Source organism: Solanum stenotomum, chromosome 11 (assembly GCF_019186545.1).
Source record: "Solanum stenotomum isolate F172 chromosome 11, ASM1918654v1, whole genome shotgun sequence".
In the NCBI taxonomy this organism is placed as follows: domain Eukaryota; kingdom Viridiplantae; phylum Streptophyta; class Magnoliopsida; order Solanales; family Solanaceae; genus Solanum; species Solanum stenotomum.
The window spans coordinates 12,826,568-12,898,656 of NC_064292.1; the positions used below are offsets into that span (position 1 = coordinate 12,826,568).

The following is a 72,089-nucleotide window of genomic DNA, read 5'->3' on the forward strand; positions in this document are numbered from 1 at the left end:
CTTTAACTATTCAAAAACTTATCAGCTTTGGTCCCTTAACTATATACTTACCGGTTTTACTCCCTTAACTATAAAGTTACCGATTTTAGTCCTTTAAGTATTCAAAAACTTATTAGGTTTGGTCTTTGTCCATTTTTTAATATAAATAGCTTAGGTTTATATTAGTGGAATTCATGCCTCGAGAAATTAAATTTTTTAGCAATTTTTTATGTTGTTTCTCTCTCCGCTACTTTTTCTTCAAATTAACCTTATGCGAAGAACCTTAACCTTAACGATTTAAAATAAAATTTACGAGGAAAGAAAATATATGTCATAAAGCATATTTATTGCTACTAATGACTTGAATATGCTAAACTTTATTATAAAAAGAAAAAAATTATTTCCCGTTAAATCCAAAGTTTGAACTCCAATGACTTCATTGAACGAAATTTGTTTAATTTTTCATAAATTGAAATTTATAAAATGGTAGATTTGCACTTTTTAATTTTTTTAAAATAGATCAATTTTATTATTCTATTCATTTTATTTTACGTAAAGAATTTGAGTAAATTAAATAAAATCCGCACTAATTAGAATATTTAAGTGCGGCTTCAAGTCATTAGCAACAATTATATGCTTAATTTTATCCTCCATTGAGTAAAATTAAAACATATATCTTCTTTCCTCATTAATTTTATTTTGAATTGTTGACATTATTGTTCTTTTCATAAGAGTAGTTTGAAGAAAAAAGGGAGGGGATAGAGAAACAACTTTAAAAATGGGTTAAAGATTTAATTTCACGAATATTTCCGTTAATATAAATCTAAGCTATTTGTATTAAAGAAATGGAAAGACCAAACCTGATAAGTTTTTGAATACTTAGAAGACTAAAATCGGTAACTTTATAGTTAATGGACTAAAATCGGTAAGTGTATAGTTAAGGGACCAAAGCTGATAATTTTTTGAATAATTAAAGGATTATATCCGTTAAGTGTATAGTTAAGGGACCATTTTAGACCTACTCTTATAGTTAAGAGACTATTTATGTCATTTTCTCTAAGATGTACTATTGTCGTGTATTCGTTATTGAAAGAAGAGAACTTCTTGACATAAAAATTTCTCTGTATTCTAAGAGAGACCAAGATACACTTAACAGGATAAAGTGAAATAAAGACAAAAACTGAGCTAGTGCTTCGCGCCATGTAAATGTTGAGAAAGATGTTTTTGATAAGATTTTACCCATCAATTGTGGTACCTAGTGTCATACTTAATTTTGCACTTCATGTCATACTTAGTCATTGAACCCCATATTCATCCTGATTTAAATTCTTAGACTTCTGCTTATACTTCAAAGTTTTAAAGTGTCAGTTTTATCTCCAAAAATTTTTCTTAGCTCGAAATCAAGTTTTACACAATAAAATTTCACGTAATAAGTATAAAATAATTATATATCGGCTTAAACACTACTAAAGTATAGTATTCAAAAGGTGAAATGTAGTCAAGAATCAATATATTTGTAGTAAACTATAGTATAGTCTTAATTCTTGCTATATGGCTAGAAGATAAGGTTATCTAAATTGTTCTTGTACATATATCTAGAATAGTATCTAGAATCATCCTTACACAAGTATAAATAAGGATGACCTTGTACATTCGTATACAACCCAAATTGAAAGCAATTCAAGAATGTTCTTCCTCAACAAAGTTCTCTACCAAATTCTTCATTCTCCTTTCTAGCTTCCTCTTCTTTAGTTGAATCTTTTGATTTTAATTACAAATCTTGGGCTAGTACAAAGTCTCCTTTATTATACTTTTCTTCTGCTATTCTCTACATAGTATCAAAGCCTTAGCTGTAGATTGGTTTCTGGTTATTATTTCAAGATCAAGTTAGGGGAAAATTTAGCTGGTTTTTGTATATGGCTTTCAATGATCGTGCTAACGAATTGGGGATGGAGTTGTTGAACCAATCCAATTACAAATGTAGGAAAGACATGTATGGAATCATACATTGTGGGAGAGAATTTGTGGATTGTTGTTAATGGGAGTAACGACAAGTCCTCCTAACGACGGACCAAAAAATAGTAACACATACAAGAAGTGGAAGCAAATTAATGTAAAGACAGTTCATTCTAAAGAAGAAAATCTTCTCCAATTTATTTGATCATATTATAAGGTGTAAATCAGCTCATGAAATATGGAGGACCCTCGATCAACTGTTCAACAAGAAGAACAAAGCTCAACTAGAGAAGTTGGAGAATGAATTTGCTAACACGTCATCTCTCTATCGCGAAATACTTCTTAAAGATTAAGAACTAATGTTCTGAGATATCTTTATTGAATTTTAATGAGGTTATCTCTGAAGCATAAATGAGAAGAATTGTCATTCGTGGTTTGAAACCTAGATATATTCTATTTGTAACATCGATTCAAGGATGGGCTCAACAACCATCCTTGAAGGAATTTGAAAATTTATTATCGTCATAAGAGTTACTAGACTAGCCAAATAATTGGCTGCTGTATTTGCCAAAGAAGGGGAAGGAAATGCTCTTGCAGACGACAAGAAGAACTTTAAAGGAAAAGCAAGAGATGTGCCACACTCTCGCTTCTCAGGTGGTTCAACCTCACCTAGAAAGAACGAAGTGTCTTCTAACAATTATAGTAAGAAGACTCTCAAATGTTATCGGTGTGGCAAAATAGCATACATAAAAAGATATTGTCGAGACAAGGAGAGCAATATGGCTCGAACTGATAAAAATACTCAAGAAGAAGACCAGAGAATGTTCTTAGTATTTGAGACTCTAGCTTGAGGGGGAGTGTTGATTTGTAAATATCTAAGTGTGATTAGATATGTTTTTGTAGGATTTCAATTGATCTAACACAATCATAATATGCTATTGAATAAGTTAGGATATTAGAATATCTCTTGATTCTCAAATCTCCTAGAATCAAGGGATCTAATTGCTAGCTAGTTTATTTTTCTATACTATAAAATTGTATCTGTATAGATGAATAAAATTGTATAATTTTGATACCAAAACTTACATTATGGTTACTGATTTACCATACTGAAACCGAACTTCAACATACCGAATTAAATTGGTATGGTAATGGTATAATGATTTTAAAAACCGAATACCAAAATTACGGTATCAAAACTTTCAAATACCATACCATACCATACCATGCCCACCCCTAGTTATAACTACTAAGTTAAATTGGTTGGTACGTGGGTAAAGATTTACCAGTGTGTGTGTGGAAGAGCATAAAAACTCAAAAGGCTGTCATGAGAAAGGGAAATGAATTGCTGCAATGTTTCCTGCAATTACAAGGCTTAAAACTTACTGAATCTGCAGATCTTAAATTGTTATCATTCTGCATTAGCAACGTCACTGCTAGTACACAAAACTTGATCTAACATAGAATACAATGTCACAACAGATAATTGGGGGAAAAGAGAACAAAGGAAACCATTTCACGCAGCTATCTCAAAAGCATATGTGAGGGGGAATAAGCTTGCCGGGGTTCATGATATTTTTGGGATCTAAAGCATCCTTTATCCTTTTCATCGTCCTCAAATTCTCAATCCCAAGTTCTTTTTCAAGATACTGAAAATACAGTGCAAAAAAAGTCAGTTAATAACACGTTTAGAAAACTAGGACACTGGAAATTAGTTTGGGTGAGCAAGAAACAAAGCATACAAATTGAATCCAACACCAACTTAATCATCAAAGATGAAGTCAGACACATTTTATATTATCCAAGAACAAAACCTTTTTTTTTAACTTTTTTTTTTCAAAACAGGGAAACTAGAAATTGTTATAAATTGCACTGGAAATTACCATTTTCCATTTTCTAGTGAATATCGGAAAATAAAATCGATTCTTCTTGTTTGGGAAAAAGTTCCCTCTTATTGCATTGCAATAAAAAAAATCGATCTAGTTAGCTCTGATATTACTTCGCCTTTTTTCATTGGCTTCTCCCTTTTTCTTTTTGAGGTCTAATAATGTCTACAATGTTGTGGTCATCAAATGTAAACAAAATTTGCTTTTATAACAAAAAACTCGTGCAGTGTTTTTCTGGTGTACCTTGTGGATAATGTATAGTTAACCAACATTCATCACTAATCATGTTTATGTGAACAATTAACAATAACACATCAAAAAGCCAAAAAGTGTTTGAACATTTTACCTTCATTTTCCCAGTACCAACACCATGTTCTCCAGTACAGGTGCCTGTTTGGCAAAAGAATGAAAATGGTAAAGACCATGCACATGACTTTGATGAAATGGTACTTCTATAAATCATGAAAAGAAAGAAATACTTTCAGGTGAATCATTAATGGCCAGAACTACAAAAGCTGCTTAAAAAAGCACGCATGTTCAAATTTCACATGCAAATAACCTGAATAGGACAATTGGTGTAAGGTTTTGGGGAAAATCCAGGAAACATATCAGAGGTTGAGACAAATCCACCAGCTGCTCGTTGTCCTAGTGGCTGAGGTTGTCTTCTCTTGGTGCTAGGGTCAAGGGTTCAAGGCTGGTATAAAGGGAAGAAAATCAAGAGGTGGAGACAAATCCAAGAATCAAATCAGTTGACTGAATAGAGGCAGAAAATCCTTATTATTGAAAAGAAGGGAGGAAAGAAGAGTGGTAGCTAAGCTTTCTCACCCCATTGGATCATGCCACTCAAACAACTTTTCTTGGAGATGCAGATTACTGGACAAGCAGACCAAGTAAGATCAAAGATCAAGGGTCAGATTATGCAGCTCCTGTATTAGCTATACTTACCCTTCCCAAACTCTGGCGGTGATGTACTGATCAGAACATCACTCATTGCTTCTGCTCGTGCTTTCACATGGATTGAAACTTTGGAAAAGGGTTGGATATACCCCTGATCCCTCTACTATTTTTTATTGTTTGAACCACTCCATTATACTTTCCATTCACATATACCCCTACTGTCCATCAAAGTTCTAATATACCCCTATTTTAGTAGGAGTGACACATGGCATCCTCTAATCAAAAGATCCAACCCACAAGGTAACTAACCAGTCCATTTGGATAACCCATAACCCAGTCGGAACTCCCCTTTCCTCGATTGGCCTCAAAGCTTCCAGTAACCTTTCATGGAGTTTTAACCTTCTTCTTCAAGTACTGATTCAAAATTGTTTGATACTCGTGTTTCAAGTGCTAAACCTCAATTTCCCTTCAGATTTAAGCAATATTTGGTTGCCATTTGAAGATTAGAACCACCAAATTTGAAACATTGAAGAACTTCCAATGGAGTCTTTAGCTCACATTCCAGTTCAAAGCTATCCTTAGTAGCTACAGAGGCAAACCCACGTGGAAGGTACGGGGGTCACGTGCACCCATTGAGATTGGAACTTTTTGTGTATATATATATATAACTAGCCACCCACATACACAAGTCTTCATTGGGGCCTCTGGTTTAGCTGCTGCTTTGCTTTGCTCTTTGACTATTGTAATGCGAGTTCGAGTCCTAATACCAGCAAACATGTTTTTTTTTTTTTTCAATTTTAGCTGATTGAGTTTTCTACCACTTTTCCAATTTTCCCCCTCGTTTTTGTTTACTTTCAGCCCAATCCCCTTCCCCTCCACCACCTGTGCTTTAAAAAAATAATTAAACCCACTTTTTTCTTCACCTAGTATTTTTCTTTTCTTTTCCCAGGTTACTCTACCCAAAGCTTGCACCTTACCCTCTTTTATGTTTTATTTGTTCCCTTCTTATTCTACTCTAGTTATTCTTTTTAACTTTTCTTTGTCTATTTTTCATTTTATTTGAAACAAGCATGTTATGTTCTTGAGAATTATAAGTAATTGCTAGATAACTTTTAAGATTCAGATATATGAAATGCATTTGTTCTCATTATGTCACTTTTCAATTAATTTATCCAGGGTATGTAGCTTAAGTTTGTCATTTACATTAGTTAAAATGTAAAGAATTCTTCTTTTTAAAGATTATCTTTGCTTGTATTACTAGTGGGCATGATTTTCATATTGAAACTTGTATTGATGCTTGAGCGGAGTATTGCCTCCGTTTCAATTTGTTTGACCTATTTTAACTTGACATGAATTTTTAGAAATTAAAGAAAACTTTTGAATCTTGTGGTTTAAAATTAAAGATGTGTCAATGTACCAAAATGCCCTTTAATCTTGTGGTATTAAACATATCATGTAGAAAGATGAAATTAAAGAAATGCTAAAGAAAGAAAAGGGTCATTCTTTTTGAAACAGACTACAAAAGAAAAGTAGGTGAAACAAATTATATTGCAGAGAGTAATCTTTTGTTGAAAAATATTATTTTTGCTATTTCTTTTGTAAAGATATTGCACTTGAACCTAACTCAATCCCAAAAACTAACCCATGAGGGAAGGATTGCCCAAGTCTATATAAGCAGACCATCTTTCCATTCCTCAATCAATGTAGGACTCAGACCCACTCTCACACCCCTTCACGCCAAAACCCAACGGAAGCGTGGGCTAGAAGTCCAAATTGGATGGACCTGGTTCTAATACCATGTAAAGATATGGTACCTAGGCCCTAACTCAACCCCAACAGCTAGCTCGTGAGGGTAGGACTTCCCAACTCCATATAAGCAGACCACCAATCCATTCCTCAACCAATGTGGGACTCTAACCCACTCTAACAAGCCTAATGAAAAGTGTTGTGTTACTAGAGTGAAGTTGTTTTTAATTAACAAAACAATGCAATTACGTTATTGAAAATGTTTTTTTTGCTTTATCCTTGTCGATAAAAGAAAGTAATTTCTCTATCGAACATATCAAAAACCTATTAAAAATCAAATAGAATGAACTAATAATAGATCAGGATAAATCGAACCGTATCGAATACACACTCAATCATACTTCATGCATGTCAGTGCAACATGTAGCTGAGGCACCCATTATCTTGAAATCTTGGGCCCGCCTCTGAGTAGCTAATCACAATTTTATAACTTATGGTGCTAAATTCAAATGTTTTAAAGCTAATGATTAGCTCCAAATCAAGCCCCAACAAGAAACAACTCGATTTAAAAAAAAAAATCAATTCTAAAACCTAGGTAATGTTGTTCTTCAAAACTTCTATTCCAAATTTGCTAACGCACAATACTAACTGAATTCAATTACCAATGAACAGTGTGAAGATATGACACCTCAACCTAACTCAACTCGAAAAGCTAGTTCATGAGGGCAGGATGTCCAAGTCCATCTAAACAAACATCTTGTCTATTACCCTACCAATCTGAGACTCTAACCAACTCTAAACCCCACCTTCTTTAGCGCCCAGGCCAGTTGGAGCCATATGAAGACATGACATCTGGACCTAACTAAATCCCTAAAGTTGGCTCATGAGCGAAGGATTGTCCAAGTTCATATAAGTAAACCTCTAGTTCATTCCCCAACCAATGTGAGACGTCCCACTCTAACAAACAACAAATATTTTTAGCCCTTACTCTTGAAAAAAACACTTCAATGCAGCCATCAAACATGACATCTTTTAGTCACATTTTTATAATCCTTCATCCATGTTTTTTCTCACTGAAATGGGAGGGAGTTCAAAATCAAGCACTGATGTCTACCTCTTTCTCTTTCACTGAAATGGGAGGGAGAAGTGTAATGAGACAATGTGTGTTTATTAAGTTTTAGCAGTGTTTTAGACGACGAAAGGCAATAAAAGGCGACAAGGGTCTGCCTCGCCACAAGGAGAGGTGAGCGGCGAGGCGCTTGCCTTTTTGAAGTGCGGCACCAATTAATATCAAAAAATTAAAATATTTAACTGCATATGTAAATAATCAAAATCTCAATAGCAATAACATATTAACAAATATTTAATTCAAAAACTGAAAATAGATAGTACATAATAAAAGTCGAGGACTTGAATGAGAAAAAAAAAGCAAAAGTCAAAACAGAGGTAGAAGTGACTCTGAAGTCCTAAGAAGAAGGAAAAAGAAACTGAGGAAGAAATATGAAGAAGAAAAGAAGAAATATGTATTGGCTGGACTTCGGAGTAGGCGGAAAAGTTTGGCTGATCATCAGAGGAGTCTAGTCGTAAACCCTAAAATTATCTTTCAACTTTTAAAACCTTAAATTGGTAGCCTTTTTTAAAAGAAAATACAAAGGCGACGCTTTTCTTGCCTCTCGCTTCTCACCTTTTGTCGCCATGGCGTCGCCTTTTTAAGATCGCCTGGCCACAAAGCTAAAAGGCGATGAAGGGTCACCTCGCCTCGCCTCTCGCCATTGGCGACAAGGCGATCGCTTTCACAACACTGAGTTTTAGGGATTTTAATTGGAAGTGGGTTAAATTAATGGTCGCAGGTTATCTAGGATCGAAGTGGTCTATTTTAATTTGAGTTGGACTTTCCATTTTCAAGCCTCCATGATGAGTTGATATTTTACCAACTTATTGGACTCAAATTCATGAATTATTGCTATGTTTTAATGTTAATGAAGGGAATTTCAGGCCCTAGTTCTCTTTTATGCAGGCATTCCTTGGAAAAATCAAGTTCGATGGATTTTGAAGATTAAAGTTACTGAACCACACCGGCGAAGGAACCGGGAAGGAACTGGTGTCTTGCCAACTAAATGTCGGCTTGGCTAGGGCAAAGCTGCCTCAATATCGGTGTTCAATTGACGTGGTACAATGCTTGATTAGCAGCTCGCTAATCCCAGCGCAGATGCTCCTACGAGAACTCAAGGTTGAAGAGGCGAAGCAACTAGCGCTTTGGATAGGCATTCCGCCGGTCCAGCGCAAGCTCAAAGACGGAAGCTGTAGGGAAAAACCACAGAGAATTTAGTGCTTCCTTTGGGAGGCACCAAGGATAGAATAGGCATTTGTGTAATTATGTACTTTTATCTTCTTTCCAATTGGGGATAAGGGGGGACTTCTTTGTTGGATATTCATAGAGAATAGTGAAGAACTTTTTGCTTGTAGAGGAAAAAACTTCAAATTTGTATCACTCTAAGATTGAGATTCAGATTTTGTGAATCACATTAGCTTTTATGAGCAGCTAAGTCCTTAACTAGGGGTATGTGTGCGCTAGACGAGGGTGTAAAACCCCAAATGAGTATTTGATTAATCGAGACTAAAATTGATGGTATGGAATGGATCTATGGTTTGTCTTGAAGTTTTAATCTAAAAATCAGTGGTTGTAAACATTGATTGAGCTAGCTAACACTGTTTTGGCTTGAGAAAGAAAAATGGAGTTGGGTAGGACTCAAAAGCAAGGACTTGTTGAAATTACTCCATGGATTTGAGCTAGGGATGGGATAATCTGAGTAATTTCTCATCTAATGATACTTGCTAGGGATAGTCTATCTACTGGTGTTTTATTGAGAAGGGTCTTGGAGTTTGAGAGAATCCAAGGAACATACGTTTGATAGTTCGAGAGAATATCAAATGTAGCCTAGACCAAATGCTATCCATGTATCAATCAATTTGGTTGTGATTAATCTTTGCCTATTTGAGTTGAAACTCCAATCGTTATGCACACACCACTAGTCTTTTCCAAACTTGGTAGATCATATTTGCGTTGATTTCCCGTTTGTTACTTGATATTGGTGAATTTTAGTTGTTACTAACCCCTCCCCCCCTCCCCCCTCCCATTTTATATATGAGTGTTGAGAATTCAATTTGCTAGTGTGTTTCGAGTTGTGAAATCAATTGAAGAAGATCCCATCTTACAATCCTTGCTGTTCGACCCCGACCTTTAAAGTTGTGTATTGTTCTGCATACGACCGCCTATGCCCCGAAAAATTGGACATATTGGAGCTTTTATCAATCCACATGTCCAGTCCATCAAGTTAGGGTTAGATATGAAACATTGTTTGATGGTAAGGGCTCATAAGTAATATAGCCAAATAGTATAACGGGTGACTAGTTTAAACAAAAGAAAATAGTAGAGGGGTATATCTGACCCTTTCCTGTTGAAACATCATAGCCTAAATGAAGCTACACTACATTCTTTCTTTTTATATTTCCTTTTTCTTTGGCAAGGTGTTGAATGGAAATTGTCGAGGAAAAAGGAGGATCACTAAGCCCCAGAAAAATGCAACTTGTACCTTCCATTGATAAAGCGGTATGGACCATGAAGTGGTTTAACCTTTCAGCTTCTCGTCGTTGTTCCTCTTTGGTAGGATCAAATAGAACTACTACGTGGAAATTTCCATCACCAGCATGAGCAATGACGGTGCTGTTAAAAAAAAAGAGGCAATGAGCATTATATATTATACAGACTCGTATTCTTAAGGTTCATAATGCCCAATCCATTGAGTACAATAATTGTGTGCATACAAGACATACCACGTTAAAGGAGAAGCATCCAGCTCTTGTTTTGATCTTGAAATTAGTTCAGCAAGATGTGACAAGGGTACACACACGTCCTGCAACAAAACTAAGTGTGTTAATTAAAATGAAATTAAACAAAAAAGAGAAAATGTTAACAGGTTAAGAAGCATATAAATATTAAAATCTTCGCATAAATGAGAAAATAGCCAATATATCATCTCCTATTGTAATCACCTTATTAATAATGCTTATGGGTTGGGAATTTAACTGAAATAAAAAGAAGAATCTTTGCAGAAATGAGAAATAATATATGATGTCTGATTTTAAGTGTTTCTAGGTTGGGGTTTAAGTGAAGGAAACAATACAACAGAATGCTAGTCTATACTCTCAATTATTTATTGCTTAAATCAATATCCATTAGCAGCATCCTAGCATGGTTCAAGGAGCTCATTTTCAGTCCAAATAATCATGTACAAGAGCCAACTTCCATCACTCCAATCCTGTGTTCAATTATCGGCCCAGCATTCAAAGCAATAAAGACCTATAACTTCCAGAAACATGGATGCAGAATGACCAATGGACCAATAGGTTCCAAGAGAATGGAGGTTCTGGTGCTTTGCAACAGAATTATAGGCACGCTCTGAAATACTATGGGCAGAATGCTTTTCCAAATATTTATAGGCCCCAAGACGCCACCCTAGTTCTGCTAGGATTTTTTCCCGATTCTAGGAACATCTATTTCTTTTCATTTTTGATTACTGAGAAATCTGAGGCCAGTACACAGTGTTAAACTAGGTGGTAATACACCCCCCACCTCCGGCCCCAACCAATACCTTTCTCCACTTAAATACCAAGCTTTTGTTTGCACCTGCGTTCGAACCCATGACGTGCGCCTAACCCAAACATCATGCGATGTGCTCTTACTACTAGACCAAAGCTCTCGGGGCTTCCAAAAACATCTAATTATAAAATGTCATCTAAAATTAGCTCAATTTATGACTAAAGGGTGAGTATCAATTACGAATCTAGAGGTAGCAACAGCACCAACTCCTAATTGTCCTATATTCAGCAATGCTTGTCTTTTCCCCTCATTTTTGGGCAGAGATGGAGGGATTTGGGGGATAAACAAAAAAATCTTAATGTAAATACCTACATATGAATAAGATAAGCTTTAACAAATGAAAGTAAGAAGGGAAATTTGAACACATAAATAATGTAGATGGAGAATATTTTAGTCTAATGTAACAGTAGAAACAAACCGTTATCATTGCCTCACACTTAGGTTTCATTGCAAAGCAAGCCCAAAGTGCCTCCTTTCTTATCTACACAGATAACTTGATTAGCAAACATTGTAGAAGGACCAGTTACTAACTATTCAAAAGTTGGCTTCTATACCACATGGAATCACATTTTCACTGAAGTCAGTTGCTATGAGCTCCATAACATAAGCAATAGGTTACTTTTTATATTGGAACAAATATTTCAAAAGTCAATTTTGGTTCAGCTGTTTCAATGTTTCCAGTCATGAGGTGTTTACGTAGGAATTGGAGTTCTGATCATGCTGATGACAGCCAAATGAAGGAAGACTTTCAAGAGTAAGACCGAGTTCAATGAAGGTACTTCCTACAAATTTTCGACAGATATGATCACAATTGTATCTATCAAGAATTGACACCAGGCATACCTTATTTTGGAGACTATGCTGCAGTAAAAATGTATCAAATGAAATTAAGCAATTGTTCTAACAACAGTTCTCAAAGACTCCTACTAGGAAAAAGAATGAATGCCTTCCTTTGCAGAAACTTATATGACAGTTCTTGCACAGAGAAGAACATATAACTACTACTCAAAGTGCATCTTTTCTATGTTCTGGAAAAAGGGTGATCAATTCAAATTACCAAAGGGGTGAGATTACCATGTCACATGAAGCTGTTGTGAGGAACTCATAATTCATAAAGACATAAATGAGCAGTCCTGAGTATAAGGGAAATACTTATTCACCTTCCCATCACGAAACTAGAAAATTACAATTGTAGAAGAAAATCAATTAAGGCATTCTATTTTTCCTAATTCACATTCCCTTATCTATTTTTGTCAATACTATCTTCCCTATTTCCTAATTCTTTTTTTTTTTCTAATTTTCAATTAATTGAACTAGAAAATTACAGTAGTACAGTTGTATTTAGTAGTATGTATTTTCCTCCTCATTTCATGGTACCATTTTGGTGCTGAAAAACATATAGGAAAAGATTAGGAACTGCAATTACCGATAAGTATGCAATCATTTGGCTATTTTGCTGCAAAATTTGCATGTTCAATCTACGAGAAGTCATTGTTTAAAGGTTCCCATCTTACCAGCTAGAAGTTGGGAAAAGGGACAATATACCCCTCAACTTTGTGATTTAGAGTGGATACGCCCCTCATTGAAAAAGTGGTGTGAATATATCCTCGCCATTCAACAAATGGAGCATATTTACCCTTTACGTTACCAGATTGAATTTTAAAAAATTCTAAAACTAATTTTATAATTTCAAAAATGTCATGCAACTTCAAAAATTATCTAACTCGTTTTCTTTTCCACTCTAGACCCAATCCACACCCAACCCAACTAAAATGAAACTCAATCTCTCTTATTCAGACTAGACTCGAACCCATTTTATGATTGAGTAGAAGAGGGTTGGGTTTTTTTCCATTATTTGGGTTGGGTCTGGAGGGGTAAAAAAAATGGGTGATGTAATTTTTTGAAGCACGTGACATTTTTAGTGTTTAAAACCTGATTTAGGATTTTTTTTATTTTTTTTTATTCAGTAAATATAGGTTTGTTAATGAAAAGGGTAAATATGCACCATTTGTTAGATAACAGGGTATATATGCACCACTATTTTAACGAGGGGTATATTCGCTCTAAATCGCAAAGTTGATGGGTATAGTTGTCCCTTTTCCCTTTTTCTTATAATGAGAAAATTATACTAAAATCATTGCTTAGTTACTAAAGTAGTGAACAAGCTCTCCTTGTGCTAGTATATTTTCTTTTATACTAAAATCACTGTTAGCTTCAATGGTCAATGTACTTGATATATCATTAAATATTGATGTTAATGTAAACACTAAAAAGTTACTACTCCCTCATTTTATAGGATCTAGTTAGACAGAACTAAAGCCTGAAGAAAAATGGCAGTCTTATGAAGAAATATTGAATAGAAACATAACCAAGAAAAGATAATATTGAACAAACAGAACTAGGATAATAGAGTACCTTCCAGAGTTCCTTTTTCTCTTCAGGATCTTCAGCGAAAACAAAATCAGAACCATTGTGCTCAGAAGCTATCTTCTGAACAATTTGTGTTTGCTCACGCGCATATGCCTCTGATAGATAACAGCACAGAAGTGAGGATATAGCCAGTTAAATAATACGGCCTCAGTATAGTTAGTATTGACTATATCCCTTCCCTAAACAAAACACCATGCTCCCAAGAAAAACATCATTTAGGTTCAATCAAGAGTTCTCAGAGTGCATAACTTAGTAAGCTTATGAGGCACACATGAAAAGGGCCAGCTGGAAGCTCAACACTCGGCAGCTGAGTTATAATCCCTACCCAATCTAAAGACAAAATAAGTCAATCATCCTAATCTACCGAAAGGAACTTTTTGTCAAAACTATGGTTAATCCATATGCACTCCTATATTCTAAGTTATCTGAATTGTTCGTCTCACTTACTATTCTAGGAAAGGGGCTTGATTTTTCACCTATAAGGGTCATCTATTGAAACCGTTCTGTCACATTACAGAAGTGGTACAAAGAACTTGTTCGACTGGATTTATAAATCAACAAACTTCAAATTGTTCATAATTGAATTTCAAATCACTTTTCTGAATAACGGGTATGATTAGTGAGTACCTAGAAATTATTAAACAAATCTGATTCCATCAAAATAAGATCTCCATACTGTAATAAATAAATTTTCGAAAAACACATGATAAATGAAAAATAAAGACAGCACACATGTTAAAGCTTTTTGTATCAACTATTAGTCTCATTAGTACATAAATCTGGCTTTAGGAAACTCAAGATAGTATTATTGACAGAAAGGCGAGTGTTATTCTAAGAGAGAGATAGAGTGGAGGAGGAGACGAGCAGTGGAGGAAAGAGTGGAATGGAAATGAAAGAGAGAATACGAGTGAGAAAACAGGGAAACACTGTCCGAGTTCAACTGAAAGAGATATCTCAAAGACCATGCTGGAGAGAGAGAGAGAGAGAGAGAGAGGAGATAAGTGGTTTGACAAGGGAGCTTCAATCATCTTGGCCAAAACGAGACTGAGTAAGAGGGCTATTAATTGACACCTCCTGGTGCACCATTATAGATGTACTAAAGGCATGACCATCATCATTTGGACTTGGATTTGAAATAAAAATTCAATGATTTGGTTGCCTAGCCAAACAAGTAGGAGTAATTTGGACTTAAGGATGTGAAACCCAGATGGTCAAATCCTTCCATCCAAATGGTACCGTTAGTCATTATCAAAATAATCAATAGAACTATAGATACAAGCAAATTCTCATTTATGAAGTATAAAAAAGAAAACAGTAAAGGGTATATAATTGCCCTTAAAAGAATGTGAAATTCACCATATTTTCCCTCCGTTAATAGTTTGGCCCAATTATGCCCGTCACTACTTTATTGGGCCAAAATGCCCTTATTCACACAGAATTTAATCGAGGGCATATTTGGACCTACATGCATACTATAGGGGCATATTTGGTCCAATTTAGTTCCTAACAGCAATTATGAAACAACTTGTAAAGTTGCATTTGTGAAGAAACTTGATTGAATTGTAATGAATTTTCTCACCAATTTAGGCATCACATAGAGCACATTCTGAGCCATTTTAAAGCAACTTAACATGTCGATTTGTACAACTTAAATTAAAAGTTCTAGGTAAAGATACAACAACCATAATGTCACAAAATAAGAAAACTAATTGCATTGATTCAAACCGCAAAATATCTTTACCTGTGCCTACAAATTCAAACATCAAAGTTGGAATCTCTGGCAATTTTTTGTCATTTGCAAGATTGATTGCTCTAATTTGAACTTCATCCAAGAGCTCCACTCTTGACACCTAATGTGCATTGGAAAAAAAATAATTACTTTGGAAAATTATGGTTTCTACTTTGAATTTTTCAACAGCTAAATTGAGAGCCCCTCAGTTTCCACATTGCTGACTTAAGCAATACAAAATGATCTCGTACACAAACTCACCAAGTCAAATTATCAGTTCATGCATATATATGAATGAAAAGAAAATAAAGATTCAAAAAGCATTAACTTATTTGGTATCCTCTTGAGATGTGAATGAACAGAAGTTCTTACACACAGACGATAATTAGGGACATTTTACACAAGAGCATAATTAGGTTCTTACATATATGCTCCGGCAAGGTATAGGGCGGCCCTGACAACGTGAGCAAGAAGTTGTATCATCAAGATGCTTATAGTGATGGCGTCGGTTAGAGAAACTACCCCAGAAAAGTAAAGTATTTTGTTTTAGTGTTTTGCTATTACTGCATACCTTATTAAAAGCTTTAATGATATCACTTCATGTTCAAGGTTTACTTCAGTTAGTTATTTTCAGTCTTTCATTTAGTTCAGTTACTTGTTTCATTCGTCTTTATTACATATCGTATGTGAGAAATATAGGAAAAGAATATTATTGAATTGTTGTTGTTTACATTATTACATTGAGACTCTATTTATAGAGTCTAGAATACAATCCTTTACCAAGTAGGATACTATTTAGTATTCCTATTTCTATTTTTATTACTATTCCTATTCTAATAGGATTGTATAAACCTATTCCTATTCTAACACTCCCCCTCAAGCTAGTGCATACAATTGATGTACCTAGCTTGTTACAAATGTAATTAACACGAGGACCGATGAGGTGCTTGGTGAGATATCTGCAAGTTGATCACTCGACTTCACAAAATTGACAATCAATCTCAATGTGCTTGGTCTTCTCATGAAATACTGAATTTGATGCATAATGTCGATAAAACACAGAGTGATAAATTACAGTGTTGAACTTCCCAAACCAAGCTTGAAGGATGTTTCAAACCATAGACTGACTTACGTAATCGACATACAAGACTACTAAACTCCCCCTGAGCAACAAAATTAGGTGGTTGCTCCATATAGACTTCTTCACAATGCAGTGGTCGCCGAAAAGTGCTCAAAATCTAGTATAAAGTATATGGATCATGTTGGAATCAATAGACGAGTCGATATTAAACAAGAAAGTCACAAAAAAAACTAGCCGGAACATGCTCATATGCCGGAGTATTAGATTTGATGGCTAAAAGTGGTCACAATCTAACAAATAATATTATATTGGTAGGGTCGGAATGATGTCAAGACCCAACTAGAAAATAAAAATTATATAGGATAGTTCGAATTGATGGAACGACCCCATTGAAAAAGAAAAATAATATGGGTAGGGTTGGAATAATGACATGACCCTACTGAAAAAGAAAAATTATACGAGTAGGGTTGAAATGATGGCACAACCCCACGCAAATCAGATTTGAGGAGTCACCGGAAAGACAACTATGCAAATCAAATCTAAGGAGTCACTGAAAAGACACATGATACTATGCAACTCAGCTATGAGAAAATAGTTCAGAAAAATCCACGGTACTACACAAATTAAATATGAAAAGTAGTCCGGAGAGATGCACGGTGCTACGTAAATCAGATATGCAAAAAAAGGTAGTCACCGAAAGGATGGCACGGTGCTACACAAATTATATATGAAAAAGTAGTCACTGAAATGATGGCACAGTGCTACACAAATTAAATATGAAAAAGTAGTCACTGGAAAGATAACACAATGCTACAAGAATTAGATATAAGAAAGTAGTCACCAGAATGATGGCACGGTGCTACACAAATTAGATCTGAGAAAATAGTCACATTAAAGATACATGGTGACCCAACTTTTGCTAACATAATCATTGGCCAGACGGGCAACATATATGGGTGCCACCCTCCGGCAGCGGAAGCTCTTTGATTTTCTACCAAGATCGTAGAGGCTCTGATACCATGTGAAATTAGGTCTTGGGCCTAACTCACACCCCAAAAGTTAGCTCAAAGGGAGGAGGACTGCCCAAGCCTTATAAGGAGTCCACCCATCTCATTAACCACCGATGTGAGACTTTTGTCATTCTTTAACACCCCACCTCACGCCCAGTGCTTAACATCTGGTGCGTGCGCAATTTTGATTTTGGGGGCCCCAACATCAGGTGAGATGGGCCCTACTCTGATACCATGTGAGAAATATAGGAAAAAAATATTATTGAATTATTGTTGTTTACATTATTACATTGAGACTCTATTTATAGAGTCTAGAATACAATCCTTACCAAGCAGGATACTATTTAGTATTCCTATTTCTATTTCTATTACTATTCCTATTCTAATAAGATTGTATAAACCTATTCCTATTCTAACATCGTACATTTCATGTACTTACGTCATTCGACGCTACATCATTTCATGATGCAGTTACAGGTATTCAGGATCATCAACGGGCAATCCATTGAGATCACCCGTTCGTCAGCCTTTGGTGAGACCTCCTTGCTTTCGAAAGACTTCAAGTCTTATTGTTTTAGTAGTATGATTTAAGGTAGGCGTGGGTCTTGTCCAAACACCTTCAAACAGTAGAGGCTTCATAAATAGACAAAGTTAGAAAGATTATTTCAGTTTCCTACTCAGACGTTTGATTTATTCTATCATTTATATTGTAAGTCAGTATTTTCAGACAATTTATGAGATTTAGTCGTTTTGTTAAAGTTCTTTAAAATTTTAGCTTCTTATGCATATGTTTAGTCTTTCGCTAAGTACTAAGTCAGGTCAAGGATTCACTTGGGGACCAACAAAGGTTTCGAGTGCTAGCCACGTCTAGGGTGTATGCTCGGGGCGTGATACAACATTTCCTCAATATTGAGGAATACAACGTTACTATTTCAAAAAAAATTACCCAATTACCAAGGCCCAAAGAAATATGTCCCTTAAGCCTCTACTCCTTGAGAAAAAAAGATATTGCACCTTACAAAGCCTTGGAAGGTCTATCTATTTGGAACAAAGTATCTCAACACAGGTTATGCTAATCAGTTGATATACATGCTTCTATACTTCACAACTAAACATGACCTAATAAAGGCTCTTATGCATGAACCTAGTTTATATCTACTACTACTAGTATCATTAGGCCCTAGTGGCATAATAGAAAATACACCTTCTGTGCCTAGATTATAGATGACTCATAGAAAACATACCCTTTTTTTTTTGTTTGTAAAGGTAACATATTTGCATATTTATATCTAGACTACACAAAATCTGTGGAGTCACCCATAATTACAGAGGGATGCAGAAGAAAACACTTAATCCTTTGTCCTCTAACAAGGATTCTAAAACATCACAATAGATTCATGATCGTCTAATACTTTCCCTTACACCAAAATTAGAAAAGAACTAACACATCATTTTCCTCTTCTGAATATGATAGGATTTATCTTTAAGGCATCTTAGACTTTTCTCTTCCAAAATTGTCTACCAAATGAAACCTGGGACAATCTTCCATCTCTTTCTAATCCAATTACCTTCTCTATTCCAACATGCTAGAACTTCAGGTATTCTTCTTGGCATAGCCCACATAATACCTCTTAAGTTGATGAAGATTTTCAATAACTGTAGAGTCAATTTATGGTGCTAGAAGAGATGATTAATTGTCATTTGCCTCTGCCTCTTCTTCATATAAGTAGCATCTAGAATAGTTGTTACCCTCTTTTGGTTAGATTATCCAGTGTCAGAACTGCCTTTTTTTCCAATATCCATGTAAAGCAGGCAACTTTAGAATTTTAACTTTCCAAATCAACGTCGTAACCAGCATGTAATCTGGTTGTGTTTGGTTGAATTCCTTATAAATTGATTTAACAGAACTTTCCTTGCTTATTCCCTTGCCAAGTCATACAGTCCACAAAAGTTGAAGCCCTCTTGAATTGTTAAAACTCTGTTGGTCGGTCTATCTCCCAATTATTTAATAATCTTCTGAAGATAAAGTTCCATCCTTGATTATTCCATACCTCTCCTGTTATTGCTTCTTGTAGTTGAGTCAGATCATGAATGTCTGGAAAAAGTTATTTCAGAGGTCCTTGGCCAAATCAATTATCCTCCCAAAAGGATATCTTCATGCCATTTCCTATACTGAAACTTGACTTATTCATGAACTACGGCCACAAATTCTCAGTTGACTTCCAACGACCGACTCCATAAGGACCATTTACAGTTTTGGTTGTCCATTTTCCTTACATGCCATACTTCTCCCTAATCACCTACTTCCATAATGATTGTTCTTCTGCACCAAATCTCCATAACCACTTCATCATTGAACTTTGATTATGAATACTCAACTTCTTGATTCCCAGTCCCCCTCCTCCTTAGTAGTTGTAAGGGAGTTCCATTTAACAAAATGGATATTTTTTGTCACAGTTTCCTTCCCACAAGAAGTCTTTCATATAACATCTATTCTCTCCAATACATTTACAGGTGTAAAAATATGGCACCTGCGCCTAACTCAACCCCAAAAGCTAGCTTATGAGGGGAGGATTGCACAAAAGGAGACCACCAGTCCATTCCCCAACCAATGTGAAACGATTACTCACTCTAACACCCCTTTCACGCCCAGGCCCAACTGGAGCGTGGACCACGAGTCCAAAGGGGGGTGAATCTGACACTGATACCATGTGAAAATACAGCACCCGGGCCTAACTCAACCCAAAAGCTAGCTCATAAGGGGAGGATTGCTCAAGTCTATGTAAGGAGATTATCAATCCATTCTCCAACCAATGTGGGACTTTTACCCACTCTAACAACAGGTATTGGAAATACTGACATCATGCAGGTAGGCATAGCATCCAGTACAGAATTATCAGGACATTAATCTACTTTGTCTTTGACTTGTACTTGTCGACAATCAACAAACATTGCCCATCTGTGCACAACTATCTCTTTCTTTTCACTAGAAATTTTACACGAAAAATCCGTACAAATCTAGTTCGCTTTTATTTTAACTCATATAAATTAAATCAGGCATAATTATATTTACATGCAATAAATTGCAAAGATGTCAATGCACTTAACAGAGCCATACAGAAAACATTATCATGATTATACATTAGGAGACTGGTCCAACAAACATCATGGAATTTAATTATCATTATTCTAATACATATTAGCTATTGAGTTCTAACCTGTATACCAGAATGCATTGTGGCTATAGCAACATCCGCTGCATCTTTAATTGTAGGAAAGTTGCACATAGCAACCTGTGCCAATATCATGTAAAAGAAAAGTTCAACCAAAAACTTTTTACAGTACAATATAAGAAGGCAAAACTCTCTCTATAATGGGGGTACATAGACTGGCCTAATACTAAGACAAACATGAAATATATGATTAAGCTTCTAACTTAATGAAGATACACGATGTCATATGGAAAAATTTATTGCATCAAATTCTGAGGGACATTACATAGATCAAAAGCAGTACCTTCAAAAAAATTATTATTGGAGAGATCACACCAATGAGACCTAGTTTCTCTGACAAGCCTGACACCACAAGAACCTCAAATTCTTTCAAGGCTCCATAGGAACAGGGCAGTGTGTATCTTATCAAGTTCTTTTATTCTCAACAGCATCAGGGCATATGTAATTGAAGATTTCAAGAGAAGAGAGAGTCTTCTTTGTATTTCTGAATGATTTTACATATAATGAGAATGGGTACTTATAGTTTTATGACTAAATAATGAAAGAAATTATTAGTTAATCAATTTCAATTAATACTATATCAATCTACAATCAATCTCTATCAATTTTCTCCTATAATTATGCTAGGAAATCAATATCAATCAACACTCCCCCTCAAGTTGGTGCAAATATGTCACACATGCCCAACTTGCAAACTAGAGTATGGACTATGGAAAGTCCATCTGTTGAGGCCTTTGGTAAACAATGTCAGCTAGCTACTTTTCTGATGACATATGGAACAAACTCAATGGTAAAATAACGTCACCTAGCAACTTTTCTGATGACATATGGAACAAACTCAAGACACTACTCATAATTTTTTCTTTGATTAAGAGTCGATCAATGTCAATATGCTTTGTTCGGTCATGCTGAACTGGATTATGAGCTATACTGATTGCAACCTTGTTGTCACAATACAAGGAAAGTTTCCCTTTTTCGGACAATCTAAATTCTCTAGTAGCTTTCATAACCACGATAGTTCACAAACATCCTGGGTCAAAGCTCAATATTATGCCTCCGCGCTTGATCTAGCAACTACACTTTGCTTCTTGCTTCTCCAAGTGACCAGACTTCCTTCTATGAGTGTAGAGTAACCGGATGTAGATCTTCTATCATCTAGAGATCCAGCTCAATCTGCGTAAGTAAGGGCTTCTATTTGGAGGTGACCATGTCAAGAGAAAAGTAGACCTTCCCCTGGAGTGGACTTCAGATACCAGAAAATGTGAAAGACAACTTGCATATGAGGATCTCGGGGATCATGCATCAACTCACTCACAGTATGATTAAATAGGCTATGTCTAATCTAGTATGAGAGATATGAGTCTTCCAACCAACCTCTGATATCTCTCTTTATGAACTATCTTTCCAACTCTGCTTTAGAGTTTCTGATTGTTTTCAATGGGTGATAATGCTAGCTTGCAACCCGTAACACCACCCACCCCCCTCCCCCTTTTGGAATGCTTAAATTAACCCATACCTTTGGGGGAAGACTAAGGATGATGAATAAGTTAACAAGGATGTGGTAAGACATTCGGATTGTTCAATGGTCATAATTTAAGTTTTGAATTCAAGCAAGTTATAAAATAATGTTCGGTAAAAGTTATCGCAAGTTACTTTCATAATCTTTCAGAAATATGGGTTAAATGTCTCAAAGTTTTTTTCCTAATACATAAAGAGTTAGAGGGCCCAAAACCTATAAAATTGAAGGTTTACGAGTCTACTTTCCAAAGCATTATACCGTTCGTCCACACGACTTCAGAATAGAGATATTTGCATATTCGTGAAGACTCTGCAACATAGGCGGCTAGTGGGCCCCCTAGGTCGGTTGTAATTATATAAGCGGTCTTCTTTTCTTATTTTCTCATAATTTTTTGTAGAAAAACCAGTAAATTACATCCCAAATCAACCTCATATGCTTATGATCTTGGCTTAAGCCTTTAACGGAAATTGCTCTATGTCACAAGCTTGTCGTTTTGGTGTAATTGTCTCTATGAATATCTTGATATATCTTCGGGGTGTTGTGACAGCGGAGTAATGGCTTTATAGGGCGTTCATGGTGCTGTTTTGAGGGTGTATGTCGAGGTACGAACCTTTTTTATTGGTTTATAGCTACTTTACACCTCGAGTAGTATTTTATAGTGGAAATTTGTATTGATTGTCAGACCATCTTAGTAATTCATATCCTTATTTGTTAACTAAGATTATCCCATGTTGTACTATCGTAGGGGTCAGGAAGAAGTACGATTGTGGTGTGAATTCAATGGGAAAAGGTATGTTAAGGCTAAACCTTTTTGGCAAATTTCCTCCTTTCCTCATCATATAGGTAAGTATAACTTGTTCTTTATAATTAATTTTTTATAGTATTCAACGCCATAATAGTTGTTGATTGAGTTGGTTGTTGGAGTTATATATGTTAGCATGATTGGACAGATTCTAAATATCTGTACATATCTATGTTATAACTCTAAATATTTGTGTAATGATGATAGGAGATAGCATAGATTAATGTAGCATATTTTCAGAGATATTACAATTAGGAATAACATATATTTAGGGATATATAGCAGATTTTTAGGCATGTAAATAAGAATTCTTTCTATTTAATGGAAGAACTCTCATTTGAGAGAACTCATTCAGCAAAATTGACATGGTATTAGAGCCTTTTTCATTGCTTTGATTCTTAGTGTCTTTCATCGATGGTTTCTTCAGAATTTTTTTTGAAAGTTTTGGTTCTGCTTAGTGTTTTTTTAGTCAACAGTAAGTCCTAAGTATCTTGGAATTTTAGGCATCTTGGAATCTTAGTCTTGGTCATTCTGGTTATTTTGTATCATTGCATTTCTATCTTCCTTAGCTTGTCAAGAACATGGTGTCATATCAATTTGAGTCCTTCCATGTTCGTTTCACAGGAAAAAATTACTCTGCCTGGGAAATTCAATTCCAACTATTTGTCACCGGAAAAGAATTATGGGGACATATAAGCGATCCTACTCCTACTGATCCTACAAAGCTCGATCAATAGAAGGTTAAAGATGCTCGGGTGATAACACCCTCTTATTGTTCTTAATCTTAGGCCATACAAGACAGCAAAGGCCATGTGGGATTATTTACAAAAGGTTTACAACCAAGACCATAGCGCAAGACGCTTTCAATTAGAGCATGAAATTGCTATGTATTTTCAAGGAGATCTCTCTGGTCAAGATTATTTCTCTGAATTTCAGAACTTATGGGCAGAATTTACCGATATCGTTTATGCTAAAATACCTTCTGAATCTCTCTCCATCATTCAAGGAGTTCATGAACAAAGTAAGTGAGATCAATTTTCAATGAAATTACGATCTGATTTTGAAAATGTTCGCTCCAACTTGATGAACCGTGATCCATCTCCCTCGTTGGATGTCTGTTTTAGGGAATTACTTCGTGAAGAGCAGCGTCTCTTCACACAAAATGCTTTTCATCAAGGAAATCTTGTCACTGTCGCATTTGCAGCTCAAGGGAAAGGAAAGGGCATGGATATGGCTAGAACTCAATGCTACAGTTGCAAGAAATATGGTCATATTGCTAGCAATTGTGGCAAGAAGTTTTGTAATTATTGTAAACAACAAGGATACATTATCAAGGAGTGTCCCACACGTCTTCAAAACCGTAGGACAAATGCTTTTCAAGTTGGGATAAATGGTTCAACTACAGATAACTCGTCTTCAGTAGGACAAGTTCTTACTCCTGAAATGGTACAACAAATGATCTTGTCAGCATTTTCAGCTTTGGGGCAGCAAGGTAATGAGGTAATATCTAAATTTTGGCTTGTTGATTCTGGCGCTTCCAATCATATGACCAACTCAACTAATATACTCAAAAACATCCGTGAGTATAATGGTCCAACACAAATTCAGGTTGCCAATGGTAGTAATTTACCCATTACCAAGGTTGGGGATATTACTCAAACTTTCAAGAATGTTTTTGTATCACCAAAGCTCTCCACTAGTCTTATTTCAGTTGGCCAATTAGTAGATAACAATTGTGATGTGATTTTTTCTCGTAATGGTTGCCTTGTGCAGGATCAGGTGTCGGGGATGATAATCGCGAAAGGGCCTAAGTTGGAAGATTGTTTCCTATACACTTTTCTATTCCTCGTGGTCTAGCTCTTGCTTCTACCACTACTAAGAATGAGGTCTGGCATAAACGTCTAGGACATCCAAATTCTATTGTGTTGTCTCATTTGTCCAATTCTGGTTTATTGGGAAATAAAAATCAATTTTCAGTTGCTTCATTTGATTGTTCTACTTGTAAATTAGGCAAAAGTAAAACTCTTCCTTTTCCTAATTTTGGTAGNTGCAGGAACAGGTGTCGGGGACGATAATCGCGAAGGGGCCTAAAGTTGGAAGATTGTTTCCTATACACTTTTCTATTCCTCGTGTTCTAGCTTTTGCTTCTACCACTACTAAGAATGAGGTTTGGCATAAACGTCTAGGACATCCAAATTCTATTGTGTTGCTGCAAAGTGTTTTGATGTCATTCATAGTGATGTTTGGGGCATTTCACCAGTTATTTCTCATGCTCATTTCAAGTATTTTGTGACATTTATAGATGACTGTAGTCGGTTTACATGGGTGTATTTTCTTCGATCTAAATCTAAAGTGTTTTCCATATTCAAGAAATTTTTGGCTTACGTTGAGACTCAATTTTCCACATGCATTAAAATATTAAGATCTGATTCTGGTGGTGAATATATGTCTCATGAATTCAATAATTTCTTGCTTGAGAAAGGAATTATATCACAACACTCTTGCCCATATACGCCATAACAAAATGGGGTTGCTGAGCGTAAAAATCGTCATCTTTTTATATGTCACTCGTACTTTATTGATTGAGTCCTCTGTTCCATCTAAATATTGGGTTGAAGCTTTGTCTACTGCTGTCTATTTGATTAATAGACTTCCATCTAAAGTGTTAAATCTTGAGTCTCTATATTATCGTCTTTTTCATAAGCATCCTAGCTATCATAGTTTTCATTTGTTTGGTTGTGTATGTTTTGTGCACCTGCCTCCTTTTCAACACAATAAACTCTCTATTCAATCTATTAAATGTGCTTTTATGGGCTATAGTAATTCGCAGAAAGGTTTTATTTGTTATGATCCAAACACTAACAAATTTCGTGTTTCTAGAAATGTTATTTTCTTTGAGAATCAGTATTTCTTTCCTACTCATGTTGAGTCATCTTCTATTTCTCCTCTTCTTCCTACTTTTGAAGATTTGTCATTGTCTTCTAAGCGGTTCAAACCAGGATTTGTGTATGAACGACGTCGGCCAACTTTACCCCATCCCGAAACAGATCCGCCACCTGAGACTACTCCATAACCAGAATCTGAGATTTCTTCAAGGTCTGCTCCTCTTGAGCCTCCTCGGCGATCTACTAGAGTGTCTCAAACTCCTAAACGATATGGTTTTCTTCTACTTTATCCACCATCTCTATTCCAACAGGTTACTCACAAGCCTCCAAGCTTGAATGTTGGCAAAAAGCAATGGAGGAGGAACTTTTGGCTCTTAAAGAAAATAACACATGGGACATTGTTCCTTGTCCTCCAAATGTCCGTCCAATGGGATGTAAATGGGTTTATTCAATTAAACTTAATTCTGATGGAACTCTTAATCGGTACAAAGTTCGATTGGTGGTCCTTGGCAACAAACAGGAGTATGGTGTAAACTATGAGGAGACTTTTGCACCTGTAGCAAAAATGACTACGGTGCGAACTATTATTGCCATTGTTGCATCACAAAATTGGCCTCTTCATCAAATGGATGTCAAAAATGCTTTTCTTCATGGTGATCTCAAAGAAGATATTTATATGAAACCCCCACCTGGTTTGTTCTCATCACCTACATCAGATGCATGCAAGTTGAAGCGGTCTTTATATGGATTAAAACAGGCTCCAAGAGCTTGGTTTGACAAGTTTCGGTCTACTTTGCTTCAATTCTCTTTTGAGCAGAGCAAATATGATTCGTCTTTGTTTCTTCGAAAAACATCTGCAGGTTGTGCTCTTCTTTTGGTGTTTGTAGATGACATTATTATCACAGGAACTGATTCTTCACTAATCACTAGCCTCCAGCAACAACTTAAGGATTCTTTTCATATGAAAGATCTTGGTATTCTTACATACTTTTTGGGGTTAGAAGTTCATTATAATTCTTTAGGTGTGTTCTTGAACCAATAGAAATATACTCAGGGCTTGATTGCTTTGGCTGGTCTTCAGGAATCTTCCTCTGTAAATACTCCATTGGAATTGAATGTGAATGTAAAGTACTGTCGTGCGGAAGGAAATCTTCTTCCTGATCCAACTTTGTATCGGCAATTAGTTGGGAGCCTAAATTATCTTACTATTACTCGGCCTGATATCTCTTTTGTAGTTCAACAAGTGAGTCAATTTATGCAGGCTCCACGCCATCTACATTTGTGGTTGTCTGTCGCATCATTCAATATCTCTTGGGAACATCTACTCGTGGATTATTCTTTCCTAGTGGTTCTGAGATTCAGCTTAATGCATTTAGTGATTCTAATTGGGCTGGCGTCACGGGTTGGTGCATGTTTCTTGGAGATTCCTTGATATCTTGGAAGAGCAAGAAGCAAGACCGTGTATCAAAATCTTCCACCGAATCTGAATATCGGACAATGTCTACTGCTTGCTCAGAGATTGTTTGGCTTTGTGGTTTACTTGCAGAAATTGGATTTCCTCGATCAAATCCCACTCCTCTCCATGCTGACAACACAAGTGCTATTCAGATTGCTACTAATCCAGTTTTTCAGGAAAGAACTAAACCCATTGAAGTAGACTGTCATTATATCAGAGATGTTGTAGATAAGAGAGTCATTACTCTTCCACATGTATCCAGTGATCTTCAAATAGCTGATGTGTTTACAAAGTCTATGGCACGACAACGTCATAAGTTTTTGGTAGGCAAATTGATGCTTTTTGATCCACAGGCATCAATTTGAGGGGGGATGTTAGCATGATTGGACAGATTCTAAATATCTGTACATATCTATGTTATAACTCTAAATATTTGTGTGATGATGATACGAGATAGCATAGATTAATGTAACATACTTTCAGAGATATTACAATTAGGAATAGCATATATTTAGGGATATATAGCAGATTTTTAGGCATGTAAATCAGAATTCTTTCGATTTAATGGAAGAACTCTCATTTGAGAGAACTCATTCAGCAAAATTGACAATATATATGTATATGTATACAGTTGAGTTTCCCATTTTGCAATTTGTCTGGTTTAGCTGCTACCACATGTTAAAAGCATCGCAAGAATCTTCTCATATAAGTTGTCATTGCTTAGTTGGCTATTGATAGCTTGTCGCCTAGCCGATGCCTTAAGGGCTTTGTAATTAGCTCTGTAGCTTTTCACGTTGATATTGGCAGCATAGCAATTAGTTTGGCATAAAATTATGTGATTGCAATGCCTATAAACTACATAGCTCTCCTATGGGCCTTTGGTATATCTTGACGCCTATAGAGCTAAAAATTAGAGTTGTAGTTTTACCTTACGGTAATAGCTTCGTGTCTGCCTATGGAATTATAGTGGTGAGTTGTTAGGTGTTCCGCCTATTTGTTAGAGACCTTATACTTCAACGCAACAAACAAATTATTGTGTAGGTCGCTTAGAAAGTCACCTTACTTGTTGATAAATCAGAAGATTGTTTGATTCATCAGTTGTTAGTATTTCGGACCAAGACTTTGAGCCATATATATATATATATATATATCCCTTTATTGTTGCCTAGAAGGAACTTTGACAAGCTTAGCTTGCCTATGGAGTTATACTTCGCTTATAAGAGCTATAAAATATCAAGAAAGACCATGTTGAAGACTATAGAGCTATATTGAAGTCTACACATTTATGAACTTCATTTATGCCTAAGTTGACAATTTTGACCATTAGTAGGGCCTTGTGTGCTCGAGGTGCAGCTATAGGAGCCCAGAAGGCTCAAATACAATTATAAAATCCTAGAAGGCTTAGCTACAACTATATGAGCCCAAAAGGCAAAAGATACATATATAGGACCCCAAGTGTTCTCAAGATACAGTAAATCTTAGGAAAGATATGGCTAGTTGATGTCCCCAAGTTCCACATTGCCTTATTCGACTAAGTTAGCTATCGTGGTTGATATAGATATTCCTCATTGAGATATATATTCTGTTATTAGCGACCCCATGTTTAGGTAAGGCGTGATCATTATTTGTATAAGTTACTTATAGCCACATTGCTTGCCTTCAAGATATTTGATTGTTAGTTATTGCCCTCAAAGCAATTGAGATTAGCTGGAGAAATAAGAAATTTGCCTACTGGGCTATGTACAGCTTGCCTAAGAGGGCTATGTGCTGCCTACGGGCTATATTGTTGCCTAAGAGGTCTATATTGATGGTTAAGAGGGCTATGTGTTGCTTACGAGGCAATATTGATGCCAAAGAGGGCTACAAGATGCCTGTGGTGCTATTATAAGGTACTGATTGCCTTCAGGGCTATGTATAAAGTGTCTAAGAAGCTATTGAGGTGTAATAACTGCCTAAGGGGCTAGGGGATTACCGGTAGGTGTGTATAGACTAAATTGGCACCTTCCGAGCATATAGGGGCTCAGGTAGGTGGTCTTGTTTGTACATATCGAGCTAATGGGAGCTCAGTTAGGTTGTTGTTTGATTATATTTTATATGCTTAGATTCAGGAGCAAGATAGTACACTCATCTTATTCTTGACTTCCTACCTTATTACTTTCAGTATATTATGATACTTGCTCAGTTATTCTATTTCCTTCATCCATTATTTCGTACTGATGCCACATTGCCTTGGGGCGCTACATTCTTGCCTACATGTCTTGATAGACAGGTACATAGGTGTCCTCAATAGTGTAACCGAGTTCTAGCAAATAGGCCAGCTCCCCTTCTTCCGAAGTTGCCAGATATGAGGTTTGCTAGTGTTTTGTGATGTTCATCTGATGGGTAGATTAGGGCCCTACTCCGCCAAATAAAATACGCGTAAAGGCTTGCAAACTTTGGGCTGCATAGATGTGTGTTGTGAGTTGTGAGTTTTGCTAGGCTTGTTGTTTTGTCCTTTTAGAACAGTGGCTTATTGGCCTTGCTCATATATTTATATGTGTTCAGTTTATATGTTTCTAAAATATCATGGTGGCCTCGACGGACCGCAAAACATTGCTTCTTTTTAAACATGATAGTGGCTTCGATGACCCACACATGATTTAGTTTCTATTCTATATGAATTGTTGGAATTAGCTGAGTTGATTGCAGGGTGTGTTGACAGGGGCTTTTTTGGCCGAGGGCTTATTTTTAAGTCGAGATGTACTTGTTTGTTTTTTTTATTTAAGGGATGCTATTACATTGGCGGCGTAGTTGCCGAGCACTGGTCGACTTAGAGTCAAGTGTGGCACTAGGTGCAATTGCATCCCTAAGTTGGGGGGTGTCACACAACCTATCATACTTTTTTCTATCAACAAACTTTCTTTGAGAAATAAAGATTCCTCTTTTTAATCTAGCAACCTCAATTCCCACGAACTAGTGTAGTCTCCTAGATCCTTAATCTCAAATTCTTGTGCCATTAACTTCTTCAATTGGGCCATCTCCTCCTTGCCATATTTTTCATTACGATGTCATCAACACAAACTATGAGAAGAGTGAGTTTACCCTTTTGATGTCTCATAAAGAGGGTATGATCAACATTGCTTTGTTAATTACCAAGGGAGATCATTGCTTTACTAAATTTGTCAAACCAAGCTCTAGGAGATTGCTTCAATACGCACAAGGCTTTCTTTAGTTTGCATGCCTTTCCTTAACTTTATTCAATACCAAAACCAGGAGGAATCTCCATGTACACTCTTCATTTATTCACATCAAACCTTTGTAAGTCCCCGTCAAGATTAGCTGCACAAGACAAAAGAAATCTAGTAGTGTTCATTTTCACAACAGGAGCAAATGTTTCTTGATAATCCACTCCATATGTTTGAGTGAATTCCTTAGCCACCAATCTTGTCTTGAAGCTTTCAGTGGAGCCTTCGGCTTTATGTTTCAAGTGAAGGCCCATTTGCGACCTCCATGAGGTGGTGTAAGGTTTGTGTACACTCTACCCTCCCTAGATTCCACTTAGTGATATTTTAGTTTTCACTGGGTGGGTATGTTGTTGTTGTTGGTGGTGGTGGTGGTGAAGACCCATTTGCAACCAATCAACTTCTTGTCTAGTGGTAATGCGACAAGTTCCCAAGTCCAAGTCCATATATGGAGACCAAATTCTCATCCCTTTTTCGATGTGGGAATTCATAACACTCCCCCGCACGCTCATACCTTGTTAACTAAAGCGTGCACACTATAATATGGGGGCCCAACATCGGTGAACAAAGAATGAGGATGGGTTTGGCTCTGAGGCTCTGATACCATGTAGAGATGAATCTTGGACCTAACTCAACCCCAAAGGTTAGCTTACGAGGGGAGGATTGTCCAAGTCCATATAAGGAGACTAAATTCCCATCCCTTTTTAGATGTTGGAATTCTTAACAGTTTTTAAGTTTCAGGAAGAAATTCCACAACTAGCCAGTTACTTCGCATTGTATGAACAAATGATTGACTGTTCCTGCAATTTTCCCATAGAAAAAGATCTAGAGCAAAGTGGAATTACCCTCTTCATTAAATTCTCATGTCAACACAGCTTTTTTAGCTAGTAACCACACAAAGCAAGACACCTTGTAGGGAATCTTGGCTTTCCATATAGCTCTCCAACGCCATTTGAGTAGCTGCAGATTTTGAAGGTTCAGCTTCCTGTATGATGCACCTACTTTAAAAATCCCTTTACTGTTTCCCAACCACTGCAATCTGTCCTGCCCTGTTTCCAGACCACTAGACTGATCAATGCTTCTAAAAAATTATGTTACTCTTGGAATTTCCCAGTCATTGAGGTGTCTTCCAAATACAAAATTCTACCCTTGAGGAGTCCATAAGTCAGCTATAGTACGCTGTTGCTGAAGAACTAGATTTTGAATTCAGGGAAGATTTCCTTCTCCATGCCAATCATCCATCCAGAATCTAGTTTTTATGCCATGTACCACTTCAATCTTGATGTTTGGTTTGAATTCATTCCAAAGTTCTCTAACGGATTTCCATAAGCTAACACCATAAGGAGTGGTAACCTCCTGTGTCATCCAACTATCACTCTCTTCATATTTTGCATTTATGATTGTGCCCCACAGATTCTGATTATCATTTGAGTATTTCCAAAGCCACTTCATCCTCAAAGCTTTGCTCTGGTTCTTCATGTTCTTGATCCCAAGTCCCTCAACTCTCTTTTCAGTGATCACAGTTTTCCATTTGACCAAGTGATACCCTTTTCTTTCCTTGTTCCCTTGCCACAAATTTTCTCCGGATGCTATCCAACCTATTGATGATTCCTGTTGGGACAGGAAATAATGACATCATATATGTCAGAAGTGCATCAAGCACAAAATTTATCAGAGTTAGACATCATATATGTCGGAAGTGCATCAAGCACAAAATTTATCAGAGTTAGTCTTCCCTCTAGTGAAAGGTACTGAGACTTTGATCATTCTTGAGATTTATATACCAGTCTTTTGTAGTTCTCTTAGATGATCCACAGTGTGGAATTTGGGGAAGAGTTTTAGATTAATAATTTGAGCTACTAATTGTTTTGTAATTAATTATTATATTATTTGAAATACTTAGTTAATTTATTAAATATTGTAAATTGATGGTGAAGGTATGGAATTTGGTCTGCCTGGCCGGTGTTGTGTGCTGGGTGCGAATCACGTCTAGGGGGAAATTTTGGACATGACAATATAATTATCATGAATGAGAAGATTTCATGTTTAACATTTACCATTTGTTCAGAACAACAGAAAACAACATTTCTTTTTCCATGTAAATTGATTATGAGTTTTTGACGGTAGAAGGTTAAAATGTAAGAGGATATTCCCCAAGTACGTGAAATAAATTACAGAGTTGAATGTTACACTAAAGCATGTCTGTCAAGGAAAAGGAAAAACAGTAAATACCACTGACGATTGTGGAAGTTTCTGCAACCGCAAAGTAATTTCAGTTATAACACCCAAAGTGCCTTCACTTCCAATCAGCAGCCGTGTCAAATCGTATCTGCAATAGGCAGTTTCACCACTTTAAACGAATGCTACGTGGACAGTTTCTTAATGTACAAAATCGGAAACTGATATCAAAACTAAAATAAAGAATTGTTTTGTAAGTGAGAAAGAAAATAACCGCAAATTATAAGGTAAGAAACATTCAAATGATCATTCCAGAAATGTTTAATCATACTGATAGTCATCACATTTCTTCAGAATGAAGAACAGAGAATATATGAACAAATAGATAGAAGTGTGAGAATACAGAAACCTTATGTAGTAAACATTAGACGTTGCAGAATGATTTTTTTTTTGAAATGATAAGTCATCATTAATATATCACAAGGAGGTACAGTCATAAATTTTACATATCAAAACCAAAAATACATCTTTTCTTATTTTTTGAAGGGATTTAATAAGATGTATCACTGCTTTGACATCGTTGCCAAAGTTCTGTTTACAACAAAATAAAACGAAACTAAACACTTCATTTTGCCATTCTGGAAAGAGTTGCCTTTTGTCTTTAAACTTCTTTTTCAAATATGTATAATTGAAACTTCTTTTTCAAATCCCGTCTGTAACATAGATCCACTGCTTTCATGACATCATTCTTGATAGTTGAGAAGAAACGAACACTAGGACTAACTCAATCCCAAAAGTATCACCCAAGACCACAACATATTCCCTTAATAGGTGTGGAACTTAATATCCCCCTTCCACACGCCCAAAACTGAGCAACTCAATTAGAGCGTCAATAACATAACATGGAGACCCAAAATGGAGAAAAGCAATTTGATGGTCTTGACACTGACACCATATTGAAATTGTGTGATCCACTCATCTATGAGGTTAAGCTCTGAATGAGAGTACATTTTTATTTAATTAATTGTCTTCATTAATTATATACGAGCATAATTGAAAGAACCATATGGTATATCCACCAGGTTCGGGTGCTTTATTATTAGCCCATTGCCTAATAATATCTAAAATTACTTGCCTTGCAAAGGGCCTCCATGACCACATGTCTTCCTCCTCAATAATTTTATGATATACTATGTAAATATTACCTGAGTCTCCATTTTCGTTAAATATTGCCATGTCTCTTAGAAGCTTTGTATAGTATCTAACAAAGCCATTGAATAGTTTCCATGCTCACCATCATTTCTCTTGAAGTTCGTCCTTCTTTCAACCCACTCATACCAGATGATTAATTCAAATATCATATCAAAACATTTTAACACTAGTAATATAGTAGGCCCTTCTATACATTAATACAAAATCAATGGGGTCATTTGATTGCTTACTAGCTATGTGGGATCATAATGCAACAATTGTTTATGCGGTGATAAATAATGACGGAATTGTTATACGGTGATTAACAACGAAATGATGCATGAACCACTTAGTTTAAAAGGGAATTTTTGTCTTTAAATATTTTGATCCCCTCATTGCTAGTGCACGTTTCCTTATTCCACATTCTATCGTGTATAAAATAAAAAGTAAATTTCCGCATAACTTAAAATGGGTATTTATCTTATGCAATATTTTATATTGGGATTAATTTCTTTAAAATGGGATTTTATATTGGGATTTCATTATACTTGTATTTAAAATGTTCTCCTAGCAATTCATGAAATTATCTTAAAACTTCGTGAAAAATATTCTCAATTTCTCCCCCTCCCTTCTCCCCAGCCCCTCACAACTGATGAAGAACTCCAAAATTTGTCTCCCATATTATTAGCTTGCAATGCAACCAAATACCTCCTCTCTTACGCACAGCTTGCTTCCCAACATGCAGAATCTCGGTGAATCTACTTTCAAAATTCATAATGTGCGACTTTTTGGAGTTCAAATTCCATCTCTATCTGAGTTGACTGGAGGCAAACTCCTTCAACCGACCTTCCTCATTAAAATTAGTGGAATTCTTGTTTGATAAATTACCAAGAGAAACAAGGGGAAAACAATGAAAACAAACAGCATTATCCTTACAGAGAAGATGCCTGTGCTTCCGGTTAGCATACTTGCTGAAAACCAAATTGCCTATTTTCATTCTTCATTTAGGGTATTAAAAGCAAGATCAAGTCGTCAGAATGAAAAGGAAAAAGAGATAAAGTTAAGAAACTTTGAGACTGATATAAGAAAACGCACCCAGCAGCACTTTTCCTGGCACGGGATGCAGTCTTCATAACTTCTCCATCAGCTAGAACAACCTGCAAGAGAAACTAAATTTAGAAACTGGATGTCCCATCTATACAAGTTTTCGGTGTCAACATTACAAACCTTGAGGTTGATGACATTATCACGCATTGTACCATACCTACATGCTAAGAGAAAGAACGCTTAGTTGGAGACATGCCAGAGAGTAATAAATCTAAGATTGACAGGATCAAGATAATTGTAAATCAAATATTGATCAGATCACACTCAGTATTTTTTGCTCCAAATTGAGATGTAATTTTTCAAAAACTGTCAACAAGCATACACAACTTCCTCCTCTTGCATTTTCTTATTGGGGCCACTGCAGATGAACCATCAATAACTATAGTCAAAGGGAAAAAGCTCAAATAAGCCATTGAACTATCAAAAATGGTCTATCCATTCCACTCGTTAATAGTTGGGCTAAATGCCACAGCGATTGACACATTTGGCCCATTCGTGTATGTGAGAAATATAGGAGAAAAATATTATTGAACTGTGTATCTACATTGTTACACTAAGACCCTATTTATAGACACTATATTACAATTATTTTTCAAGAAGGATTCTATATACCATTCATGTTCCTATTCCTATTGCTATTCTAACACTCCCCCTCAAGCGGGTGCTTACAAATCACATGTACCGAGCTTGTTATAGATGTAATTGGCACGAGGACCAGTGAGGGACTTGGTGAAAATACCTAGCAGTAGATCCCTTGACTTCACGAATTTTGTAACAATATCTCCTGAGAGTATCTATTCTCTGACAAAAAAATAGTCAATCTCAATGTGCTAAGTCCTCTCATGAAATACTGGATTTGATGCGATATGAAGTGTCACTTGATTATCACATACAAGTTTCATCTGACCAATTTCTCCAAATTTTAGTTCTCTCAGCAATTGTTTGATCCAAACTAGCTCACAAGTTGCTATAGCCATTGTGTAACACCCCAAAAATTTCTAAATTAAGACTTGAAGCATTCTTCATTTGAGTATAAGCATTCTTAACTGTTTTTAAATGTTTCTTTCAATTTGATGCTTATGTATGCTTGAGTCAGTCTTCAACTTGTCAGCCAGGATAAGGGTTCGCTCGAGGGCCAGCAATGGTTCTCGAGTGCCGGTCACGTCCAGGGTGTAGGCTCGGGTCGTGACACATTGCTCGATATTTTGCTTTTGCACTAGACCAGCAACCACACTTTGTTTCTTACTCTTCCAGGACACCAAATTACCTCTTACTAAAACACAATATCCAAATGTAGAGCGTCTATCAGCGGGTGATCCTACCTAATCAATAGTTGTATATCCAGTGATAATGATCATGGTCTCGATCCTCAAATAGTAGTCCTTTACTTGGAGGTGATTTTATATACCGCAGAATATGAACAACTACATCCCAATTACTATCAAAAAGGAAAGTTTTAAATTGACTTACAACACTCATAAGAAAAGAGATGCTAGGTCTAGTCACCATGAGATAATTCAACTTTACAACCAACTGCCTATACCTTCTCAAATCACTGAACGACTACCTCTATCCGAGTTTACAATTTGGATCCACAGGAGTGTCAATAGGTCTACATCTTATCATTTTTGTTTCCTCGAGAATGTCTACAACATACTTGCGTTTAGAAATAACAATGCTTTATTTGAACTAAGCAACCTCAATACCTAGAAAACACCATAATTTACCAAGGTCTTTAGTCTAAAAATGTTAAAAGAGATGTTTCAAATTAGTGATACCAACTTGATCATTGCCGGTAATAACAATATTGTCAATGTAAATCGCCAAATAAAGACATAAATTTGGTACAAAATGCTGATAAAACACCGAGTGATCAACTCCACTACGAATCATGCCAAACTCCTGAATATTGTGTTGATCTTCCCATATCAGACTCGACCCACCCACCCGAGCAACAAAACTAGGTGATTCTTCCATATAGACTTCTTCCATGCAGTCTTGGGGATGGAAATAGAGGACACAGATGATACAAAGGCATAATAAGGTGATGATAGACAATGATAACTCAAGAAAGTATAATGGGGGTTAGTATTACTAGTGGATCGTAAAACTTTTTGAAGTGTAATCGATTGTTTAGGTGGAGGCAAATTTGTTGTAGGAGCAAGGTCCAGTAAATGACATGAATCATCTAGGCTTAATGTTGGACGTGAACGACGATGATAAGTCGGGAGTGGTAGCACAGCAGATGGAGATGTAGAATTGACTGTATATTCCTCAAAGGTTGGTATAGGTAAAACCTGAGATATGGTTAAGGCCTCAAAGTTATCGGCATGATCAAAAGGTGTATAATAAGGTTTAGATTCAAAGAATGTGGCATAGACTGACATAAGGTATTGATGAAGATTAGGTGAATAGCAACGATACCCTTTTTGAACTCGAGATTAACCAAGAAAAACACATTTGAGAGCACGAGGGGCTAATTTATCTTTCCTGGGGATGAGTCATGAACAAAACAATCCTCGCAAAAACACGAAGGGGGATAAAGTAGAGATGTGACTCGGGAAACAACATAGAGTAGGAATCTAATTTTGAATGGAAGATGAGGGAATTCTATTAATTAAATAGCAAGATGTGAGGACTGCATCACCACAAAAATGCAGCAGAACATTTGATTTAATGAGAAGAGTGAGCAGTCTTAATCAGATGTCTCTATTTCCTTTTTGCTTCCTTATTCTGTTGAGGGGTGTACCGACAAAATGTCTGGTGAATAAGTTCTTGGTAAGTCATAAACTCCTGAAACTGGGAGGATAAATATTCTAAGGAAGCTAAGGGGTGTCCGACAAGATGTCTGTTGAATAAGTCCTTGGTAAGTCATAAACTCCTAAAACTAGGAGAATAAATATTCCAAGGCATTAACACTACGAAAAATACAAATAGAGACACCAATTTGATTTTGCATTTCAGCACAAAAAATTTTGAATGGAGAAAATAACTTAGAATGATCTTTCATTAAGGAATTCAAGTACATCTTGAATAATCATCAAACTGCCCAAGTTGCATGCTTCATTAAGAAAATCCAAGTACATCTTGAATACTTGAATTCACTGAGGTCTTTAGTATGGAAATGTTAAAAGAGATTTGTTTCAAATTAGTGACACTAACTTGATCATTGCTCGTGATAACGATATCGTCAACGTATTCCACCAAATAAATACACATTTGGTGCAGAATGTTGATTAGGCATAGAGTGATCAACTCCACTACGAAGGGGTTGCACGGATTAATCATGCATGCCGCCATGCGCCCAAGTTGCACGGTGACATGCACATTGGGCATAGATGTCAACTAGCAATAGTCACCTCGAAGTGTCTTTAACACCTCTACCCTCTTATAAATGCTTTAATAAAAACAAGTATCGAGAGATGAAATCAACATTTAGACATGCAATTTTGAAATCATGAGATGAAATCCCAAATTTTCCAAAAAGCTTGATTCAATAATTTCATATCATAATTTCACATTTTTCAAATACAAATATTGACCCATAAGTTTACATTTTGTAAAAGAAAAGAACCACCATTTTGTATGTACCTACTCTTTATTTCATATGTAAACAAAATTTATAGTTGATATTACCATTTTTCTCACCTACCAAATTTATTATTTTTTCAAACTAACGCCTACTTTATTTAGTATTACCAACCAAATTCAATAGTGTTTTTGACTATTCATATCGCATGGTCATGAGTGTTAGTTCATCTTCTTGATCATCTGATCGAGAAATGTATATTCAACGTGATGAGATTTTCCGTATTATGTGGAAGGTTATATTAAAGAGTACTACACTACAACTCGTGTTTAATTTTACTTTTTTATTAGAGTAAAGTTCGATCAATAAATGTTGTATTATTTTTTAGAATAGCTTTGTGATAGTGTATCATACTTTTGTTATGAACTTTTGCTTATTTAGTAAAATTTTATAAAAAATTAAGAGCAATTTTGATAGTTTTCCAATTTATGGGTTTTTTGATGTTTATGAACAAAAAATTAAAAAGTCAAGTTGCATATCCAAACAAAACTTCATCTTCATCTCATATGATTTCATATCATGATTTCATCTCACATGGTCAAGTGGGTCCTTAGAAACAAAAGTCACATGATGTATTTTTTTTATAACCATGGCGTCAGGGCTAGCTTTCTCGCACCTCAACTAATTCCACAGAATATCTTTCATCAGCAACAAGCAACAGATACTAGGTAACTCTGTCCACCAAGGTTAGGACAGATGGGAAGAATCACCTAGTGTTTTTGTCTCTGCTGGAATTTGAACCTGAGACCTCTTGTACTCAACCCACTTCATTGACCACTTGGCCACACCCTTGGGTGCCACATGATGTGTTAATTAATCGTAGTATAGCTTTAAGATTTGCCACAACACTTAATAGGAAAAGAGAGAGAGAGAGGAGTTAAATTCTGAAGGCACATGGATATAATTAAAGAACATTTTCCAGCAGCAAATGCAATGATCAGATTAACACCATGGAAACAGTCTCAGAGCAATTACCTCACTGCTAAAGAACCAGAGCAACGTGTAGCACACATTCCTCCGATGGTTGCCCCAGGTCCTGAAACAATATCATGTTCACACTTCTCAGAATATAAGTACACTTACGACATATCACCTGAGATGAGCAGAGACTTCGTACATAATAGTGAACAAAATTTTAAATTAATAATGGAGCAAGGACAAAAAAACAAGGAAAAAGATATAATCTGCTCAGCACTATTTTTTAGCCCAACATTACCAGTTTCAAAAAAAAAAAAAAAAAAAAACTATTGTCTTAGCCCATATTTGTTTTTTATTTGGACCAACTTATAACAGGAATCCTTCAAACAAACTAATAAATCACTTCAGAAATATTCTTTTTTTTAATGACAAGTAACATCAGAAAGAGTTTTGCACTTCCCAAATTGTTCAAATCTTTTGTTCTACATTTCTCTTACAGTTGAATGGAAAAAAAAAAATGCTTTTTTTATGAAGATCATAGTCTGATCTAACTTTTACTGATACAATTTTGAGCACTTATTGTCATGTTATATGGCAATTGATAAGCTAATATGAAAGGATGGATGGTATTGAATACTGGAAACCTATGCATAGAATGTGTCTGGGAAAAATATACATTGCCTAATTTTCCAGTTTATTGTCAAAGTGCTTTTATCATTTCCTACTTAGCTAAATATAATGATAATGAACTTTTTAAATGCCTTAATCATGTGTATGGAAAACATCAATTTTTAGCTGGTGCACAATGTCTAAATGACTGTTCAGCAGTACTCCCAAAAAATAAATAATAAGTTTGAAACATCCTAAAGCCCAAGAAAGGAAGAGAGAGAGAGAGAGAGAGAGTAGGAGTGACAGAAAACTACAAACACTTTTAACCAAAGAAATATAACAGGACTGACCAGGATCAAGGGGAAAAAAGAGACCATACGACTCCAAGTATTCATTAAGCTCCATCCATCCAATGCCTGGTTCAACCACCACATCCATGTCCTCAACATGCAAAGCTTTGACACGCTACATTTTAAGTAGATTCACAAAGAAAAGTAAGGACTAGGGGCAAGGACCAGGGAATAATGCAAGAATATGATTGCAAAATGATTTTTTTCATGACTGCAATTGCCAAGACAGCCATCGTGTTTAACTGAAATTGCATCATCACACTGGACACAGTTGACTAGAATTACCAAATTAATATATTCACAACTTACAAGTTAAATTTTTTTCCTCTTGCAAGCTCATATAATAGGTTAATTTCCAGGCGAAAGAGACGAAAAATTTGTAAAAATAGGGGGGAAAATAAGAACCATGGTGGCACAAAGAAGACTCCGTGAAGGACCAAAGCACCTCAGAAAAGACTAAAAGAAATGATCACTAAATCCCACTTAAAGTATCCAGCAAAAGCTGGCCTTGGTAATCCACTTAACCCTTCAGGAGGCATGGACTATAAAAAGAGAAATTTCCGCAATTCTTTTAATATTATATCAAAATGGGCAGTTCCTGCAGCAATTCAATAACTAATTGGTTTTTTTTTTTTTTTTTTTTTTTTTGATTTGCACCGGGTGTCCGAGTCTCTTTGAGCCCCGACTAATCCCGGGGGTGCACAGGCCCTCGGCATAACTAATTGGTATTTCACTATCTGTAAAGCATCAATGATGGTTTTGAAGAGCCTCTTACGGATCATTGACTATTTACTGATGGACCCTAACAATCATATTCGAAAAATAAACCAAATATATGTTTTCAAACATTTTGGGATATCAAGCCTAAGTGGGCAGCCAGGTGGAATCTCCAATTAAATACATTAGGCTTTTGCTGAAAAAATACCAAAAGGCAAAAGCAAGGGCCAAGCCCTTAATCTTCAGTACAATCTGCTCTCTGAAAATACAATTTTGAATGAATAATCTCAATTGTTTAGTTATAATGTGAAAATGGTCGATGAGATACTATCAAGAACCATATTAAATCAGGTCCTAGATGTGGTCAATTATGCTTGGGATCCATCCATCAAAAGTAATATAATTATGTGACCAAATAAAAAAAAATAGAATGGGCATATAAATGAAATTTTATATATAAGCCCTTACATTCATCAATGTCATATCAATGCAAACACCACCATAGGGAGATAAGGTGTGTCCCTCGATAGAGGTAGCTCCACCATACGGAACAATGGGGACCTGCAACAACAATATTCTCAATTGAATTAGATGGTGTAGATGAATCAAACAAGCATAAAGTCATATAAACTGGGTAGTCAAGGTTTCTTACAAATATTCACTTAGGGAACATATGGATATGGACAACTTATACATAGATTCAGTTGAATTGTGGTTTTGATGATTAACAAATATGGCAGCTCAGTTGGTTGGTTGTTACGAGCTAAAGGACCAGGTCCGGTTAGTCGGTTCTTGTATAATGCCTGGCACTTACTCCTGCAGGAGTAGGATTCACTTTCGCGCAAGATATTTCATAGTTTTGTAGAACCTGACCTAGAAGCCGTTTATTAACAGGTCCAAGTTAGTAAGGAAGTAGAGTCATAATTGAAGTACAATTAATGGGAAGTGTGTGACATATTTTCTTTTTCATACATTATCTAGATTTAGGAGATATTATTTTCCATACATGTGTATTCTTAACTCATGTTGCTAACTATGTGCTATATATTGTTGGTGATTGTCTTCTTGCATAATACACAGTTACTTTGACAGCATTGAGAGAACACAAAGCAAAGAAGCAATTCCTGTGAGCAAGAGAGATATCAAACTGAAGAGCCAAGTTCAAACAATTGAAGCTACCTTCAGTTCTTTAGTTTGTCTAGATCTTGTAGTCGGTGTTCGAGTTGTAACCTTATTTGCTTATTCAAGAAGCATCACTGTGAGGTTTTTTCTCAAAGATCATTTTGCTTTTAGGCTATGACATTAGCTTGGAGGTAGTAGCTACAGTCGTGTTGATTGTAGGTTGTAAGTGACTGATTTAGTCTCTTAGGTTATAAAGAAATGGTTAACTAAACTAACAATAATATAGAGGACATCTTTTACACTTACATACTCTTGTGTAGGTATATTAACATGTTTAGTTTTATTCACATGGAATTCGGCACAAATAATACAGCATAACTAATGCAGGCAGTATCAACACAAAATCCAAAAATTGCAACCAGGCATCCAACTGTTAATGTAGAATTTATTTCTTTACTTACCACATAGCATCCATGCAATTTAAATGAAAGAAATTCAAGTTACTCTTCAGCAGGTAAAGGACATGAAAGTTAAGACATCTCCATCTACCAATAAATTATTTGAGAATGCTCAAGTGCTTTTTCATTGCCTTCCGTCAGAAAGTCAATGCAACAAATACAAATTGAAGAGTTCGAACAGAGAATTCAGACCTTATGCATGTTACAAGACTTAACTATCTTAGACACCTCCTCCTCAGACCTGCATAAGGGAGAACAGGTAGGATGATTTATCGTAATGTTTTTCAATAGATAACAGCTTCACCATGAACAATAAATTCACGGTAAACATTAAATAAAATCACCGTAGCTCCACCTTGCTTAAAAAACTAATGTTTATATGGAATTTGTATGCATTAAGATTAAAAGGATTATACAAAGCACACTGATTACTTGTCTGTACCATGTGATAGTCGACTTCCCACATTTTCTAAGTGAGTTCAAATTGCAAAATATCACGTTTAAAATGTATAGGAGTGTGAAAAAATCAAAATTTTCAATTACTTGGAAATGCAAAGGTGGAAGGACATCCATGTTACTATTTGATATGGTAGCCAAGAAGATAACAATAAGCAAAAGTACTGTCAAATTGGAAACCTAAACAATATCTTAGAATGTACGACAAATAAAAACAACGGCGTTCATCTTTTGAATAGGAGAGTTCACAAGACAAACTCTCCTAACTTTCAAGACCAATCATTGTTTCTGTCCTTTTTTTTGGAATGACTTGTGGATAGGGAACACTTGACATAGAATACATGTCATCATGCCCAAAATACCTATGCACAATAGAACTTGTGGCCTAATAAAACATGAACCAAATTGCTTTGGTGGCTCAGTGGCCAACAAGGAATTGAAAGTACCTTCCACATCAGAAGCAAAGAAATTAGAATAGTAAATTGGTTCAAAGAATGAATCTGACCTTGGATAAACTACAACATCAGGAATGTTTACAGCTTTATGAAAGCTGTTCTGTGGCTTCCCGTGAACATATCTCTCATCTTCATCCATTGTCATGTTATCCTACATCATATTGTTTCAGCATAGCTCAAACCAATTACAAAACTACATACAAAAATTCCAATATTTAGCTAAAAGTAATCTGATGCTGCTACAGGCTTAGCTAGCAGTGAAGATGATTAAATTAGTTAAACATAGAAAGCATGGTATATCCTTATATTCAGGAAGTAAATTAAGGACCAAAATCTTAAGATGTATTATTAAATAAGTTTACCAAAGAAAAAATATTAAAATATAATACCTGGCAAATTCCCTTCAATTCTTCTATAAGCTCTGGTGGAACTTTCCTAAGAGAACCTTTCACGACATAATCTGTGCTACCTTTGCCACCAGTTTTCACACTTCCAAACACATAAGAGAAAATCAATAAGTCCCCACATCTAAAGGATAGAGATTTATATCTTCATGCACGCATTTCACTAATCAATCGGTCAACAATGACACAATCCCTAATCAATTGAGGTCAACTATATGCATCATCTATAGCCATTTCGCTCCATTCAGGTTCATTTCATTCCATCAAACCTCTTACATTCTAAAAACCCATAAATATCCTAGCACAAAGCATGTAACTTTCTTATTTTCCAACATGACTTTTCCATACTCACTCATTTTGCACAGAAATAAAAACGAGTGTCCTCCTTTTCATTAAGAACATTTTTTTAACAAAACTACTGATCCACACAGATTATTCATACATAATCTTTATAAAATTCAAATTTTCAAATTGTTAAACCACAAAAAATGATTAAAATCTCAGATAATAAACACAATTTAAGAGAGGAAAAGATATCAATGGCATTACTCATTTATCGATAGACTAACAAATGTAAACCAAACAAAGTATTACTCTTTCCAATAGTTAAACCCATCATTATTCCAATTTCTCTTTATATCCAACATACATAATCATAACAAAGCTCATTTTCAAGAAACCCCAAAAGAAAAGTCCACTCATTCCGATTGTTAAAATCACCACCATGGGGTAGAACTCTCAGGTAATAATTCTACTTCAAAAAGGTATTTATGAAATTAGGAATTTATCAACAAAAAAAGACTACCTTTTTAGGTCAGAAAGTGGAGCATCATTCAGACAGCGTGAAGGGTAGTTCTGTGACTGCAATGCAAGAGAACCAGAAGAGACAGCAAGGGCTAAAGGGATTAAAGAAGCAACCCATGATGGGATTGTCCCCTGCCCCTTTCTTGAGCAAGTTACTGGCTCTGTAAGGCTAGATGGAATATGGGGTCTCTGAAAATTTGAAGTTCGTAGGTTCCTGCAAATGGGTTTCGAGCAAGAACGTAAACGGGAAAACAGTGAAGAGAAAGACATGGACAAAAGTTATTGTGCACACAACAGTTCTGTTTTCTTGGCTTATATCGATTAAAAAAAAATGGCTCAACTGAATATAGAACAGAGATGCCGATTGTCCAGCTTGTCGACCAAAGGGGGCTTTTTTGTAATTTGAAGTTTTTGTGCTTTAACCAATTCTAATGCTCTCAATAAGGTTTTTTCCCTTTTTTTTCACCTAAATTTAAATTGTTACTCCCTTCATCTTTTCTGAGTTGTTATGATAGAGTTTTTCACAATCTTAATGAAAAAATTAACAAGAGGTTATCGATTTAATCTATATAAGATGACTATGTAGAGTACCACAGAGACTACATGGACCAAAGAGTTTGTGAGTTACGAGTTATGAGTTGTGAGTTGTGAGTTGTGAGTTGTGAGCTGTGACAGTAACCGATTCTAATTTTTCCAACTGATTTCCACCGGAATGCCATTACGGCCATCGGCCAACCTTCTTCAAGTGCTGGTCTGGTATTGCCATTTTCTTCTGAGACATCTTTTTTCATTCTTCAACACCCCAACGCCCCAAGGTTGTGTGGACTGAGGAATAGGTTGAAAGAATGAATGGATAGCCAAAAATTGATGAGCTTAGAATAAAAATTTCGAAACAGTGTACTATAAAAGGAGATTGCGAAATTGGGTTGCTAAGAAATATACATATTCTAATAAGGTTTAACCGCAAGGAGGACTTCATTAATATGATGTTTTAAACTAGTTACTATATATTGTCCAAGGATGGTCATGCCTCTCATTTATGATGCAAAATTCAATGTAAAGGTGGAGACAACCCATGCGATGACATGAATTCCTTTCCGAATTTAAAACCAACTTACCTTGTTAAGGAATCCATAATCTCACTAGCATTAGCAGTTGAGAAGCATTACATCTAGACATGATCACTATAAACAAGACTCGACCTAGTTTTGTTAGCGTCAAGGTACAAGTGGATTATCTTGCTGAATTTCCTAAATTTGTGGAGATGGAAGTGGTTAATGAAAATACTAGTCTTTAGGGAGGATAGACTTAAAATTCAATATGATATGTTATCAAAGTATTGTAAACAATACAAATTACAGGAACATGTTGTAAACAATGCAAATTACAGGGATATGCTGAAACTAATTGCATGGTTTTACATTCTGAACTTCTTAAACCTAAACCTATACATGAGAGGTAGAAAATTTGAATGAGGCTGAAGTGACTGGTCCTCAATCGAAGGTACCTTTTATTAGGCTGGGAAGACATCTAAAAAAGGTATCCTACAAGTAGAATTATATCTATAATTAAATAAACAGTGGAAGAACAAGAATGGAAATGTGGAGTTAAGTAATGATAAAACTTTTGCAGCATTAATGGATGTGCGTACAAATAAGAAGATGCAATTATCACACACATCTTTCTTCAAATTATATAAAGAGTCTAGAAAAGATCATAATAAGGCAATAGTACATGATTTAAACAAGGAAGATGGGAAACAATGAGGAAGAATTCAAAGAATACGGAAAAAGCTAATTAGCAACAATTGAATACCAAAGACTGGGTTACAAAGATATTTACAAAAAATAACAATAGAGATAGCAGCATCGAAAAAAATAAGGATAAGGGACAAGAAGATAATGTAAGTATTGAAGTAAAAGAATTTGAAGATTTGTCTTTCGGTGATTGCAATCAGGGGTTGAGCAAGGAAATTACAAAGTCTGTTGGAGAGAATGTTGACGTTGTTCTTGCAATTGCAAATGTTACTAATGAGCAACAAAGATCCTTTGAAGTTCCTGCAAGCAATATTGAAGGAATTCAGGATAAGGTACAAGTTGAGAATGTTAGTATTGAAATAAAGGATCTAAAAGTGCCTTTATAACGATTCAAGACTACCCCTAGACATGACATGGTACCTAGAATTCTGAGAGACTCTAAACTAACCACATGACATAGCATAACACTAAAAAAATAATATACATAACTGAAATAACATGAAAAACAGGATAAAGTCTCAATTGATAATCTCAATATAACATGGAAAATCTAAGTACAACACACATATGCGAAAATACTAATGTATGAATAAGCCTCTAATCATAAGTGAGTTGCTAGGAAAAGTCCTAACTCACTCGAACATATGAAATTGAAAGTAAAGTCTGAAATGGACATAAGGAACTCATAAGTGGCATATCTCCGAACCATGAGGACTTACCAAAAATAGTGCAAGTTGATCAGAAGTCTTTTACTAACCACGACCAGAAGAATATGCATCAAAACCTATATTATAAAACAATATAGGAAAAATGTATGCGGTTAGAAACGGAATGTATTGAATATGGGAAATACATAAACATGACATAATAACATGATAAGTATGAAAATATGATAATGCAATAACCAAGTAAACATAATATTAAATCTGATGATCTGAATTTTAAAGCATAGTACAAGGTCATGCAAGATTTAAGTTTGGAAATGTGGGAAGTACTTCTAACTAACATATAATTATGTGAGCTAAACATGGAGTTCAATGTATTGTCTCGTCGAAAAGGGCTCAATATATTGTAACACCTTGGACTTTGAAAGAGCTAAATTGAGATTTGTACAAGTTACTCTTCAATTGTGAGTTTTGGATCAACTTCAAACGATCATAGCTTTTAGCACAAGATTAGTTAGGTGGCCCATGATGTGCCAAATTGAAGGTTGTTGAGTCCTCTTTCCAACACTGTTGAGTTTGCTAAATTCCGAGTTTGGATGAAGGAAATATGTATGTTTGAGTACAACCTATCTAGCTAAGGCAATTCATCCATTTTAAGGAGGGGTATTTGGTCCTTTCCCTACCCCACTATGCCTACACTTGTTCCTCTAAATCATATCTTCACTATCTTCATAATACTAACTATCTATGCCTTCATTAATCATTGAGAGATCCTATATATCCTAATCGTAGATCTTAAATTCACATTTCAAATCAAGGTAAGGTTAAGAGGAAAGTTCAAGAAAGTCATTTTGAGTAATTTTGAGAAGTCTTTTACAATTCTCAATAACTTGATATAAGACTTGACTAAATGAGTATGAGAATGAGGAGAGTTGAATTTCATATTTGAAAATAAGTATAAAGGAACTAAGTATTCTCAAATATGTAATACTTTTACATTTAAAACGAGAGAAACATTGATTTCTAAGTGAGTTTATGAGGAGTTTTGAGCACCACCTCTTTTAAGAGGATCTTTTGAGTAATTATCTCAAATTGAGAAAAGATTTATGTTTTTAAACATATGATCATGAGTTATATTTTATTGGGAGTAGTATTGAGCACCAATATGGAGATGAGCTTAGGCAACTCAAAATCCTCATAAACCATGTATGCCAACATGGTAAAGGGTCATACATTTTAGATGATTCCTTATTTCTTTTAAGCATAGCTTACTGGATCCACTTAGTTGAGGTGTTTTAATACCCTGGCAAGGTATAGGACAATTTTGGCAGCCTGGGCGATACGTTGTATCATCACATAGCTTATAGTTATGGTTATCGGTTAGAGAATCTACCAATTAAGAGTAAAGAGTCTATCATTGTATTTTTATACATCATTGAGTTTTATCTCTTTTTTTATAACATTTTAAATGTTGCATCTCTTATTGTTGCTTTCATATTGAGTTGAGTTGAGGTGAGTATTTCTTCCAGCTTTGTCAGTTCTGTTAACTATTGCTTTCAGTTTTCCCTTTGCATACTCGTACATTTAATGTACTGACATCATTCTATCTGCATCATTTTATGATGCGGATACATGTGTTCAGGTTCATCAACAGGCGCTTCGTTGATCCCGTTGCATTCCAACTAGCTTTGGTGAGCCTCCTTGCTTTCCAGAGGGTTCAACATTTACATTTTTAGCTTTGTTAAGATGTCGTGGGTCTTTTCCTGACATCTATCGTAGTATTTAGAGGCTTCATAGACAATGGTAATATGAGAAGTCTTTCATTGTTCCTTATTGATGTTTTAAAAACCTTGAGACAATATTTATGTTTTATTGAGTATTTCCAGATAACTATTGAGAAATACATAACTGATATATGTTGATTTTGATTATGCACTTTGAGATTTCTATTTTACTTGGGTAAGCCTTTCGCTAAGTAATGAGTCAGGCAAAGGGTTCGATTAGGGACCATCAATGGTTTTCGAATTTCAGCCACGTCCAGGGTTGTAACACCCCAAATTTGAGTGAAAGGCTTAGCATGTTGAAAACCCTAAGATGTCACATTCAAGGGACCAACCACACCTCATGGGTGAATTCATGCCTCGTGGGTGGCCCCCTGGATGAGCATAAAGGACACTATCTAGGAAGTGAACCATGCTAGGACCCATTCCTCGTGGATAGGTCCATGACCCATGGTTGGGGCAGTTGTCGATGGCCTAAATTCTCTGTCAAGACCACGCCTGACCAGGAGGATAGTCTCTGTAAGAAGGACCAAAGATTAGTGAAAGAACCTACTGATTCTTGTCAGTCATAACAACCAGATCGGGTTAGCCTTCGTTTGCCCCATTGGCGAAGTCATAAGTTGTGGTAAATCCGTGTCGCTACTAAAAAGTGCTTTCCATGGTTCAATAGAGAAAAGGGCAAAGAACAGGTTGATTTCCTTTACTTTATTATTAAACTTAAACAAAGAATCTTTAAAATTTTAATGCCGAAACCTTGAAAGAAAGGAAGGGCCTCTTTCCATCCATAAAATCTCTTCTTTATGCTAGCACTTCCAGCTATCTTTCTTAACTGGCTTGTATCAAAGCAGCTTGTAAACTCTGACCATCGTCTCAGTGAAGTAGCCCATAGGTATGGAATATGAACGCTTAAGAGTTCTTGCTTAAAAAAACCGGGTCCGTCGGCGGCGTCTCGTGAGTGGGCTTGTTGGGACGATTAAAGTTGAGGGCTTAAGGGTCTTTTCAAGTTTTAATTAAATTAAAGTGGTGTCATTTAGCCTAATTCTAAAACACCTATATAAGTATTTTTAACCTTTAAAATCCCCCATTCAAGTCATTCTCTCAAAACCCAAAAGAAAATCCAAAACTCCTCTAAAAACTTCTTTCTAGAAATTGGAAGAAGAAGGAAGAAATTGGAGCTAGGTCAAGGTCAAGTCTTATAATATTCACGATTTTGTGGACATTGTGACTAAAGTATGATGGATTTTCATCCATGGGATCCTTTCTCCCATGGAGTAACCTAGAATTCCACAATTTGAAGAAGAATTTCCCCAATTCTAGTTAGGGTTTCTTGCAATGTTATGGGTTATGATTAATGTTGATCCAATTGAGTGGATTATGATTGTTTATGATTGAATTGATAAAATTGCATGTATTTAGGATAAAATTGCATGCACTCATTCCCATCTCATGATTCTAGGGTAGAATTGATATAGTTGGGTTTGATGCCATGAGAGGGAAACTCTATTGGTTAGATATATCTTTATAGGATTGATGAATTATGATTAGAATTGCTTGAGATTGAAGCATATATGATGAATATGATGTTAATTGCTTGAGAGTAAAGCATAAATAATGATAATGAGATGTAGTGCTTTGAGAGTAAAACCTAGACTATGAATTGTTGATTGTTGATGTTGTAGTATGGAAAGGATACTTCCTATAATGAATTGATAAGAATGATTGAATGATTTTGAAAGGTATACTCACATGAATGATTCTAAGTTGAAAGGATTGCTCACCTAAAATGAATCTAGATAAAATGCTTAATGAATGATGAGGCTAGAAGCGATTACCCTTGACCTCCATATGCAAGGATATGAGGTGATTCCCATACTCCTTAGAATTGAACAAGAGGTGAGTCCCCACGTTCTTACTATGATGAATGGGCATGGAGGCGAGTACCCATGCTCCTTATGAAATAATGTGGAAAAAAGTACCCGTGTCATATGATGAGATTATAGAGGCGAGTACCCGCGGTCTAAAAGTAAGTAAGGCAAGAGGCGAATACCCATTAGCCTTTGTAAGCTAGGCATTGAGGCGAATCCCTATGTCTTTAAAAGTAAGTATGACTAATGTGATTATGTTATGAAGTTGATTTGCTTGGAGTGTTGCTAGATATGCCTTCCATGATGTAAGCTTGACTACAGGCGGATGACCCAAGTCTTGGCTAAGGTTAAGTGAGGTTACCTAAGGGAGTATTCCTCTTTAAACTGTGATGCTTATTATGTCTTGATTATGCTTATGCCTTATGTCTTATGTTGACTAATGCTTATGATTATATTGTTTATGCTAGCTTTCATATTTAGTACTTGATTGTACTAATTCATATTGTTGCCTACATTCTTATCAAATATAGGGTCCGGCGACATTGATTCTCACACTCGTGGTTAGCTTCGTTGTTAATCAAGGAAGTGAAGTTTTTGTGAGTCCTCATTGTGTTCGAGGATGTGACCACCACTTTCTTTTATACTTTCCTTTTATGTCTTAGACTATTGTATGGGCTGTGACCAAAGACTTTATCCATGTTGTTTAGATGGTTTGAGAAAATTATGTTAGACTTCCGCTCGTTTTATAAAAGACTTTGATTGTATTGAAAAGTTTTAAATTCTCGCTCAATTCTATTTCTTTATGTTATGATATGCTAAGTGGCTTGTATAAGGCCTCTCGGGGTCTTAAACACCTTGTTACATCTAGGGGTACCCCCTGAGTCATGACAAACTTGGTATCAGAGCACACGGTTTAGAATGGTTCTAGGATGTCTCAAACCACGTCTAGTAGAATCTTGTTAATAAGTGTGAAGCGCGCCACATTTATGAATGAGAGGCTATTAGATGTTTAGGACACTTCACTTTTTCACTTCTCTAAGTTGTGCCATGGAGTTTAACTGTATAAGTATTTATCCTTATCCGTGCCCGATGGTTTTTGGGATATGACTACTAGAAGTGCTAATGCAGGAAGGATGGAGGGAGACAATGTTGATCGAGAGGTTCCTCCTAAGGTTCCTCCCCAAGCTCCTTCTCAAACTCCGATTGACCCATTGAATGAGAATGTAACAAATGCGGAGTTTAGGTCAGCATTCCAAGTGTTAGCTCAAGCCGTGATGGCACAAACAAATAGAGAGGTGGTAGCCCCCGTGAACCCAAATGTGGGTACCGCGGTGGCAAGAGTGAGGGATTTTATAAGAATGAACCCTCACGAATTTTATGGTTCCAAAGTTGAGGAAGACCCTCATGAGTTTATCAATGAAGTCTACAAGGTACTTGCCATTATGGGTGTGACTCCGGTAGAGAAGGCGGAACTAGCCGCTTACCAACTCAAAGGGGTTGCTCAAATTTGGTTTAATCAGTGGAAAGAGTCAAGACTGGTTGTAACATCTCGCTAATTGAAAGAACTAGAAAGAGTTAGAATTGGAAATAGTCATTTTAGGAAAGAATGAAAAATCTGGAAATTTGTTAAGTTATGTTAAGTTTGGGTTTTCGGTCAACTTCAAACGACCATAACTCCTAGCTCAGATTGAGTTAGGTGTGTTTCTAGATATCGTAGAAAATATCTTGGAATAATCTTTCTAACGCCATCGAGTTTGTTTGATTTCGAGTTCGTATGAGTGAGATATGCCCATTTGAAGTTGAGCTGTTGAAATAAGGAAAGTCTAAACCGAATTTAGGAAAGGTATTTTGGTCTTTACCATACCCAATTAAATTAATTCGTTTTTGGTAATTACTTACGCTGTTGAAAAATTGAGTTAGGATTTTAGAGAAGAGAAAAGAAGAGGAGAAAAGAGGAGAAGAAGCAAGAATCATCAATTCTCGAAGCTAAGATTGTGGATTTCTTCAAGGGGTGATCCCTACGAGGTATGTGAGGCTTTCATAATATTGGGTTCATTCACCCACGTGCCAAACATTTTTATTTCAGCGTGAATTCGTCCTAAAAGTGTTGAAAGTTTGATGTTCTTGATATGTATTCTTGAATTTGATGTTGTTCTTGAATTCGGCTGAGATTGAGACATTTCTGAGATCATTATGTCAAATTATAGAGTTGTTTTGAGTTAGGTTCTTACATTTTTTAGGTATCTGAATCTCAAAAGAATTTGGGAAAAAAAACCAAGTTTAGGGGAATTGGGGCTGGAAAATGAAGAAGGAAAAAGTTGGGCGAATCTGGGTACGTCGTGGACCCGTTCCTCAGATTTGGAAATATCCTCCTCGCTTCGTAGAGCTGTCACGAACCGTTCTGCCTCAAAAATTATTTTCGCGACCAAAAATTTAAATACATCTCCGCGTCGCGGACTAGTTTCCAGATAGTGATTTCTTGATCTTTTCTCATGTTTTACTATCTAAAAACACTCCTAAACATCATGAGATCGTTCCTATCACAAATCACAATCCTTGAATCCATAATTCAATTCAAGGAAAGTTAAGAGTCAAGTCAAGAAAAGTTAAGAGTCAAGTTAAGAGCAGTTTATAAAGTTTTCAAAAGTCTTTCAAAAATGTTTTGACTTTGTCTTAAGACTTACGTTTCGAGTTGGCTAAAGAGTTAAGAGTAAAGTTNAAGTCAAGAAAAGTTAAAAGTCAAGTTAAGAGCAGTTTATAAAGTTTTCAAAAGTCTTTCAAAAATGTTTTGACTTTGTCTTAAGACTTAATTTTCGAGTTGGCTAAAGAGTTAAGAGTAAAGTTCATTTCTTCAAAGATTATACGAGAACTAAGTATTTACAAAAGTTAGAAATGTTTTCACATATGAGCAAGAAAGGGAACATTGATTCCAAGAGAGCTTTTAAGCTAAGTTTTGAGAAATTATCTTAAACCAAAGAAAGAAGTTTTGCTTTAAAAACATATGAGCTAAGTATACTTTTGGGAGTAGTATTGAACACCGATATGGGGACGGGAGTTCATAATAACTCAAGTCTCCATAAACCATGTAGCCATCATGGGTAGTAAAGGATCATACTTATTAGATGATTCCTTAACTACTTTTTAGCATAAACTAGTGGATTCACTTAGTTAAGACGTCCTATATGACAGCAAAGTATAGGACAATTCTGGTAGTGTGGGCACGTTGTATCACCACTTAGGCTTATAGTGGTGGTTATCGGTTAGAGAAATGTAACGCCACAGAAACTAGTAGACCAAACTAGAGCCTTAGCTAGGGTTCTAGAGTTTGATACATGTGGATTAGAGTCGTAGATGAGACTTCCCGTACTTATAATGAGGGGCTTAGGGGTTGAACGTCAAGGCACGTCTTACACTCCGTAAACTAGTAGACTATCTAGGGCTTAGTGAGGGCTAATGCAAGGGGCAAGAGCCAAAGCCAAGGGGTCAAAGTCCAAGCCAAGGCCAAGAGGGCAAGGCCCAAGCCAAGGCCAAGGCTGCCCAAGTTGGAAGCACAAGGCCTCAAGTCCACGACTACTACCATGGCTCGTGGTATGGTTTGTGAGACCAAGGTAGTAGCTCCCTAAGGGCTGCGTTAATGTGGCTTACCTCCATGATCCACTTCAGGACTCGTGGTCTTGACCACAGATCGGGGGAAGGCCCGTGAAGATGCCTTAGGAGGAGGGGATCCAAGACCTTTTAGAGCCAAGTAAGGTCCATTGTTCACGACTAGTGGTCTTGACCATGGTTTATGAAGGGACTCGTGAAGTTCCCTTAGAACTTAGGAAGGCAAGGCCTTGAAACCAAGACCCTGCCTAGGGGCCACGACCATCACCATGATTCGTGGTCTTGACCACGGATCGTGAGAGGTGTCGTGGTCCTCCCTTGGTTGTGTGGAGGCCATGACACAAGACCTAGCTACTGGTCCCAAGACCACGAGCAGCACCATGGTCAGTGGTGAGGACCACGACCCATGATGCCTCTCGTGAAAGCTTGGGCAGTAGGCTGCCAAGTGGGGAAATTATTAATAAATTCCAAACGTGGGAGTTTTGGGTGGGGTCATTTTACTTAGTCTTAAAACCCATATATAAGATATTTTAAGCTTTTAAACACCCCTTCAAGTCACTTTATCAAAAGACCCAAATCAAATCCCCAAATTAGTCTTCTCTCAAATATTTCTCTCTCTAGAAAATCCAAGAAGAAGAAGATAGAGCTTCAAGGTTGGACCAAGAACAACCTCCATTGTGGAAAGCTTTAGTTAGGGATTTAATTAAAGGTATGTTTAGCTTTTTATCTATGGGTTCTTCCACCCATAGAACCCCCTTAGTAATCCCCTAATTGTGGATCAAAAACCCAAATCTAGCTAGGGTTCTTCTTACATTGTGGGTAGGGTTTGGGTATGATTCCAATCTAGTGGATAATACCTAATTTTGGTGGAATTAGCTTTGTTTAGTGATATTATGATGAATTTATGTGATTTCAATGGTAAAACCTAGTCTAAATTGATGAATGTGATATTTGTGGGTTTATGCCATTAGAGGTGAAATTGAAGATTCATGAATGATCTTCCTAAATCAATGTTATGTCAACGTAATTGTTCGAAGTTAGGAACATATAATCGTGAATTGAACTAGACATTATTGAATATGATTGATCTTGACTTGTGAAGTTAGAATTGAACCTTTAAGGTGAAATATGGCTAGAATCACCTAGTAATGAATAATGTGATTGAATGCCTTGTAACTTAGGTTCATATTATTCTTTGATGTTTTAGAATTATCAAGAGTGAAGACTCATAGTAATGAATATTAATCACTAGGGTTTTGAGAGTAAAGTCAATGTGATGAACTAGAAGTACTAAGGCTTTGAGAGTAAAGTCTAAAAGAGAAGTAGAAGTCTAATAGGTACAATTATTGTGAAAGGCATATACTCACCTAATCTATCTTATGAATACTTGAAAGTGTGAAGTGATAGAATCACTTGAACATGGATTGGTTGTCAAGGACATCCTTCCATGAGATATGAATGTTAATCAAGGCTTAATAGTGAATCTAGGGGTATATGCTTGGCCCCTAGTAGATATTGACAATGAGATGGAGTGTCACACAAGAAAGGGTCCAGGCTCCAAGTAGAAAGGAGACCACACCTAGTAGATGTGAGGAATATCCAAGAAAAAAGGGAACTCATACGTAGTAGAGTGCGAGTTTTCCTAACGTTAGGTCTTATGAGATGAAAGCCTTCACATAGTTGAGTTAAGGTTTCTTGTAGCAATCTCTATATCCAATGAACTAAGACATGCTTGAAAAAGCATCTCATAGTGTTATAAAGCATAATTGAACTAAGACTTACTGCATGAAGTACCTCGTAGTGTTCAAGAGTATAAATGGACTTAGACATGCCTAAGGTAGTATCTCATAGGGTCCATGTTGATGATGAACTTACACGTGCTTAAAGTAGTATCTCATAAGGTTTAATCTAATAATGAACTAAGATGGGCTTAGGAGAGTACCTTATAGTATTATAAAGATAAAGAGAGGAACTAAGTTCTAAACCAAGAAGTTGTAGTATGAGGACCTAAAAGTAGTACTTAGCATGAATAGTATTATGGGATGCTATTGATGCATTGCACAAGTATGACTTAGGGTCATTGAAGAAAGAGTTTTTATGAGCTATGATAGGGTTGTGTTATAGTTGCCTTCCATGATATGTTGACTTATGTTGATAGTTCCTTGTCCATATGAAGTAGGTCACCCTTATGAATAGAAAGCATGAATAAAGTGACTTCAAGAATATGCTTAGTGTGAGTGGTATTATGGCATGCCATCTCATGCATTGCACAAGTGTACCTTGAGGTTACTTAGGAGTATAAGTTCTTTAATGACATGAAAACCTAGGTCTTGACTATAAATGTGGACTATGACGAAGAATGGATAAAAATAGGTACTTAGCTTGGATGGAATTATGGGATGCTATTCTTTCCTTGCACATGTATACTTTGAGGTGGCTTGTGAAGTAGTTCTTGTGTAATATGATGGACCAAAGTTTGAAGTATGTAAATATGAAAGTCTAAGTAAGGACTATGCCATGAACATGATTTATCTCCTATACTCATTTATTATGTCTTATGTTTACTTGTGATTGTATGATGCTTTTGTTGGAGATTATGCTATGATTATGTTATTATCTCTTATGCTTATGTCTTATGTTGACTAACCATTTTGAGATGCTCTTATGATGTTGTGCTACCTTTCATACTTGGTACATTTTGTACTAACACATATTGCTTACATTCTAATCAAATGTAGGGTTTCGAAGATTGGGTTGCTTGAAGGCTAGGTTTCTAAGGTGCAAGAAGAGTTGAAGAATTGGTGAGTCCTCAGAGCTTCAAGGACATAACCATTATTCCCTTATGTCATTTCTTTATGTTTTTAGAATTTGTATGGGCTACGTCCCAAGACTTTTATTCATGAGTTTAATAGATGGTTCGAGGCGAAAGTTTAGAAATACTTTCGCTTGCTTTATGAAAAGGTTTTCGATTGTATGGCTTTAAATAAGTTTTAAATTTCCCGTACTTTTCTAGTATCTTATGTTATGAATATGCTAAGGGTTTGAATGAGACCCCTTCGGGGTCAAGTATGCCATGTTACGTCTAGGGGGTCCCTCTGGGTCGTGACAAGAAACTCCCACAGAAACTATATTACTTTATTATGTGTAAAGTTGAGTTTGTTATTGCATTTTCTTTAACGAACTAAGTTGTTTTCCACGGTTTTACAAGTTTTCCATATATTGCATGAGTTTTATTGCTTTATGTTGATTTAAGTCATTCATGAATTTAGTAAAGCCAATGTAAGTGTTTCTTTCAGATTCCTTTCAAGATTATGTTATGCTTAGTTTTCCCCTTGTATACTCGTACATTCAATGTATTGATGCCATTTGGCCTGCATCATCTTCTGATGTAGATACAGGTAACCATGATCATCATCCAGCGCCTCGTTGATCCAGTTGAGCACTCAGAGTCTGTTGGTGAGCCTCTTCACTTCCCTGATGGCCCCTTTTATCCTTTGCTTTTAGTATTTCATTGTTAGGATGATCAGGGGTCTTGTCCCAACATCCTTCATTGTTTTAGAAGCTTCATAGACAGTTAGTATTTCAATTGTCTTTACATTGTTATTTCTTATGTTAAGACTTAAGTTACCACTTTGGCCAAGTGGAATGTTTGACCTTTAAACGTTCTAAGTTATTTTATTAAACAGTTGAGTAGAAATGCATTTGATCATTGTAATAATGCTTAGAGTCTTCCATTGAGTAAGTAAGCCAGGACAAGGGTTTGCTTGAGGATAACAATGGTTCTCGAGTGCCAGTCCCTCCAAGGGTGTAGGCTTGGGGAGTGACAAACTTGGTATCAGAGCCCAGAGTTCAAGAGTCCTAGGGAGTCTATGAAGCCATATCAGTAGAGTCCTAGTTATCGGTGTGAAGCGCGCCACATTTATAATTAGGAGGCTGTGACACTTAGGAAATGTTCTCACTTCTTTCATACTCATTTCGTGCGTTAGAGTTTGATCTTTAAAAAGTTTCTTCCAATTCGTGTTTGCACGTGTTTTTCAGTTAATCATGCCTCCACGAAGAGCTGTCAGAGGTCGTCGTGCTATGGGTAATGTTGAGGAGGAAGGGTTACCCAATGCACCTGAAGTACAACCCTAATAAGAAGTTACCAATGCTGAGTTTAGGGAATTGATAAAAATGTTGAGTCAAGCTGTGACCAACCAAGTAGGGTAGAGAGAGAACCGACAGAAATAGAATGATACTTCGAGGATTCGCGAGTTCTTGAGGATGGATCCTCCAAGTTTCACTGGTTCAAGCACTACTGAGAATCCAGAGAAATTTATTGAGGAGCTGAAATAGATATTTGAGGTTATGCACATTGTCGATGCTGAGCGAGTGGAACTAGCTGCATATCAACTGAAGGATGTTGCTAGGACTTGGTTTGACCAATGGAATAAAGGTAGAGCTGAGGAAGCACTACCTACTAGTTGGGCATGTTTTGAGGAGCCCTTCTACGGGCGTTTCTTCCCGCACAAACTGAAAGAGGCTAAGGTACGAGAATTTCTCACCCTTAAGCAGGATTCACTAAGTGTNAGGATGTTGCTAGGACTTGGTTTGACCAGTGGAATAAAGGTAGAGCTGAGGAAACACTACCTACTAGTTGGGCATGTTTTGAGGAGCCCTTCTAGGGGCGTTTCTTCCCGCACAAACTGAAAGAGGCTAAGGTACGAGAATTTCTCACCCTTAAGCAGGATTCACTAAGTGTCCATAAGTATAGTTTGAGGTTCACCCAATTGTCCCGATATTCTCCGTAGATGGTTGCGGATATGAGAAACAGGATGAGCCTGTTTATTGCTGGGTTGTCCCGTCTATCAAGCAAAGAGGGCAGGGCAGCGATGCTAATTGGAGACATGGATATATCAAGGTTAATGGTCTATGTTCAACAGGTTGAGGAGGAGAAGCTGAGGGATAGGGAGGAATTCAGAAACAAAAAGGCAAAGACGTCCGAGAATGAGTCCGGGCAGCAAAGAAATAATGTGAACCGGTCTTCTTCCCAACAAAGCAAAAGGGACCTGCTCTATCATCTTCTAGTGCACCTGCACCCAGAAACAAAGGTGAGTACAATAGTCAGAATTCACAATATTTCAAAGCTAGACTTGCCCAATCTTAGGGTAGTGTGGTACAATGAGGTACCTAGGCTCCTGCATGTGCTAAGTGTGGTAGAACCCACCCAGGTAAATGTTGCAATGGTTCCACAAGTTGTTTCAAGTGTGGACAAGAGTGTCACTTCATGAAAGAGTTCCCTAAGAATCGGTAAGGTAATGGGAATCATGGCAATAGGGCCAAATCTTCATTAGTCACTCCACCAGACATGGTTCACCTAAAAGAGATACTTCCCGTACTGACGGAGGATCATACCACCTTTATGCGATCACTAGTCACCAAGAGCAAGAGAACTCTCCAGATGTTGTCACTGGTATGATCAAAGTCTTTACTCTTAATGTTATTGCTTTGCTAAATCTAGGAGAAAGTTTATCTTTTGTGACTCCTTATGTTGCAAATAATTTAGATGTTCTTTTTGAGAAACTCTCTGAACCCTTTTGTGTTTCTACACCTGTTGGGGAGTCTATTCTAGTTGAGTGAGTATATCGTGATTGTGTCATTTCCGTCAATCACAAGGACACCATGGCTAATTTAGTCGAATTAGACATGGTAGAATTTGATGTCATTCTTGGGATGGACTGGCTTCATGCCTGTTATGCCTTAATTAATTGTAGAACTCGAGTTGTCAAGTTTCAGTTTCCAAATGAGCCAGTCTTAGAGTGGAAACGTTGTTCAGCAGTGCCTAAGGGTCGTTTATTTCGTACCTTAAGGCAAGAACGTTAGTTTCCAAGAGGTGTGTCTATCACTTATTCCGAGTTATGACTCTAGTGTTGAGATACCTCATATTCAGTCAGTTTCGTTAGTAAAAGAGTTTCCAGAAGTCTTTCAGATGATCTACCTGGAGTCCCTCTTGAGAGAGAAATTGACTTCGGTATAGATATTCTTTCGGATACTCATCCTATATCTATTCTGCCATATATAATGGCATCAACAGAGTAGAAAGAGCTTAAAGAGCAGTTGAAAGATCTCCTTGATAAGGGCATTATTTGACTAAGTGTCTCACGTTGGGGCGCTCCGGTCTTATTTGTGAGGAAGAAAGATGGTTCCTTAGGATGTGTATATATTACCGCCAGTTAAACAAAGTTACCATCAGGAATAAGTATCCTTTTCCGAGAATTGATGATTTTTTTTATCAGCTTCAGGGTGCTACATGTTTATCTAAGATAGACCTCAGATCAGGCTACCTTCAGTTAAGAGTAAGGGAATGTGACATTCCGAAGACAACATTCAGAACCCGTTATGGTCAAGTACCCTCACTGCACTGACCATAGTAAACCCCTTCTCGTTGTACTGAAATAGAGATCTGATTTAAACAACCAGGTACAACATATGAGTTCCATCCATTAGGTTCTTTTTTTTTTTCAAAAAATAACCGAGAGACAAGAAAACATCTTTGATTACGATTAAAAGGAACAATCTCAAATAGACCAAGATCCAATTTCGGGTCATTTCTTGTTGAACATGATCTGCCATAATCTCTTCGACCCCTTCATTTATGTGCCAGAATAGAGAGAGATTTGGTAGGAAAGTGGAAGAGACCTTTTTGTATATGATAATCAAAGGGAGTGGGAAAGCTGCAGTAATTCTTTGGAAAAGCCCGGTTCTCTTTGTCTTCGAGCTTTCATTCCTCAATCCACTGATTCCTTGCTTCATATACCTCCCCACCAATAGATAGAGACAAATAGGAATAATCGAACCACGTCTACAAAATGCCTTCTCGCTATGTTGTGCCTAGTAGTACCCGAAGCATTGGCATTGAAAGAAGTCCCTCAAGCATTTAAAAAAGAACAAAGACAAGGGTTATACCTATTGAAGAATCCTTACTAGTCTCATCGATTACTCAAAATTCCACTCATACATAGGAAATGAAAGAGACTGATACTTATACTGATATCGAGCTGGAAGAGCACTAGATAGAGACTATAGGGTCTCATCCCTGCTTCAACCAAGAGATAGGGAGACAACATCATAGCATGAAATGAGCCAATGCCAAGTGCTCTTTTTGTTTGCCGCTCCACTTCTTCCAAGGCATTGAATAAAAGGAAAATGAGCTTTGCTCCTCTGGGCGCTAGGTGCTTCCGTGGTTCGAGAGAAGGAAAAAGGATGTTGCATCTGGCATGAGATGGTAAAGAGAGAGCTTCATCTATCGTTGAACATCAGATTGACGGAGCTCTTGGCATTGCTTTATTTTTCTCTCCTTTCCTATCAGTGAGTTTCGACCCTTTTTATTCGAAATTTCTTTGTTTGTACTGAACTGCTTGCAGAATCAAATCCTATTCCACAAGATCCTATATCAGCTATACCTCCTCCTTGCATTTATGTCGAAGACGTCGCCAGTGCTATGGGCTTTGGCTATTATGAGTTCCTGGTCATGTCCTTTGGTTTGACCAATGCTCCTGCAACATTCATGGACCTTATGAATAGAGTATTCAATCCTCATTTAGATATGTTTGTTATCGTCTTCATTGATGACATACTAATCTATTCGATGAATGAATAAGATCATGCTAGTCATCTCAGAATAGTTCTCCAGACTCTAAAAGATAGAGAGTTGTATGCCAAGTTCTCTAAGTGCAAGTTTTGGCTTGAGTTTGTGGCATTCTTTTGCCACATTGTGTCTGGAGAGGGAATTAAAGTTGATACTTAGAAAATTGAGGTAGTGCAGAATTGGCCTAGACCTATATCTCCAACTGATATTAGGAGTTTCTTGGGTTTGGTTGGCTATTATATAAGGTTCCTAGAGGGTTCTCATATATTTCGTCCCCTTTGACCAAGTTAACTCAGAAAACAGCGAAGTTTCAATGGTCTGAAGCTTGTGAGAATAACTTTCAGGAATTGAAAAAAAGTTGACTATTGCCCTAGTGTTAACCTTACCAGAAGGTACTCATGGTTTTTGACGTATATTGTGATACGCCTAGAGTTGATTTGGGTTGTGTATTAATGCAAAATGACAAAGTTATAGCTTATGCCTCCAGACAATTAAAGGTTCACGAGAAGAAATACCCAGCCCATGATGTAGAGTTGGCAGCCGTAGTAATTTGTTTGAAGATATGGTGTCATTATTTATATGATGTTCATATAGATGTATTCACTGATCAGAAGAGTCTTCAATATGTGTTTACTCAGAAAGAGCTTAATCTCAGACAAAAGAGGTGGTTAGAATTACTCATGGATAATGACATGAGTATTCTTTACCACCCAGGTAAGGCTAATGTTGTTGTTGCTGCCTTGAGTAGGTTGTCTATGGATAGTATCGCCCATTTTGAGGAAGATAAGAAAGAACTAGCAAAGGATGTGCACAGACTTGCACGCTTGGGAGTTCACCTAATGGATTCCACAGAAGGAGGAGTAGTGTTGATGAATGGGGCTGAGTCTTCATTAGTGTCAGAAGTAAAGGAAAAGCAAGACCAAGATCCTATTTTGCTTGAATTGAAGGCAAATGTTCATAAGCAAAAAGTATTGGCTTTGAATAAGGGGGAGATGGCGTATTGAGGTATCATGGTAGGTTGTGTGTACCAAGGGTAGATGAACTCCAAGAAAGGATCATTGAGGAAGTTCATAGCTCCAGATATTCTATTCATCCGGGTTCCACAATGATGTATCGCGATTTGAGAGAGGTTTATTGGTGGAGTAGTATGAAGAATAGCATTGCAAAGTTTGTTACTAAGTGTCCGAATTGCCAACAAGTTAAAGTAGAGCATCAAAGACCCGGTGGTTTGGCTTAAAATATAGAACTTCCGAAATGGAAGTGGGAGATGATAAACATGGACTTCATCACAGGTTTGTCGAGGTCTCGTAGGCAGCATGATTCTATTTGGGTGATTGTTGATAGAATGACAAAGTCAACCCACTTTTTGCCGGTGAAAACTACCCATTCAGTAGAAGATTATGCTAAGTTGTATATTCAAGTGGTGGTAAGACTTCATGGGGTTCTCGTCTCCATTGTTTCAGACTGAGGTGCACAATTTACTGCACAGTTTTGGAAGTCATTCCAAAAAGGCTTGGGTTCAAAGGTGAAATTAAGTACTGCCTTTAATCCTCAGACAGATGGGTAAGCAGAGCGCACTATTCAGACCTTAGAGGATATGTTGAGGGCTTGTGTGGTTGATTTCAAAGGTAATTGGGATGATCACCTGCCTCTTATTGAATTTGCTTACAACAATAGTTACCACTCTAGCATCCAAATGGCTCCTTATGAAGCTCTTTATGGGAGAAGGTGCAGATCTCCTATTGGATGGTTTGAAGTTGGTGAAGCTGGGTTGATAGGAATAGATTTAGTTCATCAAGCTATGGAAAAGGTGAAAGTAATTCAAGAGAGGTTGAAAACAGCGCAGAGTCGTCAGAAATCCTACACTGATGTTAGGAGATGGGAGTTAGAGTTTGAAGTAGATGATTGGGTCTATTTAAAAGTATCACTCATGAAGGGTGTTATGAGATTTNGTTTCTTGGGTTTGGTTGGCTATTATATAAGGTTCGTAGAGGGTTCTCATATATTTCGTCCCCTTTGACCAAGTTAACTCAGAAAACAACAAAGTTTCAATGGTCTGAAGCTTGTGAGAATAACTTTCAGGAATTGAAAAAAGGTTGACTACTACCCCAGTGTTAACCTTACCAGAAGGTACTCATGGTTTTTGACGTATATTGTGATGCGCCTAGAGTTGATTTGGGTTGTGTATTAATGCAAAATGGCAAAGTTATAGCTTATGCCTCCAGACAATTGAAGGTTTACGAGAAGAAATACCCAACCCATGATCTAAAGTTGGCAGCCGTAGTATTTTGTTTGAAGATATGGCGTCATTATTTATATGGTGTTCATGTAGATGTATTCACTGATCAGAAGAGTCTTCAATATGTGTTTACTCAGAAAGAGCTTAATCTCAGACAAAAGAGGTGGTTAGAATTACTCATGGATTATGACATGAGTATTCTTTACCACCCAGGTAAGGCTAATGTTGTTGTTGATGCCTTGAGTAGGTTGTCTATGGATAGTATCGCCCATTTTGAGGAAGATAAGAAAGAACTAGCAAAGGATGTGCACAGACTTGCACGCCTGGGAGTTCGCCTAATGGATTCCACAGAAGGAGGAGTAGTGTTGATGAATGGGGCTGAGTCTTCATTAGTGTCAGAAGTAAAGGAAAAGCAAGACCAAGATCCTATTTTGCTTGAATTGAAGGCAAATGTTCATAAGCAAAAAGTATTGGCTTTGAACAAGGGGGAGATGGCGTATTGAGGTATCAAGGTAGGTTGTGTGTACCAAGGGTGGATGAACTCCAAGAGAGGATCATTGAGGAAGTTCATAGCTCCAGTTATTCCATTCATCCGGGTTCCACAATGATGTATCGCGATTTGAGAGAGGTTTATTGGTGGAGTAGTATGAAGAATAGCATTGCAAAGTTTGTTACTAAGTGTCCGAATTGCTAACAAGTTAAAGTAGAGCATCAAAGACCCGGTGGTTTGGCTCAAAATATAAAACTTCCGAAATGGTAGTGGGAGATGATAAACATGGACTTCATCACAGGTTTGCCGAGGTCTCATAGGCAGCATGATTCTATTTGGGTGATTGTTGATAGAATGACAAAGTCAACCCACTTTTTGCCGGTGAAAACTACCCATTCAGTAGAAGATTATGCTAAGTTGTATATTCAAGTGGTGGTAAGACTTCATGGGGTTCTCGTCTCCATTGTTTCAGACTGAGGTGCACAATTTACTGCACAGTTTTGGAAGTCATTCCAAAAAGGCTTGGGTTCAAAGGTGAAATTAAGTATTGCCTTTTATCCTCAGACAGATGGGTAATCAGAGCGCACTATTCAGACCTTAGAGGATATGTTGAGGGCTTGTGTGGTTGATTTCAAAGGTAATTGGGATGATCACCTGCCTCTTATTGAATTTGCTTACAACAATAATTACCACTCTAGCATCCAAGTGGCTCCTTATGAAGCTCTTTATGGGAGAAGGTGCATATCTCCTATTGGATGGTTTGAAGTTGGTGAAGCTGGGTTGATAGGAATAGATTTAGTTCATCAAGCTATGGAAAATGTGAAAGTAATTCAAGAGAGGTTGAAAATAGCGTAGAGTCGTCAGAAATCCTACACTGATGTTAGGAGATGGGAGTTAGAGTTTGAAGTAGATGATTGGGTCTATTTAAAAGTATCACCCATGAAGGGTGTTATGAGATTTGGTAAGAAGGGGAAGCTTAGTCCTCGGTATATTGGCCCTTACAGAATATCCAAAAGGATTGGCAAAGTAGCTAATGAGTTAGAGCTACCACAAGAGTTGTGTCACGACCCAGGGGTACCCCTTAGACGTAACACGGCGTGCTTTACCCCGAATGGGTGACATACAAGCCCTTAGCATAATCATACACATAAATAAATAAAAATGATGCGGAAAGCTTAAAACTTTTACAATCAAAGTCAACTTCTATTTCATAAACAAAAATAAGAGTCTAGACCTTTTCTCAATCACCATCTTGTACAATAGAGAGTACAAATAGGTTCAAAGCCCTTTACATCAATAAAGTCTCAAAAATAGAAAGTACAATAAAATCTAGAAATGAATAATGTCTTGTCCTCGAACTTGAGGACTCACCAAGCTTAGGGAATAGTCAACCCAAGCTTTTCTTGAAAGAAGAAGTACGTCTCAACGATCAGAACCTACACTCATAGTAAATGTAGAAGAAACAAGTTAGCATATAAAGTACTAAGTATGGAAGCATGCATAAAATCCTTGAAATGTGATAAAAAGGATATTTTAGTTGAAAAGTATGCATTTGTCAAGTTTGGGAATCAACATGCATTTTCAATGTAAAACACAAGCCATAATCACATTTATGCTCATAACATAGTGAAACCATTACCTTAGCAACCCCTAAGGAACACTTGTGCAATGTATGATTGGTATTCCATGATGCCAACCATACTAAGTACTCCTTTGAAGCTACCTTAGTCATACATATCATCTTTAGACCTCATCATAATCAATTGTCATAAATAAAGAAATAGTCATGTACATTACTTGAACGTAAGGAAAGTTATTATAGCAACTATCCATTCAACATACATTCATACATTCATGTCTCATCATAACATAAAGAAACCATCCCATAACATCTTACTAAGTCTACTTGTGCAATGTAAAAGTGAAGTTCCATACCCCCACTCCTACTAAGTAAAGCTCATCAAGAAGTCATAGTATAGTTCATGTCTTATTCATTATCTTATCATATGGGGAAAGTAGCCATAACCAACATAGACCGTGTGAGCTACATGGAATCCGGTGTCATCTAACCCCACACCGAAAGAAGGTGTCCTACTTGCCTAAGGTAGAACTACATGTATTAGCTTTTAGGTGGATCCACTAGCTAAAGTCCTATGTGGGCACATAGTTATGGGATATGGAGATTGCTTCTAGAAACCCGACCTATTGTATTGGTGGAAGAGTTTCCATTTCATGAGAATAATCTAGATGACCTTGCCTATTGTATTGATGGGAGGGCCTCTACCTCATTGACCATACCCACTCTATGCTACGCATTGCTTCCCAAATTATACATAATTAGTCTTAAATTGCATTTACATGTGTGAAGGAATACTTTGCCCTTCATTCAATACAACTCATAAAATATCTCATAGATTCAATAAAGTGAGAATGTACTTTCAACCTTAGAATCAACATTAACATGTGAGTAAGCCTTTCACATTTTTGTTCATAGTGTTTCATGAGAATAGCCTTTCAATCAACACAACAACATTATCATCATCCTAGACAATTCATTCATAATCAAGTGTAAGGGTAAGGGAAGAATGGCCTTTCAACAATACCTCAATTTACACAATAGTCATAGGATCTTCACTTTCTAAGTGAATCATAAGTTCATACACAGCTTTCATGAACATGTACAAACCCTAGCAACTTACCCCTTCAATGGTCATGAATCATGTTTCACAATTTCACCTAGAAAGACTACACTAGGCATGAATAAAACAAGATTCAATAACTAAAATATCATAGACACAATTCATAGTATTCATCTTGCATCAATACACCCATCACAATTCATAAAATTGGGGTCATAGGGTAATTCATGGGTTCATAGGGAATTTTACTATAAAAATCACCATTAAACATCAAATCATCCATATTATAGAAAATAAACATAATGAAATAATTTTTAGGAAGAACCCATGGCTAGATTGAAAACCCTAGTTTTATTGAAGAATCTGTCAATTTGAAATTAGAGTTGAAGGGCTTTATGAAAGGAAACTTTCCATAAATCAAGACTCCCATACCTTGATTGATGTTTTCCTCATGAAATTTGAGTGAAAATATTGGAGCTTGAATCCTAATCTTGAACTTGCTCTTCAATGGAGTCTTAGAGAGACTATTTTGAGAGGGAAGTTGGGTATGTTTGAGTCTTGTGAGTTATGAGGGGTTACAGGGTAGTTATTAGTCTTAAAAGCCTTAAATATATATTATAAAACCATAAAAACCATCCTCTAACTGTAATTAATTAATTAGGATTTTACCCATTTACCCCATAGTTTGTCGAGACTAAGCAGTCCAGGGGTGACCTACGACTCCCCCACTTACGGACCTTAGATGGGGTGACACCACATGCTGGTGAAGCGTCATTTGCTTCAGAGATGGGGATGATTAAGGGAAGAATTGGGAGACTAAGTCTCAACCCACGACCCCCACCTACGGGTCGTGGGTCGACCCACGGCTCGTGGGTGCCCTACCTATAGGTCGATGTTTTTTTGACAGCTTTTTGGGCCTTCCCTTGGGTCCTTCTCAAGGACCCTTGGGGGGTCCTTAGGGGTCTCACCTTGATGTGTAGGTCCTAAAACATTAGTACTAACTTACGGAGGTCATTTTAGGATTCTAATCTTTACGTTTAACTCATTTAGGACACTAGACTACATGTTAGGCTCTAGCTTAGGTCATTAGATTTTTGGGGTGTTACAACTTAGCAGCGTTTCATCCGGTATTTCACATTTCCATGTTGAAGAAGTGCATGTGATATCCTTCTATAATCATACCAACATAAGATATTGGGATCAAGGATAGATTATCTTATAAAGAGATTCCGATTCAGATTCTAGATCGCCAAGTTCACAAGTTGAGGACTAGGGAGGTAACATCAGTCAAAGTTCTTTGGAGGAACCAATTTGTTAAGGAAGCTACTTGGGAATTTGAGGAAGATATGAAGAAGAGATATTCACATCTCTTTGAGACCGGAGAAATTCTAGATCCAGCTACTAATTCTCTTCTTAGTACTCTTTAATTTATAAGTTAGCATGTTGTATTTGCATTGCTTGTTGGGTATTTGAGCTGAATGTTAGATGTTACCCCCTTATCCTAGTGTCACAACCCGGGAGTACCCCCTAGACGTAACACGACGTACTTGACCCTGAAGGGGTCTCATACAAGCCCTTAGCATAATCATCGTCATAAGATCATAGGAAAATAGTGCAGAATTTAAAACTTTTCTTTACAATCAAAGTCATTTATAAAAAAAGATAGAGTCTATACACTATGTCTCAAACCATCTATTTTACTTAGAATAAAACTCTTGAATACAATTTTACGAAAATAGCCCTTACAACCAAAGTCTAAAACATAAAAGAAAGACATTAAATGACATGTGGTTGAGCCCTCGAATACAATGAGGACTCACCAATCTTCTTCTTGAAGATCTCCAATGAACCTAGACACGAGGATGGAATCCAATATCTCAAAAGCCTACACTTACAGAAAATGTAGATAGATGGGGTTAGCACAAAAAGTACCAAGTATGGAAGCCATCCACAAAATCATTAAAACATGCATAAAAAGGGACATTTCATTTGAAATCATGCTATATGTCATTTTTGAACATCATCTTTGAAATAGTTGGAGAATGCAACCCATAAGGCAACTCACACACATTTCATAATAACATGAGAGATATCATTATAATAACGAGCATAGTCTCCAACATCAACATAACACAAATCCCAATCTTCACAATACATAGCCTCCAATCATATAATAATACCAAGTGAAATACCAAGATAATCTCATTATGAAGTAATAATCACATAAGCAACCCCTAAGAATGCATGGTTGGCATCCCATAATACCAACCCTACTAAGTACTCCTTTGAAGCTACCTTAGTTATGCACTTCATTCTTAGACCTCATTATAAAAAATAGCCACAAATAAGGAAATAGTCATGTACATTACTCCAATTATAAGGAAAGTCATTCATAACAACTATCTATTCAACACACATGCATACATTCAAATCTTATCATAACACAAAGGAACCATCCCACAACCTCCTACTAAGTCTACTTGTGCAATGTGGAAGTGGAGTCCCATATCCCCACTCCTACTAAGTAAACTCACCAAGAAGTCATAGTATATTTCATGTCTCATTCATTATCTTTACTACATAGGGAAAATATCATTAACCGACATAGACCATGTGAGCTATATGAAATCCGCTGTTCTACCCCCACACCGAAAAGAGGGTGTCCTACATACCTAATGTAGAACTATCGTGATAGCTTTTAGGTGGATCCACTAGCTAAAGACCTATGTGGGCACATAGTTATGGGATAAGGAGATCGCTACTATAAACCCGGATTTCTAGCGTAAAAGGTTTTCATCTCATGAGACAACCTATGTTGGGAAGCCAAACTTGCTGAACGTAGAAGCTTTCTATCTCATTGTTCATATCCTCTCGGTGCTAAGCCTATTTCCCTTTAAAAGTCATTAAGCCTTTACTTAGGTTCATGTTCAATAGAGAACGCACTAGGCACTCAAACCAACATTCATCATAATAGCTCAAAGATTCATTAGGTGAGCATGTCCTTTCACTTTAGAATCATCAACATATGAGTAAACCTTTCACATTACCATTCCTAGTGTTTTCATGAGAATTAGCCTTTCAATCAACTCAACATCATCATCATCATAGTCATGTACATTTCATGTATAATAATGTGTAAAGGTGCATATGAGAACTATACTTTCAATTAACACCATTGATACATCATAATCATGTTTATGCATGGAGTGTGTGTGTAATTATCATTGCAATGACACAACCAGAACATTATCATCATCCTAGACAATTCATACATAATCAAGTGTAAGGGTAAGGGATAAATGGCCTTTGAACAATACCACCATATACACAATAGTCATAGGACCTTCACCTTTCAAGTAAATCATAGGTTAACACACAATCTTGTCAACATGCACAAACCTTCACGATATTCCCTTCAAGGGATATGGACCAACTCATCCCAAACATATAGCAATAGCACATTAGATAAAGGAATACCATGATCCAACTCATCAATACCTTAATCACTTCATGATTGGCACATTATACTCCAAGTATTCATAAACATGTATAGTATCATGATCAAGTAAATTCATGTTTAGAAGCATTACCCTAAACCAATTCAAGTCTAGGTGATCTAAACTAAGGCATTACATGAAGAAATTCACCATTCTTGGAGGATCACATTTAAACCCTCAACTATCCGCTTTCATGGCACAACCCTAGACTATAGCAATTCACCTTAGAAATCTCAGGTTAATCAAGTATACATGAAAAAACACACTTATATCATGCAATTACATCATAATTAACTCACATCCAATCAATTGGACCAACTTGCAAAACTATCACAAAATGTGAAGAAGAACTATAACTAGGGTTGTGGGTTGTAGGTCTTATGGATTCTTGAAGAATTTCAAGTTAAAATCATATAAAATCAATCATACATTCATAAACAAACATCATTCAATCTTTAAAAGCAACTTTAAAAGGAATCCATGGAGTTGAGTTGAAACCCTAGCTAATTGGGTTTTCTAGATTTGAGTTAAAAGCTTTTGAAAGGGCTCCTTGGGTGATAGCTTCCAAAGGATGAAGAACTCCTATACCTTAGGTGTATAATCCTTCCAAATTCGTACTGAAAATCTCCTTCCTTCAATCTCTCCTTGATCTCTTTCTTTGTTCTTCAATGGAGGTTCTAGAGAGAAGACTTTTGGAGGGAAGAGAAGTTGGGTCTAGAGAGAAGACTTTTGGAGGGAAGAGAAGTTGGGTTTTGATTTGGGGTCTTGGGTTATAATGAATTAATGAAGTGTTTAATGACTTGTAATACTTTATATAGGTGAAATAAACCCGTATTAAACGACCCCTAATGAAAACAACTTAAAAACAAATTACCTAAACTAACCCACTTGTTGGCCGAATTGGGGCAGATTGCAGGTGCAATCGATGCCCTATGACCTACGATCCGTCAATTGGTCTACAGGGCGTGCTGCAGGTTCGTGGATATGACCTGTAGCTCCTCAACCAGGCCTTGAAATACGTACCATGACCTATGGGGCGTCAACCAATCTACTGGCCGTAGATGGGCATCCGTAGGTC

At 36.6% G+C, this 72,089-nt stretch overlaps 1 protein-coding gene across 2 annotated transcripts; it reads right to left on the reverse strand.

The window, feature by feature from the left end:
- Positions 1–3,258: 3,258 nt before the first annotated feature.
- Positions 3,259–45,169, reverse strand: LOC125844287 (D-lactate dehydrogenase [cytochrome], mitochondrial). Of its 2 annotated transcripts, XM_049523558.1 has the most exons (18): positions 44,850–45,168; positions 44,030–44,129; positions 43,691–43,791; positions 42,922–42,970; positions 41,618–41,710; positions 40,433–40,547; positions 39,531–39,591; positions 35,087–35,123; positions 34,955–35,016; positions 32,723–32,819; positions 20,593–20,667; positions 15,296–15,404; positions 13,540–13,649; positions 11,543–11,605; positions 10,299–10,378; positions 10,058–10,188; positions 4,168–4,211; positions 3,259–3,584 (listed from the first exon to the last, which is right to left on the reverse strand). In XM_049523558.1, exons 1-18 carry the CDS (start codon positions 45,116–45,118, stop codon positions 3,465–3,467), a joined length of 1,716 nt encoding a protein of 571 aa, XP_049379515.1. In that variant the 5' UTR covers positions 45,119–45,168; the 3' UTR covers positions 3,259–3,464. The 2 variants fall into 2 exon arrangements, with proteins under 2 accessions (XP_049379515.1, XP_049379516.1); XM_049523559.1 differs by lacking the exons at positions 13,540–13,649; positions 15,296–15,404 and having other exon boundaries at positions 44,850–45,169.
- Positions 45,170–72,089: the final 26,920 nt, after the last annotated feature.

Coding starts and splice junctions, on each gene's coding strand:
- LOC125844287 (XM_049523558.1), bottom strand. CDS start 45,118: ATGTCTTTCTCTTCACTGTTTTCCCGTTTACGTTCTTGCTCGAAACCC. Junction 43,792..44,029: donor AATTGAAGGGAATTTGCCAG/GTATTATATTTT, acceptor AATATGATGTAG/GATAACATGACAATGGATGA. Junction 11,606..13,539: donor AGAAAAAGGAACTCTGGAAG/GTACTCTATTAT, acceptor TTATCTGTGTAG/ATAAGAAAGGAGGCACTTTG.